The 71448-nt window shown below is 49.4% G+C and overlaps 2 protein-coding genes across 2 annotated transcripts; one reads left to right on the forward strand and one right to left on the reverse strand.

The window, feature by feature from the left end:
* The first annotated feature begins 15876 nt into the window (after positions 1–15876).
* On the forward strand, positions 15877–24658 carry LRRC55 (leucine rich repeat containing 55). The gene is made up of 3 exons (XM_014553466.2): positions 15877–16197; positions 17027–18556; positions 22323–24658. The coding sequence occupies exons 2-3, from the start codon at positions 17857–17859 to the stop codon at positions 22556–22558; spliced, it is 936 nt and encodes a 311-aa protein (XP_014408952.1). The 5' UTR covers positions 15877–16197; positions 17027–17856; the 3' UTR covers positions 22559–24658.
* Positions 24659–64034: 39376 nt separating this feature from the next.
* APLNR (apelin receptor) lies at positions 64035–67732 on the reverse strand. The gene has a single exon (XM_006172928.3). It carries the CDS (start codon positions 67441–67443, stop codon positions 66292–66294), a length of 1152 nt encoding a protein of 383 aa, XP_006172990.1. The 5' UTR covers positions 67444–67732; the 3' UTR covers positions 64035–66291.
* Between the last annotated feature and the right edge of the window lie 3716 nt (positions 67733–71448).

Raw genomic sequence — 71448 nt, forward strand, 5'->3', positions numbered from 1 at the left:
TGAGGAAAGGGGGTAAAAATCTACTTTTTATAAAGTAAGGCCACTTGGGGACAATAATGTTGAAGATAACACCTCAAGGTGAGCAGGAGCTAGGTGTGCAAAGAGTGGGGAGAGACTTTTCCAGAAAGACAGAAGGCTCTCAACAATTTCTTTGCAAAATAATTTGTGTGGGACGTGAAATGGAGGGTCTCCAATTTGCTGGCTACCAAGCAGAAGTTAAAAGCAGACAGACAGGAGCACCGTGATAAAAGATGTGCATCCTCCAGACATCCAAATAATTACCTAAATTGTCCCCTCCCCGGCATCTATCACCAGCCCTTCCCTCCCAGGTATGGAGGAAAATTACGAGAAGAAAGTTATTTTGTAATTACCCAGCATGAATTATGATTCTGAGAAGCTATTTCCAGGGGTGCTTTAGTGTAATTTAGTTCAGCATTTATCAGAGTTCAATTCAGTATGAAATTATCGGTGCAGAGCACCTCCGGAACCAGATTCAAAAGAACAGGAGTTTCAGCCTGACATTCCTGGTAGAGCGACTGTGGATCCCAATCCTGTTAAGATTTGATTGCCTTCTCTGTGATGTGGGAATAATAATTCTTGTTTTACCCACCTCCCAGGAGAGTTGGAAGAATCAAGTGAGACAATGGATGCAGAAATGCTCGGCAAGCTGTAAAGCACTGTTCATGGGAAGGCTCATTCTTCACGCCTTTCATTGAGGTTGAAAGACTCCTTTTGGCTGCATCTGATAAAAGAAAACCTAACTCACTCTGGTTTAAGGGAGGAAAAATGTACAGGCCACATTAACGAAAAAAATCTAGGATTAACTAGCTTTAGGTATAGTTTGATCCAGGGGTTCAAATGATATCATCTATACCTGGATCTCTCTCCGTCGCTCAGCTCACCTCTTCTCCAGGCTGGCTTTCTTCTTGGGCTCTTTATGGTGCCTGACAGTTACTCTCGACTTATACCCTCCCTGTTGAAATCCAACAGGAAAGAGAGAATTTCCCTCTCTTTCTCTCTCTCTCTCTCTCTCTCTCTCTCTCTCTCTCTCTCTCTCTCTCTCTCTCTCTCTCTCTCTCTCTCAACAATTCGAGGTAAGTTATGAACCCCACTGGCCCTATGGGATTATAGGACCATCCTGGCACTGATCCCTGTGCCCAGAGCCTCCATCAGCCATGTCTGAGTCACACGCCTAACTCTCGGGCAAGAGCACATGGACCAAAAGTGGGGGAAAGATGAATTTCTAGAGAAACCAAGGAAAGTATGAAAGGAAGCTGGACAGCAAAACAGCAGATACTCACTCTACCCGCATATCCTAGGTCCCTTCACAGGAGGCTCCCAGGTCAATCTTCAATGCCTCAGGACCAGCTGTTACTAAAGGCTGATGGGATTACGTACTTGAGAATGGATCTAAACCCTGCTTCAGAATCAAGTCCTACAGAAACGCAGAGTCTTGAGCTTTCTCTCAAAGTCCAGCCCAATGTCCAACCTGCTCTTGAGCACCTCAGCTTTCCTTTCAGAGCCAGTGGGCTTCCTTCCACTCCAGGCTCGGTCCTGCCAGGCAGTCGCTGATGCCTGCAAGGACCCACGTTGCGAGTTTCATCCACGTCTCCTACAGGGATGGATTCCATCCATTAATCAACAGTGTTGGATTCCATCCATTAATCAACAGTGTTGACTCTGCATCTTTTTTGACCCTGGCTTCTCTCCTTCTCCTCAGCATTTTGTTTTGTTTTGTTTTTGATTTTGCAGGTATCTGGGCATGTAATAGATATGATGGAACACAAAGGCATGATAACTACTTGGTGGGGGGTGCTGGGTAGTGATTGGAGGGTGTGTGGCAGGCAAGGGAGGGTCATGGGGAGCACTTCACAGGGGAGAACTGAACTAAGCCTCAAGCAATGATGAAGAATTTGCTCAAACAAGAGGAGGGAAGATCATTCCAGGCATGAATCTTCGGATCCAAAGCTATTTCGATCTTTCTTTACAAAAAAAGAAAACTCTTTTCTCAACCCAGGAGTTGCGAACCGGTGGCCCGCCGACAGATCGGGCTGACAGATGTGTTCAAGTTGGCCCATAAGGCATTTGGTAGAATTTAAATTAGTTGCCAGCATTTTAAAACGGTGAGATTTTTACATAAGGATCTGGATTTCCAGCCGCTCTGGAAAACTCAGGCATTCTGGCAGCCCTGGACCTGAGTCCCCACTGGGGCAACGACTGACGGAGTTGGGTGACACCTGCCCTCTCGAGACACAGCGGAGGCCACACAGCCTGCTGACCTCCTTGTTCTTCTATGTCAACCACCTGGCCCTGTTGGCACTTGAGTTTGGGACCCAATCTCAACCCAAACGGTTAGCCATTTACTTTTTAGACCATCTCCCATTATTATTATTATGTTATATTACATCATACTATATGCAGCAATCTTACCTGTACACCTTCCTCCCTGACTTAAAAATCTCCATTGATTCTCCAAATCAACACAACCAAGTCTAAATACCTAGTACAGACTGGGTTGACCACTACCACCCACATTGTCCATCAGTTTCCAAGCCCCAAGCCCTCTACTCTGAAATTTCACCATTTCTTAATCCCATCCTTTCTCATGACTGCATACTCTGCATACGTGCTGTCTCTCTGAGCAGATCTTCTGGGTGAGCTCTCCACCGGTCAAACTTCCCTCCTCCTTCAATGTCCAGCTGAGAGGTCACCTCCTCTCTGTAGCCCTCCCTGCCTTTTCTAGGTGAAACCATCCCTCAGGGATTTCCCTGCAGCACTGTACTCCTACCTCGATTTCAGCACCTGCCGTGTTTCTCTCTAATTATCTGTTTACAAGGCTGCCTCCTCCACACCCACCCAGACTGAGATCCTTGAAAGCAGAAACCATGACTGATTCATCTCTGTAGCTTCGGTGCCTTTCTGTATACCTTGGCAGATATCAGGTACTCAATAAATTCTTGTTAAATGAATGAAGAAAGGAACAAACACACCGGGAACAAATTGGCATGTGTTCATGGAATGTCGCACCTCAGCAATTGTAAAGAGAGAAATCCTTTCCACTGAAGCTTGCCTGTCTACTCCGCCACAAGGAACCCTCTTCTCTGGATCCTTGTAGAAACAGGAGTTTATGATAGATCTTAGGTGAGTTATTAGAAGAAACTAGGAAGAAAGTCATACCCCTTGGGTGTTGACAGACGCAGAATTAGAGAGCCAGGGAAGGCCTTGGTGCTGGTCTCTAACTTTCTAACCCCTAGCAGCTACGCACATCAAAGCTCTTGAAGTTGTGGCTCAGACCCTAACACCAGCTCTCATCCAGGCAGAGTAACTCTACAGCTAAGACAGCCCAGAGGAAAGGGCTAGAATGAGTTACTGCTTTCTCATTCAGCTCCAGCCATCCGTGGCCTCCTTTCTCTTCCTGGCATATACCAAGCATCCTCCTGCCTCAGGGCCTTTGCACTTTCTATTCCTTCTGCCTGGAATTCTCCTCTCCTGTGTACGTATAGGGCCCACTCCCTTACTTTATTCAGATACAAGAGCACATTTAATCTTACTAGAAAAGCCTTCCCTTGATCAGGGAAGTGGAACTATGAAAGTGTCCCCCATGCCTTGCCACCCCTTACCTTTTACTCTGCTTTAAGGGAGAACTGGAGGAGCCAGGGCATGAAGGGCCAGAGACAGCCAGGACTTAATGTCACCTGTCTCCTATCTCCTCTCCATTTCTTATATTTGTTTGTTCTACCCGGCTCCATTCTTTTCTTTCTCTACATGAAGGAGCAGTCATGAGTCACATCCTCCAAGCTCACAGCTGAAAGGAGAAGAGATCTTTCCCACTTGTCCCAGTGAGAAGAATCTCAGAGAAATAATGTGACTATCCCTAAGCCACTGGGAGAAGATGTGTGTTCTTGTTGGTCAGGTCTGGGTCTGGCCCCAGGATTGGCTCTGATGGGGTCTGTTTGGTTCTATTCACCCCCTAACCTGTCACTGTGACCAGAGGAAGAAAAGTTCACCTGCCCAGGCCTGGGTCACATGCAGGAGTGGAGTGAGCTCCATCTGAGCCACGTGGTTAAGGATGGGTGAGTGGAAATCAAAGTGTAATTGCTCCCCAAGACAGAGGAGACAGAAACTAGGCAGACAGGTGGATCAGACATGGGATGACAGCTTCATGGTTCCCAAAACACTGGTTCTCATCCTTTTTTCCCTCCATTGACCCCCACACCAGTTCTGTGCAATTGCCCAGGTATTATTACCCCTGAGGTGATACTCAAGACACTGAACAACCCGCATGATGTAGGCACTGGTCAAGCAGAAGGCTCCTGTCTCAGTCATTCAGAGAGAGGGTCAGGGTCTCCTCACTACCCTGGGGGAGTAGGGCCTTATACCACAGACTAGGTGATGTATAAACAATAGGTATTTATCTGTCTTCTTGGAGGCTGGAAGTCCAAGATCAGGGTGCCAGCATAGGGAGGTTCTGATGAGAGTCCTCTTCTGGGTTGCAGACTGCAGACTTCTCATTGCATCCCCAGGTGGCAGAAGGAGAGCTAGCTAGCTCTCTGGCAACTTCTTATAAGGGCACTAATACCATTCATGAAGGCTCCACCCTCATGACCTAATTACCTCCCAAAGCCTCAACTCCAAATGCCATCACATTGGGGGTTGGGGGGCAGGTTAGTATTTCAATCTATGAATTGTGGAGGGACCTGGACATGCAGTCCCTAATAGGACCCCAGCTCTGAACCACTAGGATGGCCAGCCACCCTGGTGAACAGCAGTGAAACAATAGCCTGATTACCCTTACCTTACCCTCCTTCTGAAAGCAAGAGAGATATTTAGGTTTGTGCCCAGACACATGGTGAATTGGTGGCAAGAACTCAAGACCCCTGGAACCAACTCTAGTGCTGTCTTTCCACTATGCTAAACTACCCCTGTGTCCGCAACCATTGGGAGGTGAAGTGAGGCAGGATGGAGGAAACCAGAGAAGAGTTGCTTTTATGATCCCAGCCGCTTGGAGGAAGAAGCCAGCGTGCTGTAGCACACGAGGAGAGCTGCCTAGTGGGTGCCACAAAAACCTGGAAAGCAGCGCCTGCCAGACAGCAAGATTGGGAGCTGCCGAAGGGATGGGAGTTTGCAGCCAGGATGGCAGATGCCGGGAGGGCTGCAGCTATTCTGGGATGGGAGCCGCAGCTGCTCCCTCACCCAGGCCCTGCTGGTCTCCACTTCCCCAGGGTAGTAGGGAGACCCCCACCCTCTCTCCAGATCCTTACTGAGGTAGGGTCTAAGACCTGAGGCTTGAGAGCCAAGAAGCTGGGCCAAAGGGAATCAACTCCTCACAGAACAAACATGATTCAATATCACCTTGCATCATGGTGAATGCTTAGTCATTGTCCTTATTAGAACTCGAAATTCACCCAGTCGACTCAGAACTCAGCTGGTCCAAATGCTCTGTGTCATTAGATGAAGAAACTGAAGCCCAGGGTGAGGATATGATTAGCCCCACAGTCCCACAGCAAATTTGAAGGAGAGTTGGGTGTTGCCTGATTTCTCAATTTATGACTCCTTCAGCTGAGTTGCCCAAGATTGAGAGGTCACGTGTTTCTTGGGGTCACCCTTCTTCAGCTTCATGGGGCCCACTGAGCATGACTTTAATGCACTCCCCCAAATCCTCCAATAAAGGCCATGCTATAGCTGCAGGCATGGATTCCTGCTCCAGCCTCTCTTCTGGGTTCTCATGCACTGTAATGAGGACCACACAATGCAGGCTTGGGCCCCTCTCTCTCATCCCGACTCAGAGCCTGAGCCAGCTGGAAGCATCCAACCACCACATCACCTTGATATGGTCCCTTTCAGCAATCTGGGCAAAGGCACCTCGCGACCAGAAACACCTTAGCCCCAACTGTCTCTCCTGGAGAGAGAAAAACAAAAAAATGGGTAAGAAAGAAATTCCTTCCTTTCTGCTCCTACACAGATCCCAGCCTTCTTTCCACTGGCCCCACCTTCTCAGCCTGGATGGACAGCCAGGAGTGTTTCACGCAGCTCCATCATGCCCTCTATGTCAAGCTTGGTGGCCGGGGCTTAGGTATACCAGATATACCAGAGTTAGAATCAGCTCTGCTGATATGTGACATGAACCATTGCTTTCACCTGCCTGTTTTCCCATCTGAAAAATGGAGGTATGGTGGTATCAACCGCAAAGGGGCGGGAGGTTTTAATGACATAAAGGATTTAGTTCTGTGCCTGGGATGGAGTCAGCATTCGGTGCTTTTTAGTGACGGGATGACGGCAATGTCTGCACAACCTGGGGTGAAGGGGGACTGTCACTGTGACTACCACTAGCTTCCCTGACCCTCCCAGCCCATCCCAAGCCCTGCTTCCGCCCGGAGGCTTCTCTGATTACTCTCATCTCTCCGTCAATTTCTCTTTTCAGAACTATCTGCTTAGTGATGAATTAAATGTCATGTCTAATGACACTGTGTTGGTGTTAGTCTTGTCTCTTCATCTAAAACCCTAAACCACTATCAGGCGAAACCAATGGTTTTGCTGTTCTTCTCCCTCTGGCAGTGCACAGCCCAGGACCAAGCACGTAGGAGTGCCGGAAAAGTTAGCAATTAAACAGCTGCTTGGCTGCTTGGTTGCTTCCATGGGGATGGAGTAAAGCCGTTTGTATGGACTGCATCTCTTGCTCCTGTGATCAGTAAGGCTTTAGCCACCCAAGGCACATTCATGTGGTTCTGGGGCCAGACCTAGAAATCTGTCAGGTGGGGGACCCAGCATGTCTCATCCATGACCCAGAGAAGGGAAAATTAGCATCACATGTCTAAGGCACTCAGGAACTTATGAAATTCTCTCGGCAACTCCCTGAGCGAGGAAGGGAGTCTCTCCCTTTCTGCAGAGGGTTACAGGGCTCAGACGGGTTGGGAGTCTGCCTCCCTCACACCGCGGATAAGGAGCAGTCCAGGGATTGTAGACCGGTGCTGCTGGCCCTAGATCGTGAACTCTGCCCTCTCCACCAGCTGCCACGTGGGGAAGCCACACCAGCGGCACTCCTACTTGGCCACAGGTGGACTCTAGAATCCCCTTAACCCAGCAGGAGCCTCCAATGGCTGCTTTGTCCAGTGTGTGTTTCTCTAAGGCCAACTCCACTGGGATGTTTAGGACAACCCAACACAGCTGGAAAAGACCACCCCTGTGACAGGCACCTGGAACACTGCTGCCGCCCAGCTTCTCCCAGTCCCCGCACACCTCCTTTCTCCCGGGTCTGCTTCACAGCTCTTCACCAGAATGACGAGCCTCTGCTCCACTTTACAGATTCTACGGGAATGTTCCTTTGTGATCGCCGGGTGGTAACCAAGAGAATTATCATCCACCCTTCACAGAGAGGAAGGTTCAGAAAGACAGCGTGGGCTTCGGCTTCAGAAAAAGAATGACCAGGTTGAAGTTCTTTCTCTGCCAGTTACACGCTGCGGGACTTGGGACTTGATTTCTTTGCTCCTTAATTTCCCTGTATGTGGAAGATGAGGCCATCATATTTATGCTTCAGGTTATTTCAGGGATTCTAAAAGGTAGCGTTTGGGAGGTACTGAACACAAAGTGAGTGTTTAATGAGTGTCGGTTATCAGTTCTTCTACCCCGTGCATTACCTTCGGCAAATTACCTAATTTATCTGGACATAGGTTATTTTTTTAATCTGTAAAATTGTGATATAAAAAAAAAAGGAAACACTTCCCTCATAAGGCTGCCCTAAGACCAAGATCAGCCCGTCCATGTAAATCTCTTACCCTAGTGCCTGACGCAATGCATTGCCCTTCCCAGGGGCAGACAACCAGAGAGGGACAGAGCTACAACTCCGGCCAAGGTCCCTGGCTGTAATCCAGCAGCTCCTGGGTGAGGGTGAAAATGGTGAGGGGAAAAAAAAGGAAATCAGTAACGGTGGCCTCGCTGACACAGGCAGGAATAAGGGATTCCAAATATGGCAGTTTTTCTGTGCCCGAAACCAGAGCGAGATGGTGCGCGTTTATCCAGGCGGACAGGTGAGACAGAGCGAGAGGGCACAGGTCACAAAGGTGGGCATGACCTCACTGCAGTTCCAGGCTATTTCTGGAAGACACTTCCCTTGGCAAGACTTACCAAGAATCATCTTATAAATAGATCTTACTTCCCAGGGCCCTAGAAGAAAGCCCGCAGCTGTTCCCAGTTCCGGCATCTCATCTCTTCTTCCTTCCAGACTGCGGCTCTCCTTTTCCAGAGGATCCCAGGGCAGGATCTGGACATCCTCTGGCCAGAATTCTAAAGGGTGCCTGGGAGAAGACGTCTGCCCTGAATGAACAGGTCAGAGGGATGATTCAGAGTCAGTTGCTGGTTAAGGGAGTGGCTCTGTGGTCTGGCTGAGGAATCCAGGACCCGCAAAACGTGTCTGGACAGCATCAGAATCACAAAGGGAAGAGATCTCGGAAGGGCTCAGCCCCAGCCAACACTCACGAAGGAAGAATACATAGGGAACCAGACAGGCAGGGGTGATGCTCTTCAAAGTCAATGAGTTTATATTATGCACATTTTTTACATTTCTCTACACAGCTAGAGAAGACAGAGGGGTGGGATATCAAGCAGGAGTCAAAGGAAACTTCTAAGGAGAGCATTTTCTACAGGTGAGGACCAGAGTCATGCCATCAAGTGCTGTATCGAATGTTGTAAACAGCGGGACAGTTTGAGCAGTCAGTACTGCAGGGCTGTTTTTATGAGCCCACTACGCACATTGCATTGTATGCCTTCTTGATTCATGTTCAGAGGACGTGGGAGAAATAATGCCTTCCTTAGCGTTGCCTCTCAGTTCATTAAAATCTGTATTTCATAGCATGAAGCTAATTATCTCACCTGAGAGATGCAAGACTATAAAAGCATCTAAGGAGTAAAACAACCCCACAAGGTATCTGTAACTCAAAGAAAAATAACCAAAATCTATGAGCTTATGAGAAACACCATCCCCACAGGGCATAGGAGGGGGCCCTGACCAAACCCGCTAGCTAATGCATGGCGCGCTCAGGAAGGTCTCCCCCACCACCTCATGTTGGCAGAAAGCTCTGCTTTTACCACCCTGGACCATCCTGTACCCTCCCTCTGAAGCACTTTTTATCTTTACAAGTATTTAAGACATTTTTCCCCACATCCTCCTTCCCCAAGCAGGGACCTTGCCTGTTTTCTTGACTGCTGTATTTCCAGGGCTTAGCGTGGAGCCTGATACATAGTAGGGGCTTCTTAATATTTGATGGCCAACTTATTAGACAGTCTCTCTTTCCAAATCTCCTTAGGGAGAACTGGAGGCTCGTGGCCACCTGCTTCCACAATCCCTTCATCAGAGGCTGTGTGGATATGGATGCCAAATGGTCAGCCTTCCAAATCCATCAAGCCCAGGCTCCACCTCTTCTTAGCCATGAGATCTCAGGCAAGTGACTAACCTCTACCGCGGTACCCCAGGACCCTGAATTTGTTTTTCTGCACCGCGCTTATCATCACCTGCTCTATACGTGTGTGTGTGTTTATCATCTGTCTCCTCTGACCGGAAAGTGAGCAGCAAGGGATCGGGGACTTTGTTTTGTTCACTGCTGAATGGGGGCGGTCAACATAGGTACCCGCCAGCCACCACCGAGTCTGACCGGTCAGGAGGGATGCTGGCCCCATATGATGTACAGGTGGATGTCATCCGTGTGTCCACCCTGGCTGGACTCCAGTTCCTAGAACAAGGTTTGGAACACAGTGGGAGCTTAATAAATATGTGGTAAATAAGTGGACAGATTTCAGTCATCCTGTCTGGAAACCTGGGTATTACAGCAACTCAACATACAGGGGCTCCTTTCTGCCCCCAGGCTGGGCCACTCTGGCCAATGAAGGAAGCAGTCGGTCCCTTTCCTCTGGCCCCCAGCCTCTCTCCCAGTAGAGCAAACGTCACCTCTCTCAACAGGACCTCAGAGTGGCAACATCTGCTGTTTCCACCTCCTACTCGGCTGGAAATTGAGCATAAAGTCCGATCTGTTACTTCACCCCTTTACATCCACTTCTCTCTTCTGTCAGCCTCCAGAAGGCTCTCTTGTCATTACTGCCAGTGGTACAGAGTCATATTCCTAGACAGACACTTATGCTACAAGGTTATTATGTCCCCAACACTAGAGGGAAAAATATAAACAAAGCTCTGCCCCTGCCCGCAGGGGCCATGGAGACAGACAGGTAAAGATCCCATTGCATTGAGAAGTCCTAAGAGAAGAGAGTTTAAGAAGGCAGAGAGCCGCAATTCTTAACACACTTTTGTAAAATTAGCTTTTCAGAGAAACACACCTGATAAGCACTCAGCAGCTCAGGTTTTATATCAGCGGGAACAACTGTGAGCTTCGTAGCTGCCTGGGACCGGCAGGACAGCTGCAGGGGCTCCAGGAAAGATATGACCAACAGAATACTAGGTGATAAGCAAAACGACTCTCTACCCACTCCTCAGTCCTTATCTATTATTATTCAGATATTCCTTATATGCTTCCCCTCCCCCTTCCCCCGCCTTCAAGGTTGGGGCAGGGGCAGAGGGGCAGGGCAGGGAGCAGGAACCAATTGATAATCACATTATATAAGAATGTACCTTATCTCGAGGCATGCAATTGTGAGATTTTGCTCTTTATGTCTCCAAAGTATGCACATCCACCCTCTCTGTCCCCTGTGCCCCCCCCACAACACACACATGCACACATACACACACACACCCCTTTGGATTGGCCAGAAACAACGCAGGATGTCAATATCCAACTCCAAAGGATGCTGGCATGGAGGGTCACCAAGGCAGGGGCAGGAAGCAAACATCAAAATATCACTCATATGTAGAATCTTAAAAATAAGAAAGAGAAAGGGGACACTAATGAACTCATCTACAAAACAGAAACAGACTCACAGACATAGTAAACAATCTCATGGTTACCAGGGGAGAGGGGATGGAAGGGATGAATTTGGGAGTTTGAGATTTGCAAATGTTAACCACTATACATAAAAATAGATTAAAAAATAAATTTCTTCTGTATAGCACAGGGGACTCTATTCAATATCTTATAATAACCTTTAATGAAAAAGAATATGAAAAGGAATATAGTTATGCATGTGCATGACTGGGACATTGTGCTGTACACCAGAAATCGACAAACTGTAACTGACTGTACTTTAATTAAAAAAAAAAAAAAAAAAAAAAAAAAGCTCAAGAACTGGACCAGGGATCCAGGAACCAAGAAGCAGAAAGAAACTGTGAGCTGGTCACAAGTAAAAAGGATGCGCTGGGGTTATTGTCTGAGAGCAAATGCTGTGATCTGAGACATGGTTCCATGCTCACCTCCACCAACCCCCTCCCAAAGTAATACTAGTAAAAATAGTTAAGGTTTCTTGAGAGCTGACTGTGTCCCAGGTATTATGTACCATTTTGCCCAGGTCATTTAATTCTTACAATAACCCTGAGTGTGGTTTATTATTATTATTATTACTCCATAGCCCTTGCTGTAACCACTATGCTCCATAGCCTCCCACCACGTAATATTGCCTCCCGGGTTACATCAAGAGATTTTAAAGAGTAGGAACAGAAGACATTCAATCCACTTTTATATGATATGAAGAATAGTGGTAATAACTAATTAACTGAGCTTTTAGAAAGGACCAGGAACTATACCAGGTTCTACAGGCCTTGCCTCTTTCAAATCTTCAGGCAGAAACTAAAATCACACCCATTTTTTAAAGAATTTTTTTAACCTTTTTTTGGTGGGGGGGGTGCGTAATTAGGTTTATTTATTTATTTTTAGAGGAGGTACTGGGGACTGAACCCAGGACCTTGTGCCTGCTAAGCACGCGCTCTACCGCTGAGCTCTACCCTCCCCGCCTCACACCCATTTTAGAGATGAGGAAACGAAGAGCTGTGAGGATATGTAACTAGCGTAAGGACACAACACTAATGAGTGGTGGAGTGACTGTGAGTTCACTGTTGCTCTGTTGTGTTCGGTTAACATGATTCTACATGCTTTCCAGGCAGCAGTGTTACCCATCAGGTTACTACAATTAATAATGTTCTCCATGGAATTTCTTTTATATTAATATGGTGTTTGCTTAGCACCCTCTGTTGCTGAGCATTCATGTTATTTCCATTTTTCATTATCATAAAGACTCCTGCTATGAATACTTTTGTATGAAGTAATTTCTTGCTAATTGCCAGGTCAAAGAGAACAGTAATTTCCTAAGTAGGTCTGAGCCAACGCCCAGCGCCTGCAGGAAGTGTACGCATATCTGGCTCACCCTATACTCAGCTCACAGAATATTGGAGATGTATTTATTGCCACTATTCAAATATATTATCACAAAATGGTTCCTATTTTCATGCATTTAACTGCCAGTGAAACCAGCCTTTTTCCACATGACCTTTGTATTAGTCTTCTACGCTGCATAACAAATTACCACCAATTTAGTGACTTAAAATGATGCTCATGTATTAGCTCATAGCTCTGTGGGTCAGAAGTCCTAACACAGAGTAGCTGGGCTCTCTACTCAGGATATCCTATGAGGCTGAAATCAAGATGGTGAACATCTGTGTTGTCACCTGGAGCTCCAGGTCATCTTCTAAATTCATCAGCAGAATTCAGGTCCTTGCAGTCAGAGGACTGAGATTCCTGTTTTCTTACTGACTGTCGGCCAGGGTACATCTTAGCGACTGGGGGACTCTAAGGTCTTCTCCGTGTGCCTCCTCCCCCATTTTCAGAGCTATCAGTGGAGAATACCCCTCAAATACCTGTTCAGGAAGGGCCTAGGCCCTTTTAAGGGGTCCCCCAATTAGGTAACGCCAACCTGGATAATTTCCCTTTTGATTGACACAGACTCAACTGATTATTGGGATAATCATGGGAGTAATATCTCATCATAGTCACAGATTCTGCTGAAACTCAAGGGGGGCGGATTATATGAGGTGCACACACTGGGGGATTTAGATTCTGCTAAAAGTTTCATTAAATTATTATAATGTAGAAAGCAGAGCCATCTTACTGTTAAGCTTTCTTAGCAACTGAAGAGATTAGCTTCATTCTACTGTTTGATAATTTTCCGTGAACAAATTTCTTATGAGGTAGATTAAATTAGTCCTCATGCATTTGAAGGTTTTCTATCATTATTACAACAAATTTACCATATGTGTCAAAAAATCGTAAACAGTCATGAAAATGGTTGTTCGATTCATTTGTATCCACAACTCTTGGATTAATTTCTGTGTGTTTTCGTGGTAGAGTAAATTCTTGACATTCATGATCGAACAATCATGGTTTCAGTACTTGCAAGAGACCCCAAAAGGCTGCACTTTGCTGGGGTTAAAAACTGAATCACTCTGGCTGCAAGGCTGCTATGTAGGAGACAGGCATTTTGCTAAGGGGAGAAGCCAGCCCCGCAGCGTAAGGGCAATGCCAGATATTATAAATCCTTCACCTTCCCCAGCCCTTCCCCTTGGTGAGTCACCATGAACATTAAAGCCTCTGAGAAATCTTGCATTTTGTTTAACTTAATGTTTCTCAAACTTAACTTGAGAACAAACATTTTTCTTACGGCACATGGTGTACCATCAGACACCTGTCTGAGAACCAACGGTTTAATACTTAACTTAGAGAATACTTATGGGTAAAAAGTCATTTGAAAGCTATCTGCCCTCATTTTTTCTTATCTGCCCTCATTTAACTTCATTCTTACACAAGGCATTATGTGCAGCGATGTTTCTCGGGGCTTGCCAAAGGTTTTGTGAGTTCTCTTTACACAGAATACATTCAAATCATCGGCAAATGCGGTATTTCCATTTCTTCATTTCCCATTTTTTGTGCCATTTGTTTCCCTTGCTGCATAACTATTTCAGCAGTTTTATACTCTGTCATTTATTTTTTTGTACTTATTTTATTCATTCATTAAACAAACATATGTGTAGTGCTTGCTGTAGCCTACTCTGAACTCTCTTAATAACAACTCATATAATGTAAAAATAACCTATGACTTAGCTGTCATTCTTATTATTCCTATTTTCCAGGTCAGAAAACTGTAGTTTCAAATGGTGACAAGGCATTCCTGCCTAGATCCTATTTTTTTTAAGGAAATTGTCACAAATATTTTCCTTTAATTACATTATAATTATAAACGTAAACATATTCTATAAAGGAAGAAAACCTCTACTCTTTTTTATTTTTTTCATGTGCCTTTAGTCAACATTAAATACTGAAATGTGCTGATTACCTTTCTTAGCCTCCAATGAGATAATTATATTTTCTACCGTTTTTCAGTTAATGTTAATAAGGTTTTATGATGCTTTTGCTTTACTTGTTTATAGTGGGTCACTTGTTTCAATGTGTCTCTGTGTTTTATGCATTAAGATTTTATTTCTAAGCTCATACATGAGTTGAACGACCGTTCCCTCCTTTAGGGAGGGAGGGCGACAGAACTCGTATTGACGTCAGCCAACTCAATATGGGAATATCAATGACGTGGCTACCCTACACTAGACACCACAGAACATGAAAGATTCAAAATGAGCTTAATATGCAAGAGGGCAGTGGACAGGGTAGCAGACCTTCTATGGCCCTACAGGAAAAGGAATCGTGTTAGAGAAGACAGTGATTTGGAGAACTTTGTAAATGCCTGGAATCTGTACAACTCAACACTTGCTTTCTATTACTTCGTCTGTTTCCCCCCAAAGATCTAAAATATTACTTAAATGAAAGGCGCTCCTGATCAGCTGAGTGAGCACACCGGGCTGACATCAGCTCTGTCTTTATTTATGAGTTAGCCCTTACAAGGGCGGGGTCTACATCCATCTTACTGGTGGCTGTGTGCCCACCAGGTAACCAGGTGCCTGGGGAACCGTGAGTGCTCAATCACTAATTATTAAAAGAAGAAATGACATAGCTCTTTGACCAAGCCAAGTAGTCAAGCTGGTTTTTAAAATGCAGGGCAGCTAGAGACTAGTTCCATGGGTCACCAAGAAAAGAGGTGTTGCAAAGACTTCACCCTCATCTGAAGTCACTCGGGGGTGGGGGAGATCAGGAAGCTTGGAGAGAGGGAAACAGGACAGCAGAGTTCCCTGGACCTAGAGAAAGAGGACAGAATCACAAGGTTTTCTGGCAACTTTCACTCCCCCAGAGACAGCTCTGAGCCTCCTCCAGCCCCAGGTACCCTGCCTGGAACTGACAATTGGCTCTTGGGATCCAAACGATTCTCAGAGCTCTTGGGGTCAAGACTTAGGGACAATTAAGAAACACAGAAAAGATCTCACCTCCTATAATTGTCCCTGACAAGTCCAGTCACCTGCTACCTAGTGACCAAAATACATTCAGACCCAGGGAAACTGATGCTCTAGGTGGATTTAATAGATACATCCCATCAAGTGACCAAACTTGTCTCATGTACTTCTCTTTTCTCATTCTGTCTTTATTCATATCTCCATTGCTTTCCCCCCATTTTCCCCTCCACTCTCCACTAAGTTCCCTTCTCCATTCCAAGCCCTCTCTACTTTTCCTTCTGGGTCTGATGCCCTTAAACTCCCCTTCCTCCATCTCGGATTCCAGGTGCATGCCTTTGCCCCTACTCCAGTCTCTCCCTGCCTGCTTCTCTGCCCCCGTCCCTGTCTCACCCTGTTTACCCTTCCTCCGCCCCTTCTTCCCCTTTGCCCCATCACTAGGACCCTGCGGGTGGCTGTGGATCCTGTGACTGCTTCGTTGGCTTCATCTTGGTGGGGTCCATAGCCAGCTCTCCTGTTGCTCAGAGATGTGGAGGCAGTTGCTAAGAGACAGTGAAACGTCAGTACCTGGCCCTCGAGGAAAAAAAGGGAGAGAGGAGGGGGAGAGGGGGAGGGAGGGGAGGACCTGGCAGAAGCCACATACTCCAGCAGCCTCAGCACCAGCTGAGTTTCAGGAAGAAGCATTCGGATTCTGTGAACTTTCTTCTAAGCATCCTCTCTCTGATTCCGCTTTTGAGTAAAAGAAGGGGAACAGCAACGGGGACCAGAGGACGGAAAACCACAGAGGATGCTGCCCCGGGATCCAGGAGCCATGGAGGAGGAGAGGCCGGGGGAGGGGACGAGCCTGGGAGGCAATCTGTTCTCCTGAAGCAGCAAGCGGGGATTCCAGGACAAGGAGACCCGTGTCTGCTGCAGATGGATGGCTGTGTCCTTGGAACAGAGTAAGTGGGCTCCTGAGGGCCTCTGGGGGTGCAGGGGGAGACCTTGGGGCTTAGAAAAATGAGTCTGGTGAAGGGGACTCGGGGTGGTCTCCCAGCAAGCGGGATCAAGGCTGGATGCAGTGAAAGAAGCAGTGCTGGCCGGGGGGTGAGGGGAGAACAAGTGAGGACAGCAAGTGGGCACGAGAGAAGCGAGGGGCCAAGGAGGATGCGAGCTGGACAGCGAGCTGAGACGCTGGGTGTGTCATCACACTCAGCCTCTCTGCCTGACCAAGTGTGGGTGTGGGCTCAAGCCGGGGGCAGAGGGGAGAGCGGAGCATTTGTGGGAAAGGATGCTGGGATTAGGGGTGTGCCCTTGGGGGGAGGTGAGGGCATCTGGGAAGGGGGCTCTGCAGGAGTGTGTGTGCAGAAGGGAGTGGGAGAGAAAACTGGGGAGGCGTGAGTGCAGGGCAGGGCAGAATATGGGGGAGTCACAGGAGAAGAACAACACGAACGTGTGTGTGTGTATGTAAGAGAGATGGGAGTGCTAAGAGTGTGGAAAGCGGGTATGCAAACGGCTGGTGTGTATGCATTTTTCTTAGAGAGTTATTCAAAGGTGGGTGTTTGGTGCTGATGGGGGCGGGGCCAGGAGAAGAAAATGCCCCGGGCCCAGGACAGACCCCTAGGAGCAAGGCAGGACGGCTGCAGGGCGAGGTGGAAGCTTTGTGGGAGAAAACAGTGTGAGGACGGGGTCTGTGGAGAACTTTGTGGTTGCGGTAAGGAGCCTAGGAGAGAGGACAGCCGGGAGAAGGGGCACTGGGTTTCTCTGCCTGAGCCCCTTCCTTGTCGACAGAGGGAATTCTGCTTCTGCCTGCTGAGCACAGAGCCCGGCTGCAGGAGAGGTGCTGGCTCGGAGAAGTCGCCTGAGCTCTCCTCGCTGCCCACCGCCCCACCCCACCTGTCCAGCACCTCCGGGATGCATGGCTCTTTCCAGCCTCAGTGGCCGACAGTGGGGCTCCCTTGGGGTCCCTCCCTCCCTGGGAACTTCAGTAGCCATGGAGGCTGAGGACTGAGGCTTTCAGATGCCCATGGAGAACGCCCCCGGCTCCCTTCCCAAACACCCACCCCCAGGACCCTCCTGGGATTGAGCCCTCTGGGCCACCAGAAGAGATGGCCTCTGAGACCTTGAGTGTGGGAGACTCGGATGCAGCCCTGGCCTCCTAACCAGTCCCAGGCTTGGGACAGGGCTTAGGGTTTTTCAGACATGCCAGGACCTTTACAAGACACTTTTCTTGCCTTCCACTGCCCCTCCCACCTCTCAGACACAGTCCAGAGAGGAGCACCCAGCAGTCATGGGTGAGAGGGACACAAAAGGCCTGCAGGGACCCTTCCACAACCTGCTGGCAGTTGGTCCAGCCACATCCTCGTCTCCTTCCTTTCTCAAGTTTTGATTAACTTTTCAGACCCTCGGGGACATCTACTGGGTGTCTCACCCCTGAGGCTCCAAAGAGGACTCCCTGTGGATCTCACCGAGGGAGCCCTCTGGTACTCAGAGGCTCCTGGGAAAGGCTTGAGCCATGAGACCACGTGCTCCAAAGCCCCACCTCCCAGGGTTCTGGCCCCCAATGGAGCTGCCTTTCTGAGCCACTGGCTCTTGATTCCATAGACGCAGCCCCAGCCCCGATGGGCTCCCTTCAGCACCGTCGTTGCCAGCAGCCTAAGATGGGTGATGCCTGGTCCCGGCTGCCCTGGCCTGGGCCCCCCTGCCCAGCCATGCTCCTGGTCTCCCTCCTCTTGGCAGCAGGGGCGATGCACTCAGGGGCCAGCACCAGCTGCCCCGTCCTCTGCACGTGCCATGAGCAGGTGGTGGACTGCAGCAGCCAGCGGCTCTTCTCGGTGCCCCCAGACCTGCCTAGGGACACGCGCAACCTCAGCCTGGCCCACAACCGCATCGCGGCCGTGCCGCCAGGCTACCTCACCTGCTACGCGGAGCTCCGGGTGCTGGATCTGCGCAACAACTCCCTGGTGGAGCTGCCCCGGGGCCTCTTCCTCCACGCCCAGCGCCTGGCGCACCTGGACCTGAGCTACAACAACCTCAGCCACGTGCCAGCCGACATGTTCCAGGCCGCCCACGGCCTCGTGCACATCGACCTGAGCCACAACCCGTGGCTGCGAAGGGTGCACCCGCGGGCCTTCCAGGGCCTGGCACAGCTCCGGGACCTGGACCTCAGCTACGGGGGCCTGGCCTTCCTCAGCCTCGAGGCCCTCGAGGGCCTGCCGGGGCTGGTGACCCTGCAGATCGGAGGCAACCCCTGGGTGTGCGGCTGCACCATGGAGCCCCTGCTGAAGTGGCTTCGGAATCGGATCCAGCGCTGCACGGCGGGTAAGGGAGGGGGGCCCCGCCCCACTGACAGCAAACGCTCCGCAGGAAAGGGAGGGGCTTAGAGACCCTGAGTACCCTGAACCGGGCTCCCTTCTTTGTGCAAGGGTCTCGCACTGTGTAGGGCTTTGCTGAGAACCTGCTGTGCGTGTCAGGTGCCGCCAGGGACCAGGCATTAATGAAACAGGCGCCACCCTTGCCCGTGTGGTCCTTATGACCTCATGAGGCAGACGGAGAGCAAACAGTCAGAACAGCTAATTAACAACAGTGTTCGCTGAGTGCCCACCATGGCTGCGGAGCTTGGCCGGCGCTACCTCGTTAGACCCCACTTTTACCGTCCCCATCTTACAGGTGAAGCACCTGAGATCGAGAAAGATGAAAAGACTTGGCCAGAGTCACTCATTTAGAAAGTGGCAGAGCTGTTTGCCTTCCAAGTCTATTTGACCTCTAAGCTCTGTTCTATTCCAGCAGACTCTTTTTAAGTGCTGAGTGCTGGGAGAAATAAAAAAGACTAACCCTATTTATTATAGTACTTACTGTCTGCCAGGCCTGATCCTAAACATTACATGTTTTAGCTTATCTCATCCTCACAGGAACCCTAATGAGACGCACAAACACGCATACACACAGGGAGGAGGAAACCGGGGCACAGAGAGGGTCAGTAACTTGCCCAGCATCCCACAGCTGTTAAGGCTTGGAGGCAGAATGTGAACCCTGGCTCTGGTGTCCTGAAGGGTCAGTTCCCAGGCGAACAAGAAGTGTCAGGGCTTAGGTTCTGAGTCAGCAAAAGAGCCTCGGAGTTCTGCAAGGTTTGGGTGTGGGGTATAGATCTGAGAAGAGAAACCGGGATGTGGCAATTTAATAACTGGGGACTGAAGGGGCCAGAATCATACAGGTTCGAAAGGCCCTGGCCTCTCCCGGTGGTGTCTGAGCCTGGCCCGCAGGCAGGCAGGCAGCATTCAGCTGTGGCCGCCAGTCAGCAGCCCCACTGTGTGGCCTCACTAAGCCTCGGCAGTCGTAGCTGGGGACACTCCCTAGGGGCTGTCCCAGAGCCCGGGCTCAGAGTGTGATACAGAGAAGTGATGCTGAATGAAGTGGGAGGGAGAGGAGGACTGAGTGGGGAGCCCAGGATCAAAATAGTTTGGGGGGGGGAGGGGGCTGTGGGTCACGATTCCATTGTTCCCACAGAGCTGTGGGAGGAAGTTCTCTGGGACCAAAATAGCTGGGGACTGAGATGGGACGATGGTAGGGGGCATGAAGAGGGGGCTGCCTGGAGCGATCTTCCCACCAGCTTCACCTCTGCCGGCCACACCTCCGCCCCTCTCTCCTGTGCACTGAGGACAGAAGGGGCACGCGGGGGCTCCTCCATCATCTCTGAGGTCCCTGCTGCCCTACACACTCCCAGCAAGCGGGAGTGGGGTCCAAGGTCCCATCAGCACAGCCTCAGGGCACTACAGGTGAGGGACCCGAGCCCCAGCAAGGGAATGGGACTGGCCTCTGGCCACCACTGGCAATGCAGCATCCCTGTTCCTCCGCAGAACGCACTTTGTGCCACGTCACACTCTCTGAGATATTTCCTGTTGGGGGCAAAGAACTTGCCAGTGTAGGTAGGACAAGGGGACCTTCTTCACTTTGTCTTTTCCTGCTTCGTCCTTTTTCTTCATGAGATTCCCATTACTATCCCTAATTTTTAGACAAATCCCAACAAAGAGGGCCATAAGGGCACCTGTGGGATATAAGTCAACTTCAAGACTGGTCCCTTGACTTGACCAGAGGGCTTTGTCAGCCCCAGGCTCCCATCCTGCACTCCTGTGGACTCTGCCAATTGCCCTCGGGGTCCCCACCTCCCCGCCTCGCAGTGCCTCCCCATCACCCCACTCATGTGCACAGTAGACTTTGGGGTTTGGCATCTTCCAGTTCCAAGAGGAGAGCCCCGTGATGGCCGACGCCAAGTGTGACCTTGTCCTGGGCAGGGTCTGGAATTCTGTGCAAATAGCCTACAGAGACCCTTCCACTTGGGATCTGGGGCAGGGTGCACCCTTCCTCTGAGCCTGACTCCCCACTTCTAAGGGGAATAATGCTCACCCATTTCTCACGAGGGTCAATCCAAATCCATTATTTTCTTCTTTGCCCTCAAAAACTCCAGAGTGAATAAACAGCATGTAGGCACCACATAATTTTTAAATCTCCTTCACACTGACTCTCGTAGATAATTGGTTAAATTATCCCCTTCTTACATATCTCCTTTCTTCATAAGAGCCATAAAAGAAAACTAGACTTGCCCAAGGTGAAAGCTTGGTTAACCTTTCTCCCCTGAGTGAAGGGGTGGCTGGCTGCTCGGAAGCCAGTGGCTGGCGCTGCAGGGCAGAATGCTACCGGCCTGCCTCCCCTCCCAGACACAGTAAGACGAAACCGCAGACAGCCAGCATGTATTTGTACAAGTGACCCTGGAAGGATGTGGTGGGACCATCAATGCTGGAAAGAGCAGTAATCCCACTGATGGTGAAGCCTCTTCCTGCAGAAGTCTGTGTGCGGAATATGACCCCACTGCTCCGTCCAGGGAGCCCAACCTAGGATGATAGTAAAAACCCACACACCTACACAGTCCTTACTATAAACCAAGAAAACACCGTTATACACGATGGCTCACTGGACCCTCACTGAAACCCTAAGACAGAGTTAGTTTTATTATCCTCGTTTTACAGATGAAGAAACCAAGGCACAGAGAGGGTAAGTGACTTAGGTGCAATCACACAGCTAGGGAGGGATAGAGGGGGATTTGAACCCAGGCCACCAGCTGCAGAGCCCCATACGCTTAACCCGACCCTCTGTGTATCTGGAAAAGCCACATGGGGTAGGAAAAAGACCCAATCCTTCGGAGTTGGACAGAGTCATTCATTCATATATTCATTTAACCAAGATGCATTGAGCACCTACATGGGCAGGACCCTGTTCTGATGCTGCTTACCAGTACCACTGGAGGGAAGGAGACGGACAATAAACTGTGAGACAGTGGTAAATACAGTGGGGAAAACTTAAGCACAGTAGGTAAGACAGAGAACACCTAGAGGAAGGTGGAATGGGGGTTGCTATTTTATAAAGGATCACAAAGGGAGACCTCCCTGATAAGGTGATATCTGAGCGAAGTCCCAGAAGAAGTAAGGGATCAAGCTGTGCAGAGATCCAGGGGAGAAGTATCCTCACAAGGGGACACATACAAAGGCTCCTCCTCCCCACCCTGAAAGGGCCACACTCAGGGTGATGGGAGAATGGCCAAGAGTAAGTAAGGTGAAGTGCAGATGGGGCAGAGTAAACAAGAGAGCGGACGGGATGAGGAAGGTCCGAGTGGGAAGGAGGAGATGCCAGGGGAGGGTTTCCAGCCGAGAGTGATGCGGTGGGATGTCAGGTTTGAAAGGATCGCTCAGCGAGCTGTGTCCCGGTGGTTTAAAGGCAGAATCCTACAAACCAGCTCGGAGGCTATTGCGCAAGATGAAGATGATGTCCCACAGAAGCCCCGGGTCTACCGTTAGCAGTGACAGTTGGACTTGGGGCAAGTTACTAACCTCTCGTAGCGGCGATCGCCACATCTATGAAAGTAGAAATAAAATACTTGCCTTGAGGGTTGTTGAGGGCACTAAAGAAGCTGGGTAAAACATTTGGTACATGGAGGAAACTCAATAAAAACCCAACTTCTCCTGGGAGGGGTGGGGGCTCTCCCGTCCTGCTCTCCCCTCCAGGCACCTCACCCTCCCCGGGTTGTATGTTGCAGATTCTCAGCTGGCTGAGTGCCGAGGTCCCCCGGAAGTCGAGGGTGCCCCCCTCTTCTCCCTCACTGAGGAGAGCTTCAAGGCCTGCCACCTGACCCTGACCCTGGACGATTACCTCTTCATAGCCTTTGTGGGTTTCGTGGTCTCCATCGCATCCGTGGCCACCAACTTCCTCCTGGGCATCACCGCCAACTGCTGTCACCGTTGGAGCAAGGCCAGCGAAGAGGAAGAGATCTGACATGGGTGCCTGGTGGCCCTCCACGCTGCTGACCGCCACTGCCGCTGACCACCGGGCACCCACCCTGGCTGCCCGCTCTGGCTCCGTGGTGCCAGGGGCCACCTCTGTGCAGAATATGACTCCCACTGACTCAAGCAAGGTCAGGAAACTACTTTCGTGTGAGTGTCTGCTGTGGGCCAGGCACCGTGCTAGGAACTGGGACCATTAGATGAATCAGACCTAGTCCCTGCCCTCCAGCACTCACCTCTAATAGAGGAGAGAGATTCAAAAACTCTTGCCTTTAAGACATTTGTCAGCACTCTGAGCACATAGTGATGGAAGCCCAGAGCACAGGTCATCAACCGTGCCTAGAAAAGCCCAAGAGAATTACAAGAGTGGAAGTGCTTTGTGAACTGGGTCATCTAACAGTGTCTGCTTTGTCAGGTAGATGAAGAATGGCAGACATAAGCAAATGACAGAGGCCAGAGCGAGCCTGGCGTGTTGAGAACAGTGGACACTCCCTGGTGACTTTAGTATACAGAGTGGGAGTGGCAGGAGACCAAAGCTTTCCCTCTGGCCCGCCATCTGCCAGCTCTTGGCATTGCCCACCCCTGCCTCTGGAGGGTGAGATCCCCTCCGAGCCAGCCCCCTGAGCCTCTTCCTACCCACAGCTACTAGGTGAGACCGCCTCCTGCTGGCTGGCCCCATCCTACATGGCCAGTGTTGCCTGCTGGCGAGGCCCCGGGTAGCAAACTGAGGATGGACCCTTTCTCCTGCCCCCGTCTCCTGCCTCTCACTGGAGCGTGGGCTTCAGAGAGGGGACCAGCAGCGCGGCAGCAGGAGCCCTGGCACCCTGGGAGCCCTCATCTTGCGACTGTTCTTGCCACGGTGCTCACACCACGGGGCCCGACCAGGGAAGTGCGCGGTAGGCTGCAGCCCCGGAGCAGGACGGTACCCAGGACCGAGGGAAGAAAGAATCACCACAGTTGTGACCAGAGGAGGATTTGCTCTTCCTTCTAAGCGACTGGACTGTCAAGCACAAGGGTGAGAGAGCTGTTAATTACCAAACACTTGCCAGTGTCAGGCACTGTGATAAGCTCTCTCCACAGATAGTCCCCTTTCATGCACACAGCATCTTCCCAGGCGAGCATGGTGGTCCCCATTTTACAGAACTTAAGGAAGTAAGGCTCAGAGAGGTTAAAGTCACATGCTACTTAACGAACAAAATAAAGTCTGTGCTCCTTCTGCTACCCATCCAGGCTGGGGAGCCTCAGAACTCCCTCTAACGTTTGTCTAAGTTCAAAGTCAATAGTGCTAATGAAGCTCCCCAAAAAGACCAGGCACTCTCCTGGGCACGTTTAACTCTGTGGACTCGTTTATTTCAATTCTCCCAGCAGCACTGCCTAGTGGTTTTTATTAGTCCCATTTTACAGAAGAATTCACTGTAGAGGGCTGAGTGTCTTACCCCAAGTTATCTGGGACAAACTCTAGAGGGAAAGTGATAGGCAGCTCCATTCAGGGAAACTGTGTCTAATCCGTCAGTCAAAACATCAAATAACTTCACGAGCAAAGCACAATTGTCATCATGATGTCATCGTCTTCACCTTGGCCATCAGTTTCATCATCCTCACGATTATCTTCCCTGCGTTTGTTCAGCGCTGGACAGTTTATGAAGTACTTTGACATCGTTCTCCTTGACTTTTCATGCCCCTGTGTGGGAGGCAAACCAAACATCATCACTCCTGTTTTACAGATGGAAAAACAGAGACTCAAGAGCGGGTGGGACTTGACTCCGTGGCAGGGTGGGGGCTCAACTCCAGCGCTCTCTTTCCAGTGCCTCCCCAGGTGCTCGAGGAGGAAGATGCCTGGGAGGGCTGGGTAGGGGGGCCCTGGGATTCAGCAGCCATGAAGGTCCTAATGGATCATCTAAATAAAGGGCAGTAAAGCTGGCTGCCTTACTGACTGAGATACACTCATGTTAAGGCAAATCGCAGCCTCTGAAACAGAAGTAGCACAGAGCGCATCTGAAAAGGAGACACCCACCTTGCAACATGTAAAGAACACACCAGAACAGGTGGCCTTGGGGGCAATCGTGCAAAAAAAGGTGAGATCTCTGGGAAACAGAAGAGGAAGCTGTGTTAACCCATCCGACTTGAGCTCTGCTGTGCTGTGTTGGAAGAGATACAAAGGGAGCAGGAAAGCAGCAGGGTGAGGACCTCAACAGGAGATGGGGGGGCCTCCAGGCACAGCCCAGCACGTTGGCAAGGCTGGTGGGGACTGGAATTAACACAGGGACTTTCTGCTTTGCCCCTGGCTCCAGCAAGCTTGCATCACCCATCCTCCAGGCAGGCTCACAAGGAATGAAGCAGCAGCCTTCCCCTCCTCATGCTTCCCTGAGCTGGTCAACCAAAAGCATGCCCGAAGTTTGCCAGACCTGGGTACTTGAACTCTGTGTCTCCTGCATCTCACTTACAACATCTGGGAGCAGAACTGTGTCCTCTTTTCTGCCGCTGTACCCTGGGACGGCCAACTGGGGCTGCTCTCCACCAACCAAGCTCACAGCCTAAAGTGTTTGGGGAGGAACTTATAGAAATGATGGTTCTGTCATGAATAGTTAAACCTCCTGCAGAGGGGCACCATATACATCTATCATACTCTCTTAGAGACTCTGGTTTGCTGAAATATAGCTAATATATTTTAAGACATGTAATCTTTTTTCATAGAACTAGACCAAACAAGCCAGCCCTCGAGATCAAACGTCCTTTCTAATAATACTATTTAGCTCCCATCAATGGCAAACTTTTCTGAGTAGGATACAGGCTTTTAAAGAACAGATGCTTATCCAGCTACTAGGATGTCCCCAGTTAACTAAATCACACTGGAGAAAGCACTTAACTTCCCTACTGCCAAGGGATTCCCTGCTTCTCCCCTGCCCCGCACCAGCCCGTCTTGTGCAGGCTGGCAGAAGCAAGCTTCTAGAAGTAATCGAACAGTCTTGGTGGGAACTGTTCCCATGACCCTGCTGACCAAGGGCCATGGTGTTGCTCCTACAAGGTTTCATCATGCTTTTTCCCGACTGGTTAACATGTAAGTGTTGGTGTATCTCTGAGTCCCTGTGCGTGTTGATGAGGTTTCATGGATGTTGGGTGTCTACTGGAGAGGGGCCAATGCCTCTGGAGCCCGAGTTCATGTCTCTGACACCGTTTACTCAGCTATCAGTTTCTTGTATCACTTACTACACTAAGATGGAATCCTCTTAGGGTTGGGGTTGGAATAGCTGCTCAGAAAATACAAGATTCATAGACGTGGTTGGGGCAGTCTAATGACAGTCAGGCTGCTTCCCTCAGTTCTCTGCACTTCAGAGGTCTGTCCTCATCACAGAAGCTTTCTTCACTGAAAGGATAGCAAAGACTCGCTAACCAACAGGGTTATGATGGTCAAGATCTGGGCCAAGCAAATTGTTCTTTAGAAAAGACCAGACATCTATACACCACTGCTCTGGACCAATTGCCTCCGGTCCCCCTATGACAAACCCTCATCTGTTACTCTACTCCTGCAAAGGATCCCAGGAAACCCTGCAGACATAGGTCCCCTGAGTTGCTATAGAGTTTGCTGGCTCCTTTCAAGGAGCTTGGTGTATGGTGGAATTTGAACAGACCAAGACAGCTACTTCTCCATCAGGGAAGACCTAGAGCTCTCATTCGCCCCTCTAGACGTCTTTTGTTTATATCACTTTGACATCCTTTCCAGACCTAGAAGAGTAGGAGACACTTCTGTCCATTCCTCAGAAGCACATCTTCCCAAAGCTAGAAAAAGCCATCCACTGTCCCCACTCCAGAAGGAGGCAAAAGGGAAGCGAAGGAGGCAAGTTGCAAGGCCCTTCGTAAATCACCATCCTGTTTGCCACAGCACTGGGTGGCGAGCTCTGGATCCGCAGAGCTCAGTTGTGGCATGCTGATGTCGGGGGTGGGAGGGTTAGGGCGGGGTAGGGAAAGGGAGGATGCTAACCTTTGTATGGAGATGATTTTATAACCATGCACTTTTGTAACTGTGAAAAATTTTTCATAAATGTACATTAATAATAAAGAGTGTATAGTTTAACAAATTTTCTAAAGACTTGTGAAGGGGAGGGATGGAGAGGGAGGCAGGGAAAGAAAGAGAGAAAGGAACTGGGCGTAATCAAGAGAATGTGTGTCAAAATATACACACAAAGGGTCTATGGGGAGGGAGGAGATGGGCATCATTAGGCGATGTGCCAGCCATGGAGGGGCATGTGTGGGAGTGGAGGGAACATCACAGAAGCTTATTTCTACCAGGCAAAAAAAGAATACGCGTGCGTCTGTATGCACACACCCCTATGTGTAAGCATATTTTGGTGCCTGAAGTTACACAAAGAAGAGAGCATATGTCTGGTACATGTTGGTGTTTGCAGCTTGGGTCATCTATAACACATGCCAAGGCAAGTGGGTGTGCCTGCTTAGTTAGCTTCACTGAGGAGTGTGCTGGGGAGACGGCCCAAGCCAGTCCCGTGCGCATAAGGACACTAGCTCAGGCATCCAGGTAAACCAGGCAGCTAAATGCATGGTGTAGGGGATGGACGAGGCCATCACTGGTATAGGTTCAGTCTCTGTTCTCATAGGTTAGTTTAAAAAAAAAGAAAAGGGAGGGATTCTAAACCTCCCAAGTCTTACAGGTGTCGCCAACACACCATTAGAAGTGAGATGGTTGGGCAGTGTACCTTGGGAACAGAGGCAGAAAAAGAAGACAGAAAGTCTACTTCTCTATGCACAATGGCAGCCATTTTTGTCCCATTACTCTAAACAGGAAGTGGCTCTAAGCAGGAAGTGGCTCCTTCCACCCATGCATATTTTAACCTCCCTGCATTCCTCCCACTCCAAATGCCAAAGTGTACAGTCAAACACTGCACTCACTGAGTAAAGCCACTAAAGGGAGCACAGACACTGACTCAGAACACTCAGCTGGAAGGACGAAGAACGTGCACAACCATAACCAGTGTTTTCTGGAGTCGTTTGGAGAGAGGCAAAACATTTCTTTTAAAATTGATACTTAGTAAAGACTATACTGAGCAAGGGCAAAATCAAAACATAAGGGTCATGAAATGAACAAATATCTCACAGAAGTCCCAACCTTGCTTGTCTCATTCAGGGCTATCTATCCCTAGTGCCACACGTATACCTGGCAACCGATGATGATGGCGATGACGATGACGATGATGAACCCCTATTGAGCATGGAGTGTGTGCCACCTGCCATGCTGAGCACTAGGCATGAATTAATTTACTTAATTCTCACAACAACCCAAGACAGATACTCATCAAACCCACTTACAGATGAGGGAATGGAGGCTTGGACAGGTGACACCGCTAGTAAGTGGTAGATCTGAGTTTAGGCACTCAGTAATCCCTAGGACTAACTGACCTCAGAGGGCAGGAACAATATGAGACAGCAAAGAAAATTCCAGTCTCAATCAGAAGTAAGCTTTTAGCCACAGAGACCTTCTACAATTACCTGGTGAAAGAAACTTAACGATGACAGGTAAAACCAACACATATCCTGTGAGTTTCACTCTGTATAGCTTTGATCACTGCATTGGTCAAGGTAGGCTGGTCATGATAGCAGGTGATCCCAAAACCTCAACAGAATAAAAGTTTGTCTACTGGGTTATTTAACATAATAAACCCTTGTTTCTTGCTAATGTCACATACTAATGCATGTCAAAGACTCTGCTCCACACCGGCTATTCAGAGATCCTTGATGCTTCCATCTAGTGGCCTTGCCATCCCTGAGGCCACAGAGCCCTCCACTGAATTGTCTGCAGGGTGGAGGATCTCAAGGGAGATTTAGAAGGTCAAAGCTAGAAGTATTGTCCATCAGTTCCAGCCATATTTCACTGGCCAGAATTCAGTGCCATGGCTCCACTTAACTTCAAGAGAACAGACTGCCATGTACCTAAGAAAGCAAAGGAAACAGGATTTGGTGAACTCTGCCAGTCTCTAACACCATCTGCTCCACTGGTCACCAAATACTTGTTTCAGTCTTCCTCCCACACTTATCTTACCCTGTCACCACATCCAGCTCACAGCTCACGATGGACAGTGATGCAGTATTCTCTGTTAGGCCTCCTTATGGTCCAGTGACCTATGAACTAAAAAAAGAAATTTACCACCCACCCACTCTACACATAGCCAGTAGACAATGGAGGCACAGGGAGAAAGCAACAGCAAATTAAACCCCGTTTTTGGAAAGAAAGGGGGACAACAAAAACACACAGCTGTCATGGTCCATAGCAGTTCTGAAATTCTGATGGGAGACCATTATGAAGGCCTCAGGTCAAATTCCTTGATTAGACCCTGATTCTGCCTTTCTGGTAAGAACTCCTCTGTCAGTCGTTCTCTGTAGCCTCTGACTCATCCCTCTTCAAGGATCTCCTTTTTCCATTATCCGTCCTGGCCATATCTAAAGTGGGTATCAGGGCATAGGTGTCAGGGTGTAGGCACTCTTTGGAGGTTGCCCATCTTCTGCAACCAGCCTCCTGTTGGTGCAATGTGCTGGCCTAAAATTTGTTCTAGGCATCAATAGTCTAAAGCTTTTGGAATCCAGGTTCATGTCTTCTTAGCAATTCACCTCCCTTAAAAATTTGACAGACTTGTGTTCTGTTCTCTTCCACTAAGTTCCAAGCTTCAGTACACACACAAAGGTCTTTCTTAAAAAGTGTTTTCAAGCCCACTTCGATTCCTTGCTTTCTCTTCCCAGGTGTCTTCCCTCTTAATTGCAACCTTGCAATTATCTGAAACAATGGATGAGAAGTCACGTTCTTATTCTTGTTTCCACTTGGCTAAGTTACTCTAACTGCAAAATTACAGTGGGCCTCCTTGCTCAAAGCCTTTTGCAGTTTTATCTCTCATGATGTAGGCCTGGAAACAGTTCCAATCCTCCAATTCTTCAATGCTCCAAATTTTTTTACTTTCTCTCTTCCTTCTTGTTTCTACTTTTGAACTCTTCTAAAACAATGGACAGTGGATTTGGATCAATCTGGGCTGCGAACCAAAATGTTTGAAGCACACAAGGCATAATGCAACATGACCTTTGTGAAAGAAATGAACTTCCTCTTGGAGAAAGATCATTGTGATGAAAGATAAAGAAACTGGGGGGAAAAATACACTACTGAGCTAAAGAGACAGCCCATGGCATGCAGATTTCAGAATGTCTACCAGAAATCACCACTGCAGGAAAGGTTTGTGGTTGGAAGGATGAGAAGGGTTGGATGCAAAGGAATTACTGCTCCTTAAGAGGCAGAAAAATTTCTCCTTTGAGGAGAAAATATTGGGTCTCTTGTGTCACTCGTTAACCCCAACCTAGTCACCAGGGAAGGCAGAGATGACAGAGAGAGAAAAACACCATTATGAAAGAATTATGAGAAAAAGGATAATATTGTGTTCCCCCCAGCTTGACACGTGGCTCATGGAATCGTTTAGGAGTACATCACATGAAGTTCTAGAAAAGATATAATAATAGGGCTGATTTTTACAAAACTGAGGATTCTACTCCTATCGCTGAGCCAGTGTTCAATAGAGATCTCTGTGCATGTAAATTAAAAGCCAAAGCTATGGAAAGGGTTGCTGTAGGAAGTTGGAGTCCCATATAAAGGAGCAGCTTATGCCTTCATTCATTCAAAAACCCACGTGACAGGTGCGTGTTTCAAGTGCTGGGCATCTGACAGTGAGCAAGATGAATTCTCTGCCCCTTGGTGTCTATTTTCTATATGGGGCAGGAATGGGGTAGATCAGACAGTAAACAAGAATGATAAATACTTCCAGATAGTGGTAAGTGCTGTGAAGAAAACACAGCAGGAAGAGGGTTGGGGGATGAAGTTGAAAAAGTACAGCCAGATCAAGTAGGTCCTTGACTCTGGTAGGATCTCACATCAGGTAAGTCAGTGCCATGGGAAACCACCACGGGAGGGTTTTAAGGAAGGGGGTGACATGGTCTGATTACGTTTTCAAAGATTGTTTCAAACGCAGTATGGAAAGTGTTCCAATGGCTGGGACACCAGGGAAGGGGCTTCTGCATAGTTGGGTTAGAAGGTGTCTGGAAGGGGTACCGGCATTGGCAGTGGGTAAGGAGACAAATTGAGGACGTCTATTTCAGAGACAGAGCCAATGGGACTTGCTGATGCATTAGATATGGGGAGAAAGAACAAAAGAGGAATCAAGAATAGCTCTTTTTTTTTTTTCTTTTTACTGACGTGTAGTCAGTTTATAATGTTGTGTCAATTGCTGGTGTACAGTATAGTGTTTCCATCATACATAAACATACATACATTCATTCCTTCTCATATTCTTTTTCATTATAGGTTATTAGAAGATATTGAATTTTTTTTAACTTCAGCTATAGCTATGCTCAGCCAGACCCAAGTAACAGAAAAACTGTCTTAATCCTATGAAGAAAAACAAAAACAAAAAAACAGACAGCCAACAATGAGGAAGGTAGTAGGGGGAGGGAGGAGGCAGATAGACAAACAGATTCCTAGCATCAGGAAACAGTCAAACCTGAAAACCAAGAGACAAGGGTAGAAAAACCTGAACCTACAATGTTGGTTTAAATACTCTGTATCACTCTGAGGGTCCCAGGGGCTCTTACACAGGATGATGGAGCTTCAGGTACCAAAGCCTAAATAATCAGCAGCATTTTCAGAGTACAGATAGATTTTTACCCACAGTGACATGCTAGATGCAGAGTATCGATCCAAAGTGATTTCCTAGAGGAAAAACTAAGACTTCCCCAGCCGCAGACAAAGAAGCAAATCCAGGAAACAAATTATATTTGAGATGAACCAAGATATGTTCGAAATGGGAATATTCCATGGAATCATCTCTTTTAAAAAAAAAAAAAAATGAGAGCGAACAGTCTGTACTCATTTTAGCCAAGGAGTGAAAGACAGCAGTGACAATTGGGTTTCCTGGGATGATGCTATACTGTGAATTTTCATAACCACTGCCGACTTTGCACATTTACCTCGTCCTCCACCCCACACTGAGCACATTACCTGCAATAGCTCATTGGCATCCCACTGGGAGAGGGTTACTCTTGAGAAATGCAGGGCGTAATTAAGAGCATGGACTAGGAGGTGAGGGAGGGTACAGCTCAGAGGCAGAGCGCAGGCTTAGCATGCACGAGGTCCAGGGTTTAATTCCCAGGACCTCCATTCATTCATTAAATAAATAAGTAAATAAGTAAATAAGTAAATGAATGAATGAATGAATGAATAAATAAATAAATAAATAAATAAATAAATAAATAAATAAATAAATAAATAAATAAATAAATAAATAAATAAATAAATAAATAAATAAAGCTAATTACCTCCTACTCAAAAAAACACACACAAAGGGCATGGACTAGGGAGCCACGCTGCCAGGGTTCAAATCCCACTGCTGTTGCTTAACAGCCATGTGAATTTGGGCAAATGGCGTCATCTCTTCACGTCTGAATTTCCCTGACTGTTGATTTGAAAGGGCCGTCCGTGGTAGCCACTTCGAAGGGCCTCTGAGAGGAGTAAACGAGATCATGCCTGGAAGGTGCTTAGGATGGCGCCTGGCACACGGGGATATTCCATAGTGATGATGACCACTAACCACCAGCTTCCTGCTCTTACAGGGAAAGAGTTAGATGCTGAGAGATGTTTGAGTAACTTATCTAGCACCACACAGCTGGAAAGCCAGAGTTTTAATCCACAACTGCCCTCCAGACCCAGTGTGCTAGGCCAGATAGGTCATGTTGGCCAGCGGTGACAGCCGGTCTCCAAACGTGGGACCGGGTGAGCCATGCCTTGGAGTGGTCCAGCCGCACACTGAGTCTGTGCTGGCCCTGCAACTCAGTGTAACCGAAGGGATGCCATGCCGGAATCAGACCTGATCCTTAAGAGGGCCTGGCAGCTCCTGCTTTTGTGCTCTTGGGAGCCCCGAACTCCCATGGGTTGTCCGATCCGTAGAGATGAATGAGGAGTTCACATGGAGAGACCATGTGGAGAGAAGGAGGCTCAGCCACTGCAGTGAGCCAGCTGAGCTCAGCTTTCCAGCCATACCCTCGGGGCACCAGACCTGTCAGTGGATCCGTCCTGAACATTCCAGCCTCGGCCACCCTCTGACCACAGCCCCATGGGAGAGCCCAAGCAGGACCAGTAAAGAACTGTCCAGTTAAGCTACAATGGTGATGACTATCAAATTAATTAGACAAGGAGGCCATTAGACTGAGCTGGCTTCAATGCCTAGGTCGCCTACATCAGCAAACCAAAGCCTAAGTAAGCCTGAGATGCCTCAAGGTTAAGAAATCAAAACTTAAGGACAGCCAATCACAGTCAGCTAGGCTTTTCCAATTAAGGCAACTGCTTCAGCGATAGCCAATCAAATAATTTTCTTGCTTTGTTTCTACAGCTTCTCTATAAAAGTCTTGCCCCAGCCTCAGTTGGTGGAGTACCCCAACCACTCCCGTTATTCAGATGGGTTTTTGCTCAAATCAACTTGAAAATTTGAATATGTTTATCTTTTAACACAGGCAACTTATTGTCTTAAGCTTCTATGTTTGAGGCTACTTGTTATGTAATAAAACACAACTGAAACACTAGTCTGTGAGGAAAAGGCTTATTGTGGATAGAGACGTGTGACAAGGTAAGGCTGAAACCCAGAATCACCGTCCCATCCCAGGAGGAAGCTGCAGAGAGGGTAGCAGCCTATGCTAACAGCCAACGAAGTTCAAGTCCTGCTGTTGTCACTCACCAGATGAGCTAGAAGTTCCCTGACTCATCCCCTTCCCTGTATAATGGGGACATTCCCCACCTCATAGCATTGTAGAAGTCATTCAACGACATGATCCCAATTCATGAGAGTCGAATAGTGTCTGACATATAGTAAGAAATCAACAAAAATTTCAAAACTGCCATTTTTATTATTAAAAATAATATAATTATTCTAGATGTGATGAAATCAGCCCATGCCAAGAACAGGGGTATCCCTCAGTTCTTCTTTTGAACTTTTCCAAGCATAGAACCACTGGAAACTTGTATCACTTGGTTTAGGAAATGCCAGTGGACAGTATTTTACAAGTTTAACAAGGACAACAGAAATGAATAAAGAGGAGGCGATTACAACCCATCTCACACCGGTCTTGAAGTGTACTGACAACTCAAGCTGCGACTGCAAAATAAGATTGTTCCAGAGAAGAGTGTTAATGGCAGCATGTTTTTCCCCCAACTGGAAAGTCATTTTCAACTTGGACACAAAGTGGTATGTGACTCCTTCCACGCAAAGAAGTTGAAGACCCCATCCCCTTGGAGAGTGGAATATTGAGCTTTTAGAAATAAGACAGCAACCAAGGGAAGCAGAGGTGCAGTTACTGAGCCTATGACTTGCCAAGGGGAGGGCAGCTGCCCCACACCGCCACTGTTCTGAATGGACAGAGAAGGGAGAAGCCAAGTTGTCCTCAGGAACAAAGGTGGCTTCAAATGATTAAGCACATGTTCAATCAGTAATAAAGCCCCTAATGGAAGAACTAGACATTCCAGTAGAGGTCAGACTTGAGGGGAAAGGGGCAACATGGAACACCCAGGAGACATCCAGGCTGGACAGAGCAGAGTCGCCAGCCACAGAGCTGAGAGCTGTCACCAGATCTCTGGTGAGGAGGAGCCAGGCACTGATACTGGAACCCGCTCTATATCCTATGCTTCATCAAAGACGTCTAGTCGATTGGAAATCGTTCCTTGTTTGGGGGCAGACCCTCCCCCTCCACCATTCGTGACAGGTGGATTACCGGATTGCACGAACCTTTTCTCATCACTTCAGTCTGGGATTCTGCTGCCCAGAGGTCGTAAAACCAAGGATGCAGCCCGCTCTCTGAATTCCTCCTTAAAGGACTTACTTATTCCTGTCTGAAAGCACTACGCGTTACTCATGGAGGCTGGTGATTACAGAAGGCAGCTGGCGTGAAGTGGAAGAAATGCTGGGCTGGAATTCAAGAGTCTGATTCATTCAACAAACACTTGCTGAAGCCCTGGGGTGGGCAAGGCAGTGTTAAGTGTGTGAAAGAATTACTGAGAACCAAGGAGACCAAGATCCCCACTGCAAATTTCACCCACGGTGCCTAGCGCAGGACTGAGGTGCAGCAGCTTTTCAACAAATGTGTGTGAAACCAAATCAGTCTTGCCACTAACTCATCAGTCAGTTCTCCTCTTCAGGGTTCAGGTACCATCTCTCTCTCTCTTTTTTTAATAGTTATTTATTTATTTATTTATTTTAATAAGACTTTTTTTTTTTTAATGGAGGTATTGGGGATTGAACCCAGGACCTTGTGCACGCTACACATGCACTCTACCACTGAGCTATGCCTCCCTTCTGTCTCTTATTTAAAAATAAATATATAAAAGTGAGTTAGAGTCCCACTTCTCAAACTTTAATATGCAGAGCAATTCCCCGGGGACCTTGCTAAGGTACAGATCCTGTATCCTTAGGCTTGGAAGGACCTAGGAGTTGCATTTCTAACAAGCCTCCTGCATCGCTGGTCCATGGACCACACTTAGAGTAGCAAGGAGTGAGATGATCTCTCAGGGAGAGACTCTGCACACAGCCGAGGGGTCCGCCAGCTCTACATTTTTCAAGTGTGGAAAACACTAGAGATTCCAACTGTGGAAGGAAGAGGAAGAAGGGTGAAGAGGGCTGGGCACGGTGCCCGGAGTGGACCCAGGTTAGAAGAGGCTTCTTCCCAAAGCCAGCAGGAAAGGCCCACTCTCTCGTCACAACGCACAAACAAAGCTTTTGGTATCTGCAAAAAGAATCAGCCTTAATTTTGCTGGCTCGGAAGGCTCAGTCCCTTAATGATCCTTCCTGTTTTTCTCAGCCTGATCCAAGAGAATGAGAAAACAGCCCTGGAGAAGGTCAGCCGAGGTCAGGGAGGTCCCTGGAGAGGGCTGCTTTCAGCCCACGCTTGTGGAGAGGAGGCAGATGGAGGCCCCCCACCGAGCCCTGTGTAGTTCCAGCCCTGCTCCCTGACCAATCCAGCCCAATGCCAGAGTGTCGGGGTGACAGGGGACCCGGGATGGGGAGCTCTGCACCAAGTCAACTCCATTCAGTTCCACATTCATCACAACTGCTCTGCGTGCCAACATGCCAGGTGCCCCAGAGGATGCAAGACGAACAGGGTCAGGGCCTGCTAGGAGCTCATGGTCCCTAAAGGGAGGAAGGCATCCCAGGAAGACAGATTGCAATGCCGATGCGATCAAGGACGTACCAAAGAGACCCGCAGGGAGTGCAGAAATATAGAGAAGGAGAGACCAAGTTCCCTTAAAGGCATCAAGGTAAACATCATGGAGAAGGGGACACCTGGAGCCTGTAGGTGGGCCTAGGATCCTCAGGAGAAGAGAGAAATGAGAGTATTCCAGGGCAGGGGAAAGTAGGAGAGAAGGGCCAGAGGGGAAGGGAAGTGCATGTTCAGCCTGGAATCCAGGGGGACTAGAATTTGTGGAAAATAGCGTGGTGAGGAGAGGCTGGGAGGCCAAGGGGGGATTCTCATCTTTAGGGCCTTAAGTGTCTCCCATCATAGGGTCTGATTCAAGCCCCACACACCCATGCACTTACCTGGCCATAGGATCATACCTGCCAAAACGGTACCCTGATGATCCCTGGCCATTCATGGGTCCAGCAATTTTTAACTGAACCCGTCATATATATGAAGCACCGTTCCAGGCACTGGAAATACAATCAAGGGATAAACCGGACAAGTTCCCAAGAGCTAGACAGACAATAAGTAACATGAGAGCGTAGAAAGGACATAGGACCTGAATTCAGAGACGTCTGGGATGCAGATCCTAGCTGTGCATTGTAAATGAAAGATTTCACACCTCTGGACCTTGGTCTCCACCTCCCTGATGGAGATAATTACACCTACTGCCCAGGATTGTTGTCGGAAAGAAACTATGGAGAGAGAACTTCCTACAGTGTTGGGTAAACTGTAGGTGTTCATCACTGGTTTGCTCTGTATTCGGCCATAAAGAAAGGAGTCTGGAACAGCTCATCTCCAGGTCCCTTTCAGCTCTCATATTCTGCCTTGGCAGTTCCAAGACTCCATGGCACCTGTAACTGTGCTCATGACCAGGGTTCTGGCATGTCCCAACGAGTGAGGCTCTCCCCATCCCTGGGCAAAAAGGGTCGCCCGGGGCAACCTGAGATGAGGCCCGTGAACAAGGCAGCTGTTAATCAGCCTGGACCAGGCGCCGGCAGGCCAGGCAGCGTTCCAGCTGCTTAGCTGCCCCGACCAGCTTCCTCGCCACTCTACCGACCCGTTGCCATGGCAGTGAACCCCAAGAGACAGCTCAGAGTGGCCAGAGCCAGAGAGGAAGGTTCTGTACTTCTGATTCAATCTGCCTCAGTCTTGGTTGATTTCAGGGGGGTTCCCAGAGTGAGAAATAACAAGAATTTAAATTTACAGAGTGTTTTTTCAACACTAGACCACGTTTTGAGTGCTTTTTGTCAGTTATCTCGTTTCACACTCACAATGACACTGTGAAATGGGATTTTTCATCACCACTTAGCCAAACAGGAAACTGGAGTTCAGAGACATGAGTGCCAATGTCACCTAGATAGTTAGCGAAGCCAGGACAGTGTGCCCCCCACTCCTGCCCCCAGGGTTGTCTGATTCCAGAAGACTCTGCCTTTCCACATGCCACAGGCTCCCCAGCCACCTGAGCCTCCTCGAAACCTGGCACCATTGTCCCCACTGCCTGAACCTTCCTGGAACTCAAGGGAGTAGCTGCAGAGAATGGAGACTCTGAGTCCTTCTGGGGCCCCCAGGATTCCTCAGGGACAAAGCCAGACAGCTGCCCAAAAATATGTTTGGGAATTTCCTAATGCAGTCCCAATTTCAAATATTCAACCTGCTTTTCACAAAAAAAAAAAAAAAAGAAAAAGAAAAAAGGAAAAGAAAATTCCAACATTTTGGCATCTACATTAACATAGCTCCCAAATGAGCTCTTACATCTGGAAGTCGCCAAGCATTTAACATCTGTCAGACCCAGTCAGAACATTCAATTCTAAAAACCAGGGTCCCCGTGTTTAGGCACAAGGGGGAGACTGGTACGTTCTGTGGCTTTAGCTGCAGGGCTCTGCCTGCCTGGAGGGGCACATCCCAGGCACCTGGGGAAATCAGCCTTCTCCCTCAGCTCAGATACTGGGAAACTCACTAAAAGACCAGCGTGGATGTCCTTCCCTGCCACCCGCCCCTCCAGCATGGCTGCTGACCTACTGCGTCCAAACACTGGGAACCCATGACGTGGGAAAATCCGGCTGGCCGCGGTGGCCCCAGACATCTGGATTCCCTAACCCCAGACAGACAGCTGAGATGGGAGCCAGAGGCGCAAGCGGGCTTGGGAAAGCAGCTGGAGGGACTGGGGCCAAGCTATCTCCCTCCTGAACAAACACATGTCCCACTATCTCGGGGTCAGCAGAGCTGTGTTTACGAAGGCCTGGACCCTTCTATTGATTAATTAATTAACTCCCTGGGTGGCCTTTGGCCCCTAAAGCCTTCGCGCCTTGTGGCCTCAGTTTCCTTAGCTCTAAAACCTAAGGATCTGCTCAGCTGATTTCTGAGGCTTCTTCCAGCCCTGGCTCTGGCTCTGATGCTGATTCTACTGGGAAGAAGCAGGAGGGACAGTGCAGGTTCTGGGCTGGCTCCCTTCTGCCGGCCTGGGCAAGCCCCTCCCGGCCCCCGAGCCTCAGTTTCTTTGTGTCAGCGGAGGGGTGGGCGAGATGGCCTGGCGGTCCTCCTCAGCACTGACCTTCCAGAAGGCGGAAGACAAGCTTGATGCCCTGTCCCTTACCGCCCGTGTGCACTCTAGCTCACTTCCAGAACTGACACCAGCTCAGCACCTCCACCGCCACCGCTGGTCCAGGCCTGGTCTCCGGCAACCGCTTCTGAACGGGTCCAGCAACAGCCACCGCCTCCTCCTCCACCCACCCTCCTCCAGGCATCCAAGGTGATGTTTCTTTTCAAAACACAAATCCGATCCTGTTAGCATCCTGCTGCTATGGGTCCCCATGGCTTTTAGGGTAAAGAACAAAAGCCTCAGTGCAGCCAGCAGGACCTGCAGGGCTAAGCCCAGCCAACCCTCCAGCATCACATCACCACCCACCTTTCCCTCGGCACACCAGCCACCCAGTCTTCACCCTCCTTAATGCACAAGGCTCTGTAACCCCAGAGGCTTTGTTTGTGCTATTCCTTCGTCTAGAACCTGATGTATTTACTCCCTGTCTCACCCCATTCTTCAACTAGAGAATTTCTTCCCTTCCTTTAGATCTCACCTCCAGCATCCGCACTCAGGTGTCCTCCCAAAACCTTGCCAGCCTAGCTCAGAGTCCTGCTTAGACTCTCCCGTAAGACCACACACTTCCCTGCACAGCATTCCTATCGGTTTCCAAGTGTGTGTTCATTGACGAGATTATTTGTTTTCTCTCACTCCTACTCGCCCCATAGTCAACACTCAATAAATATTCCCAAGATGGGCAGCTGGAGCTGGGAATTCTGCCCTTAGGAAGCCCTCCTGGGGGGAGGGGAGCATCTCTTCCAGCAAACCCTGGCAGACAAAGGCTAAGTCGGCTCTGATCTCAGTCTTTGAGGCTCCCAGGGAGACATCCTGCCGACAGCTGGAGCACTCTGCCCAAGGCAAGCCTATGACTTTAAAGTCGACCGTGGGCTGTGCTCAGAGTTCATTCCAGCAGAGGGTGCTCAGAAATCCACCCTAGAGACCTCTGGTGCTGGCTGCCCTCCCAGCAGCAGGCAGACAGAAGAACTTCTCCAGGGCTTCAGTGGGACTCTGGGGAGGGGGAGGGAGCTGGAGATTATGCTGAGAAAAGCAAGATGACTGGAGAGATGCCTTGTTCTTTGGAAATGTCTAAAGTGCTTTTTTTCCCCTACCACCAACTGACTCACACTGATCATTCAAATGTGAATAGCGCTGCCTCCTCCAGGAAGCCCTCCTGCACCTCCCTGGCTAGACTAAGAACCCTATGTCTGTGCCTGTATATCTTCCACCTCACACCCCACTGTGACAATGTACTCAGTACACTACACTGCAAGTATGTGTCTCCCTACCAGGCTGAAGGCTGCCTGAGGGAAGCAACCTAATCTTTTCCATCTTACATCACCAGCATGCAGGGCCCAGGACCCAGCTAACACCTGGAAAAACTGTCATTGTATAGATGAGGAAACTAAAAGTCCCTGTGAGGAAGAGTGGCATGTCCCCAAGGGACATGACACGTCACTGACTGGCAGAGCCAGACATATAACCCAGGTCTCCTAGTTCGGTTTACCATCATGTTTCCCCATTGCCTCCTGGCCTCCACAGGAAGGAGCCATCTTCATGATTCAAAGATTCAGAATGGGAGTGTCCTGAGGGCAGGATTCCTGGACTGCCCCCTGGGAAGAGCACCTGTAGGCTGTCATATCCTCTGCCCACCGGCTAGAAAGGCTGACCCCACTCAAGACTAAAATTCGTGGAGAACCCAACTTCAGTTCCAGCAAGCCGTGAGCTCATGGGGGCAATCCCTCCCTCCTCTGCGTGCATGAAATCCATTGTCCAGGGCACAGAGGCTGTGGTCCTCCCTCCATCCCCTGTCCCTGAGACATGCTCTCCGAAAATCAGCTGGCATTTACCAAGCATGCTGTCTCACTCCGTCATGCACCTCCAGACCATGAGCTTCTTGAGGGCAGGGAAACTCATCTTACATTTGGATCGCAGAATATATTATCCAAAAGGGCCTTTCAGAGTCATCTGGTTCCATCAGATATAGATACATATGAACCTGAGCAATGGGGTCCAGAGAGGGGAAAGTGGCTGTCCCAGGTCACTGTGTGCACTGTGTGAATGCCCGGCAGGCCGGGGATCTGAGCCCTGCTCCCCAACCCACACAGATCTCTCTCCGCCACTTCACTGGACTCCGGCCCTGACAAGCAGCTTCCTTGGATCTTCTTCCAGCCTGAGAGCAGAGCCGGTCTCTGGGAAGGTTTGTTCATTGATAGGAGGGGACAGGTCAAGATTCAAACCACAAATCTGATCGGGTCATTCCCCTGCTTAAAAGGCTTTTGTGGTTTCCCATTATCCTTCAGATGAAGTTCATCCTTCTTGATGTGACCCGTCCTCAAAGCCCCAGGCCCTGGCTTTCTCTCCAGCCACAGACCCTTGGTACCCTGAGCTGCTGTCCGGGCTGAGCCCACCTCAGCTCCTCTCACACACTCAGGGCTATTCCCACCTCTTTGCCTGGATGACTCCCACAGGTCCTTCAGCTGTGTGCCCATCTTCCTCCATCACGAAGCCTTCCCAGTGCTCCCCCAGCTCCCCATCCAACCCCTAGGCACCCTGGACCTTGGGAATTCCATTTGGCTCACTGTATTTGCTCACCACATTTGCATATCCCACCCCCGCCCCACATGGTAAACTCTCCAGGGACTGGGACGGTCTCTGTCTCCATCCTCATTGTATTTCCACATACAAGCTCTGTCCTCAACACACAGAAGACCTTCAACAATATTCGGGTCTTGATTGGCAACTGGGGACCACTCCCCTTCACTGGACCTGCTCCTGGGCTCAGTGGAACCATGGGAGGCTCATGAGCCTGGACCCTTAGAGCAGTGGCAGCCAAGTCAGGGACAGCGGTGGGGCAGAAGCAGATCACATAGAAAGTGCTAACAATCTACCCAGCGGGAGGGCCGTCCGAGACAGCTGCTATTCCAGTCTCCATATCAGTCCAGGATGCATGTGGCAGGGGAAGTCTTCATCTGCCTCTGATCCCCGGCTGCTACTTCCTGAGCTTCCTTAGGGCTTGGGGACCGACGGGCGGACGGGTGGGCAGTGGGGCTGCCACGCGCTCCCACCCCCAGCACGTATCCTGTCACTGCCTCTTCTGGCAGGATGTTATTGCAGAATCCTGGGCTGTTTTTGTCAGGAGATGGGCTTTCCTGAGCTCATTAAAGGGCTTCAGTCCCTTCTCCAGGACCAACCCCCCCCTTTTCCTGTGTCCCCAAGTCAGCACTGAGAGAAAGGGTCTTGGAGCGACTCCACATGGAGTATGACAGCGCCCCCTCCCCCGGCTCTGCTTCTCTGCTTGGCTGGCTGAATACTGTGATCAGAGATGGTGGTGGCTCCCATCAGAAAGCTTTTGTGCACCGGGCAGTGCTTAGCACTGACGGCCATGGTCTAATTCAACCCTCACAATAATCATGTAAGACAAATGTTAAAATTACCCTCGGTTTTATAGTACAGTAGAGCTGGGGCTCAGAGAGGTTAAATGACATGCCCAAGGTCACACAGCAAGAAGGAAACAGTCCAGGAATTCAAATCCAGGGCGACCAGACTCCAGCACGCATCCACTTGAACCGTCCCCTTGCCACCACCCAGGCCACAAGCTCATTTCCATTCTACGTGAAGAACTGCAGAGAATGAAGGGGGACAGGTCTTCCCAGGAGTCAAGCATCTCCCTCGAGGGAACCTAGAGGTCACAGGATCTTCCCTCATCCCTGGGAAAGAACAAGAACTAATGTGGGATAATGAGATACCTCCCTTCTTGTTAACCAAATCTCAGTGTTTCCACATGCCCTTGGAGGAAAAATGCTCCTCATCATTCATGAACGAGGCAGGAGGGTGAGGAAGATGAAGAACGGGAAATAGTAACAAGTGTAACTCGTCTTCGGTGATGTTGTGTTGGGAAGAGGAGAGATGTGGCAGCCAAGAGACCACGGCATCATCTGTGTCTCACCAGCTCTACTCCTAACTCGGTGCTGGGGTACCACACCTCCCAGGGGCCTCATTCTCCTGATCCGGGAATTGGGATCACTACCCCCACCACACAGAGTGTATCGTAAGAATCCTGTGATTTTGTGTGCATGGAAGTAGCCTATAAGTGAAACTATAAAGTGAAACACAAAACTCTGTTTCCATTACTTGGATGTTTTTCTCTTTCTTCTTTCCATCTGGTGACAACCCAGAGTAAGAGCTTTGGGGCCTGAGACTGGGTTCAAATCTCAGTTCTGCTAGTTACTAGTTGTGTGACCACAGAGGGATGTTTTAACGACCCTAAGCCCCTGTTTCTTGGTATGAAAAAAAGAGAACAGTAATGTCTGCCTCAGCATTTGGGGGAAAGGATGAGACACGCTGACATCTAAGGACTGAGCACGGTGCCTGGAGTTCCTGCTCTCAGTAAACGGCAGCTGCTACCTTATTACCAATGATTGTTCTGGTTTCGATTACTGTCTTGATCATTCTGCTGAAGCTGCGTTGGCCGTCCTGCAGCACAGCAGACTGACGGCGAGGGGGCAGCCTGGGTCCATCTGGCCAAAGCATGGGGCCCTCCTGAGTCCCCACACCCAATGGCTAGAGCCATACAGCATGAAGGAACAGATCCATCACCTCCCTGCCATAGAACAAACAGACAGACAGGCAGAGGCAGACAGACAGACAGGGAGATAGTGAGAGAAGCACAAAGGATCCTCTTGGAGGGGGAAGGATAGAGCTCAGTGGTAGAACATGTGCTTAGCATGTACGCGGTCCTGGGTTCAATCCCCAGGGCCTCCATCTAAAAAATTAAAATAAAACTTTTAAATAAATAAACCTAATTACTTCCTCCCCCTCCCCATCAAAAAAAAAGAAGCAGAAGCAGAAGAAGAAGCAGAAGCAGAAGAAGAAGAAGAAGAAGAAGAAGAGGAAGAGGAAGAGGAAGAGGAAGAGGAAGAGGAAGAGGAAAGAAAGAAAAAGATCCTCTTGGAATAAAGATGTAATGAAAAGAATAGACCATGTGGAGTGCCATCTCTTTGCCACCAGAGCTTCATCTATGGGACACTAGTCTGATGGCTGCAGTCCCACCCGGAGTCCTTTACCCACATGATCTCATCTCGTCACCAGCTCGTGCCCAGCAGGCAGTACCGCTATGATTCTCAGTTCACAAAGAAAGAAATTGACTTTGTGAGGTTTAGGGATTTGTCCAAGGTCACTCAGCAGCAATCATTTAAACCCCAAAATGATTCCAGAGCCCACTTGCTGTAAGACTCAGACAGGGTCTGAAAGCCAGTGCCACCGTTTACTGGCTGGGTGGCTCTTCCTGACATTCCATTTTCCTCACCTGTGACATGGGCAGAGAGGAAGCCCACCTTGCTGGGCTGCTGTGGCCTCAGGGCACTGTGGCCGAGGCCCCAACACGACGCCTGACCTAGCAGGTGCCTGCCGAGTGATCTTCTTCCTATTGCTAGTCTACATCAATTTTTTCCAAACCTGTTTGACCGCAGGATGACTTGACACACTGCCCAGCCCTGCTGAATCAGAATCCAGAAGGAAGCTTCCTAGGGCTCTGTATTTTTTTTCCTAAACCTCCACATGATTCTTATCACTAGGTGTGTTTGGGAGTCGGTGGACCAGCACTGACTGCACATTAGAATCACTTGGAGAACTTTTGAAAAATTCCTTGGATCTCCTCCCAGCCTGAGAGCAGAGCCCGTCTCTGGGAAGGTTTGTTCATTGATGGGAGGGGACAGGTCAAGATTCAAACCGCAATTCTGATCAGGTCATTCCTATCAGACAGTATCCCCAGACCCTGACAATATCCAAGTCCCAGAGGGCCGCGCACTGTGGGATTTCCCACCAGGACTCAGCCAACCCTCCCAGCGCTATTTTCTGTTCAGATTTTTAGCTCAGCTTGACAAACATTTGCTGTGTTTCCCCAGGACGTGGAGTACTGCAGCTCAGATTTTGAAAAAATCTCGATGCCAAACCCCATTCTAGACTGATAGACTTTGAGTCTTGGGGGTAAGCCCCAGCCAGGCATCAGGACTTTTCAAAAGCTCCCAGGTAATTGCAAGGAGCAGCCAGAGTGGAGAATCCTGGCTCGAAGCCAGTGTTGCCCAAAAGAACATTCGGCAATGTCAGAAATGTCTTCTTTCTGCACTGTCCAATCTGACAGGTCCTAGCCACGCATGCCCAGTAAGAACCTGAAATATGGCTAGTGTGGCTGAAGAACAGAAATATTAATTGTGTTTAATTTTAAATCATATCAGTTTAAATTCGAATAGCCACGTGTGCCTCGTGGCTGCCTTCTTGCACGTGCAGCCCCAGACCTGGGAGTGCACGCTGCCCCGCTGGCGGACAGGCAGGGGCTGAGGAATGAGAACAAGAATGGTCCTCCCCACTCCCTAAAAGGAGCGGGGGTCCTCTCTGAGACATTTCCTTGGAAATCAAAATGTTTTCATGGGATCCAAGACAATCACTGGTCCCAGGGGTCTGTTCCACTTGGTCGATTTCCCACCTGGCCCCTTTCTTGGCTCCACTGGAGAAGGAAAACAGCCATCTCCAGGCTTCCAAGGAGAGCCTTGAAGTTGCAGGAAAAGCCGGGGGTGGTGGGGGGGCGGGCTGAGGAGGCTAGCTTCTATTTTAGAGATGTTTTCCTCTTTGCTATAAGCTTCATCCTCCAACGGTGTGGACAGGGCAAAGGCTGTGGCTGACATTGTGTGGCTGGACATTAAACAGCCTCTGAGGTCACCCGGCAGCTGGTGGGCACGTCCTGACAGCCGGTTCTTAATCAGACTCGCCCCTGCCCCTGGGAGGCTTGAGGCCCGGCGGGGAGGGGGCCAAGGGAGGCCAGCTGTTGGTGTTCACCAGGTGATTTTCCCATCCCCCCTCCACACTCCCTGCCCCTCGGGGTCACCCCATCCCATGCCCTGCGGTGACGGATGTTTGCGAGGTAAGTGGACACACAGACAGGCAGGCAACGCAGACCACAGGGCAACCACACAGGAAGCTCTGCTGGGTTTCTTCTGCCCTGGTGTGAGCTCATTCTTGGATGACAAGCTGTGATTTCCAACCAAATGTTTTCTTACAGTCACCACACCTATTGGTTTTCTCTCCCCAGGGAACATTCAGCGAGTCTGGCAAGGGGTCATCTTACTCAGGCTCCATTAGGGCAGTGGGACCTCAAGACCTCAGTCCAGGGTCAGGGAGGGAATATGGAGCTGTGGAGGAAGTGCAGGGTCCGGGCGAGTCCGGTCACCCTTAAAATGGGGATATTAACATCCACTTCCCTGAGATGATTGAAGAAACAAAGCCAGGCGATGACTCGTAAACAAAAGTGACCAGCAGACAGCAGGTACCCAAGTACCCTTAGTAGAGCTTCCTGAACCCCTATTCCTTAGGATTTCTTAATCTTCCCTTCCCTTCCCTAAATTTCCTTTTAATAATTGCAGTGCCCTAGGCTCCGACCTTGACCCCTGCAGATTTGTTACCCTAAGAAAATTCCCCGAATACCCTGACAATATCCAAGTCCCAGAGGGCCGCGCACTGTGGGATTTCCCACCAGGACTCAGCCAACCCTCCCAGTGCTATTTTCTCTTCAGATTTTTAGCTCAGCTTGACAAACATTTGCTGTGTTTCCCCAGGACGTACTGCAGAGACAGCCACATTATCAGTAAGACGTGCTCCCTGCAGTCAGAGGACTCTGATCAGTGACCGTAGCACATCTTCCAAGCACTGTCTTGACTACTAGTTCTTAAGGTCTTCAAAACAACTCTATGAGGAGGAAAGGAGGGGAGAGGGGAAGAACACGGGAATGGTTATTATAATGCCCATTTTTCAGATGAGGAAACTGAGGTTCAGAGAGTTGAAAAGTCTTGCTCAGGTTCGCAAATGCCAAGCCAAACCTCAAACTCAGATTGGTTTTTTACTTCAAATGATACTTTGCACACAAGGCACTCATGACAAGAACTGAAATATTGATTTGTATTATTCTTATCCAAATTCCATGCCTTTCCAGCAGGAGGGAAAGAGCTGTGTTTTTAAAACAAACAGGCTGTGATTAAACACAGACACGGGCGTCCAGAGAAACCATCTATTAATATGCATTTGCAAGCCAAGGAGCTGTACACGTGTTTGAAGACCTTGGTAATGAACGTGGGCTGTGGACACTTCATAGAGAAGGCAGGACTTGAGCTGAGCATGGAAGGCTCATATGGAGAAAGGGAAAAATGAAGGCTTTCCAGGCAAAGAGTGCTGTCAGAGCCAAGGCTCCAGGCAGCGAGCAAAAGCACGAACACTTTATCACACATTTTATCAATTCGCTCAGCTCAGCTCCGGGGCCAAGTACTGGAGATGCAGAAGTAAATAGGACAAGGTTGCTGCCCTGGAGGAATTTACAGCAGCAAGGCCAACACTTGCTCTGTGGGACTGTTGGAGAGGAAGTCAAGGTAAATAAACTGCTCTGGTGGAGTTAGATAGTAGAAGAGCTTTGAATGGCAGTCCAGGGAATTCAGGGTTTATCTCACAGGCAAAGGGGTGGGAGAGGGCACCTAGTCCAGTCCCTGTCCCAGTCTCTGAATCTGCTCAGGCCCCAGGACACAGCCACAGGCCCTTTCAGCTTCCTCCCCCAGGCCCTGAGGCTCTGTTATCCCGTTATCAATATGGAAAGCCTTAAGTTAAAGACAATAAATGGTCCAGAGTGGCACCCCCGTGTTCCCTCCCCCGGTCTTCATCCCTCCCCTTTGTCCAGAGAGGAAGCCTCCCACCCCAAGAGCGGCCAGGCTCTCCCCTCCCCCACCTCTCCTCCCTCCAACCCCCCTCGTCAAATGGGCTTTATGGTTTCCATGGAAACCAGAGAGCCCAAGCAGCCAGGGGTCCCTCAGAAAAATACTGTTTTGTGCCACCATTTGGGATGGAGGAGACAGTGTGAAAGTGAGAAAACAGCTCACAAACGCCTTCCCCGCCTGCGGCCATGCAGTCGCTCTGGTTTGAGAGGAAGGAGGAAGTGCACTTTCTGATTTCAACTTCAAAGGGGCTTTGCTGGGTTCAGTCCAACCCCAGCCTGGCAGCCCTAAAGGAACACACACACATATACACACACACACGCACACACGCACACGCACACGCACACGCACACAGACACGCACACAAAACACTTAACTACTTACACAGGCACGCACTCACCAGCCCCACCTTCCAGAAGAGGTGGGCTCCGTCCACTAAGAAAACAAACCTCCCTGTAAGCTGACCCTGCACTTAGAATTGTCCCTTCTCAGCATGTAGAAACCCTCTGGTGACCTCCCAGAGCTGCCACGCCCTCTGGATGCCCCAGCCCCCAGCACCTTGTCCCGCAAGCCCCCTGGACTCAGGATTCATAGATTAGAAACTTGCAGCCTTTTTAAAGGCCTGGTGACAGGAGAGTTACAGATGCTGCAGGCTGGAAGGCCAACATCCCAGCAGGCTTTCCCACGGGACCCCCGCAGAAGCCATCAATCCTGCTCAAAAAGACAAAGGACCGTGGGCAGGTGATAAGAGAGAACAGGAGAGAAACGCTTCATTTCCCACTTTGCTGGGTCCCCACTTGGACATCCAGACCCCTGGGAGGGCACTCAGGTTGGGGAGGGGTCCCCAGGTAGTAGCAGCATGTCCGAAAGCAGCCAGGTAAATGAGAGCCCGCCAGCCCCACCTACAGAACACATTGCAACGTCCCAGATTGTTCTCAGCAGCCACTACAAGGCAGTCCCGAATTCAGTAGGTAGTTTGCTGGTTTCAGATTGAGTTTTTGGTAAATGAGGCAATCTAAGGGTTAGCTCTCACTCAACACATTCTGCCTGGGAGTCCAAACAGTTCTGAGCACAGCGGGGTTGGTGGTGGGTCAACGCTTTACACTGGGGCCGCCCACCGTCCTCAGCGAGCTCACTCCTCACCTCTAGCTGATGTTAGTTCTCTGCCCTTCGGAGGAAAAACACACGAGACAGCCCACCTTTCCCTCTGCCTAGGTCGCAGTCCAGCCTGAGGAGTGGAATACAGATCTAGTCGTCTCTCCATCTAAATTATGTGTCCAACACCTCGAGGGAAACTTCAGCAATATCGCGCCTAGAGGAGGGTTCTAAGTCTTCCAGGTGCCTAACCTGACTCTTCCATTTACACTGTTGTTCTGGGAAAGTCAGCTTAACTCTAAGCTTAATCTGTAAAATGGTCATAATAATACAGCACCCTCCCCCAAGATAGTTACAATGATGGTAAGAAAACTGGTAATAAAAAGCCTGGCCCAAGTGTGTTCAGTGCACATTACTTTTCTTCAGCGTGCTGGATAAATGTGACATGACATTAACTATGATCTCTCTTGCCATCTTTTGTATCTCAAGGAGGCAGCAGATCTTACATACGCACATTAAAGCTTCGTCTCTCTCCACCGGCCCCTCATTACTGACGACGCTTAATTTTGAACTCATCCATTTTAAGTGTCTAATATATAGTCTCTGCATCAAGACTCCAGCAGAGATATAAAATGAGGGGGGAAAAATCATCATCACTGACATGAAAATCATTTACTGAGCAATTGGACCTCTAGGTACCAAGCCTTGCACAAGACAAGAGGATGAGGAAAACGCAGTGCCTGCCAAGGGTTTCCACGGCAGCAGTAGCGCCTTGCAGTGGAGAAAGCCTCCTCCCCGGGTCCCTTCCACTCAGGGTTACATCCCGACTCTGCCTTGCTGACTGTTGTCTCATGCTTGGCAGTTTATGTCGTCCTTCTGAGCTCAGTCTTCTCATCTGGAGGATGGGGCTGATCACAACAGCACCGGCACCTCCCAGGGTTCAGCGAAGTAAAGCCCATGAACTGCTCTGGCCCAGGAAGCGTCTAGCTTAGGAAGTGCTCAGCGAACTTCAGCTGCTGCGGCTGCTGCTGCTGTTATTATCATGATCATGATCATGATCATTATCAATGCATCCAATTATAGGATAATTAGATCACAAATAGCACAGGAGATGGGGTGACGGGTGGCGCAAAGAGTCCAGTTGGCCCTGGGACCCTGTTTCCCCTTTAAAGTAGGCCTTTGTTACGTAAAGCAACGTGGAGAGATGTGACCCTAGGATCCTTTCTCGATCAATGACTTCAAGAGGTACTCAAGAACTGAAGTTCACGGGGGGAGGGTGTAGCTCTGTGGCAGAGCGCTTGCTTAGCATTCACGAGGTCCTGGGTTCAATTCCCCAGCACTGCCATTAAAACAAATAAATAAACAAACAAAGAAACCTAATTACCTTCCCCTAAAAATAAACCAAAAAATAAAGAAGAAGAACTAAAGGTCACAAACAAGCAATAAAGCAACAGCACAAAGCACAAAGCAGCCTCTTCTTAAGGCTACCAGCGCCATTGGGGTCCTCCCACTCACCTTGATTCTCTGACAGCCAATTTTTTTTCCCCCCGGAAAGCTCTATTTTTCCCATTGCTCCTCCCTTTGCCCCCCCTCCACCTCCCAGCCTCCTTCCTCCTCCCGGGGAAGCAGAAGTTCCTGAGGACCAGAGAGAGGGTCAGAGGTCTCCACCAGCCTGGCCAGGAGCTGCAGGGCTGCTTCCTGCCAGGAGACTTCTGTGAGCTGCTATCCACCCCAGGGAAACCCAAATAAAGTCACCTCCCCAACATGAGAGCATTTTGCCCTTTAAGGAAAGGCTGTGTTTGGAGCCCTGAACGTATTTACCGCTTTCTGAAGATTTTCTCCAACCTTTTACGGATACAGTTAAGCATCAAAGGGGCCCACCCAGGCCGTCTGCTACTGCTTTCACGGGCAGGACTGGCCTGCATCCTGAGTATGTTACCGAGTCACTGAACATCCCTTCTGATCATCTCCCTCTTCTTTCTTCCCTCCTTCCACCTCCCGAACCCAGCCAAGTCTTCTCTGCCGTGGCCAAGTAGCCTTACAGTCTAACCCCATCCATCTTTTCAAAGGTGAGACTGAGGGTAATTATTCAAAATGACCATTGAATGTGGCTTAATACATTTCCACCCCAGGAAAGTAAAGCTTAAAAAAGAGACACCTGTGTGCCCAGAATTTTACAGACGTCTTGTTTTATTCTCACAGCAGCCTGTAAGTAGGTACAATAACCAGCCCTACTTGATGGACAACTGGCCAACCGGCCAGCTGAAGCTCAGGGGCAATCTATAGCTCGCTCAAGGCCCCAGTCGCCGGTGAGGACAGAGCTGGTACTCAGACTCAGTTCTGGATGAACTGTATGCGGGGCACCACACCACAGCAGACTGAGAGGCAAAGGGTTTCTGGCATCGCCGAGAGACTGAAGGAATCCACAGGGAGACACCGACGTCTGAGGAATCGATCACACACGGCAGGTTGCTCTCGAAACTCCCTTCCCTTGGGACCAGTTCTGGGTCTGTCCATGACTGAGGTGGCAGGCAGGACACCTCACTCCAGGACATCTTTGACGACCACAGCTAACCACATTTCTGCTTCCCCAGCCAGAAAGGGCAATGCACCAGAATTCCCAGAGATTTGGGGAACAGAAGGCAAGAGACGTTGAGATACCGGTAAATGTCTTCCACTCCATTAGATAAATAAGTAGGTAGAGATGGTAGAGTGTGGTTACAAATACAGAGAGAGAGAAATATATACAGACAGCATTGCATGTCACAAGTTTTCATGTCAATTAGAAACCACGCAATGGGGCTCAGGCGCCGGGCAGGGCGAAACCAGCAGAGATTTTACAGTGAGGCGAACCCGGCTTTGACTCCTGCAGGGCCGGCTGCTGGTCACATGACCTTGAGCAAATTGCCTCACATTTCTCAGCCTCAGTTTTCTCTTCTGCAAAATAGAGATGATAGTATCTGGCTTTACAGGGTCACTAAAGGGATCTGGGATTATTTAGGTCAAATACCTAACACTGTACTGAGGGTGGTAGATGTTCAACAAATGGTGTTATTCCACATATTCTTGTATGAAATAGTAATGGCGTTAAGAAGCTCCCCAAGACCACCAGCCATACAGATCCCCAGGCTGAACACAGGCCAGGAAACAGCGCCCCTCTTCCATCCTTATCTCTCAGAGCAGAGACGTGGAGAACTCCAAAGCCCAGGGCAATTCTAAATAAAAGAGAAATGTTTTCACCAGCCAAAGAGCAGCTGCTCTGGTCTTTGGGGAACAATCCTCTGCCTTAAAGCCCTTCATTGACCACCCACACTTCCAGGAGAATGTTCAGACCGCTGCATGACCACAGAGCCCTTCACTCCCCCTCCAGCCTCACCTCCAGCCAGGCCCCTCTCCCCACTCCCACATCTCCAACCAGACGTTCAGTCCACCAGTCCCCAAAGGCAGTATTCCAGGCCTCTGAGCATCTGTTTCCTGAAGCCTTTTCCTTGCCCTCCATCTTCAGGACCCCCTGTCATCATTAGGAGCTCAGCCTGAATCCACTGGGCAGAATTAACCAACACCTTCTCTGGGGTCCTTCTCTGAAAGGAGAGAAAGAGGGTGTGGGGGTGTTGGAAGAAACTACGCTGGCTGTGCCCACTGTGGGCCAGGCTGAGCTACTCCCCCTGCATTTTCCTGGTCACACTTCCAAACAACCGTATGAGCTAAGTCGTCTTATCTCCACTTTGCAGATGAAAAAAAAAAATTTCCCAAAACCCAGGACATGAGCCCAGGACAGGACCCCAAGGTCCTTTTCCTCTACTCCCAGTACCCCACTGACACACAGTTAAGTGTAGGCTGTCTGTCTCCCACACGAGCATGCATTTCCCGTAAACAATCCATGTCTTACTTGTCTCCCAGGGCCCTCAGCCCAGGCGTAAGCCCCAGTACCCGGCACCTAGTAAGCCCTCAATCAATGCCCGTCCTACAGACTGCGAGTTTGAGATTTGTGGATACTGACTGGTATATATAGAATAGATAAGCAAGTTAATACTGTAAAGCACAGGGAAATATATACAAGATCTTGTAGTAGCTCGTGGTGAAAAAGAATATGCAAATGAACATATGCATATTCACGTATGACTGAAAAATTGTGCTGTGCACTTGATATTGACACAAGATTGTAAACAGACTATAACATAACAATAAAATTTTAAAAAATAAATAAAATAAATGCCTGTCCTAGGAATACTTCTCCACACGCACAGGGAGCTGCTGCGTTATCTTTCTGTTTATTACAGACACGAGGGCGAAGGGACCCCCGATCACTGAGGAGAAGCAGTTCCAGATGGGATGGCCTAGCTTTCTCCACTGGCACAGGTTTGCTGGCAGGAGGATTTGACCTTAACAACTACTCACGTGCAGGGGCTGGAAAAAACAACTTCCCGTTCCTCCATTAACTACATTCGCTTTAAAGGGAACTCGAAATTTTGAGTACGAAAAGTGCAGGTGTGCGGCGATCTCCAAGCTGGTGATCACACTCTGTGAAGACAGGCCATCGGATCGGGAAGGACAGTGGTCCTGTCACCACGGTACACCTCAGGGCGGCTTTCCCAAATTCTAGGCAGAAGGGTCCCAAGAAGCCTGTAGCCTAGGAGGCAACCGTGGCCCCATCCACGGCGTTCACCAGTTTATAGGAAAAAGTCCTTATGTTTGGTGACCTTCCCACCATCTGAACAGCACCTCCCAAGTCAGAAGCTGGAATCCCCTTTCCCTGGGCCCCCTCTGCAGCCAGTGTCAGCACAGGACCCGGGCTCCGCCAGTCGTGCACTTGGGAGAATTAGCTCAGGAAGACGACAGGCTGAGGACCCAGGAGCTGGGTAGAATCTGATTTCCAGCTGAAGTGGGGGAGTGACAGAAAATCATCCCGAATCAGAATGAGCCATGGTGGGAGTGCCAGGACCAGGCAGAACCTCACGGTACAAGCAGTGGGGTCCCTCCTAGAACCGGGTAGTCCGAGGATGGCTCCTTCCTGAAGCCTGGTTCCCAGAGATCCTCTGAGCTACCTAACATTCTTTATTAAATTCATTTTCTACAAAAATAGGTGAGGGGAGTTCTGTTGTTTGCATCTAAGATGCCAGAAGGATGCAAACCTCACACACACCAGCCCTAACAAACAAAACCTGTTCAGACTGAACTTCAGCTGAGTCCCTCACCTCAATGGGGAGCTCGTGGGCCCGGAACATGCTGAGTGCAAAAGAAATACATGTTGAGATAAAATGCAGAAAGACCTAACGGCAGAGAAGGAAAAGGACGGGCCCCACCCCATGTATTAAATAAGATTCTGCAGTGCAGTGGGCTGACTTGCTGACTCAGAAGCTGGCTCTGAAGAGCCTTTCTCCGAAGGAGTTTCCAGAAATGGCTGGAGCAATGGCAGCACACTAGAGAGAAGGCTGCCGCCTCCCACGGAAGCAACTTTGAGGGACAACATGTTTTTGAATTTGCAATTCTGGAGCATTTGCTCAAACATCACTCGCATTATTGAGATATTTCCCTTACACGGGCCTCAGTTTCCCTGTCAGTAAAATCAGAGGGTTGATCCTTGCCCCACACTGCCCCTTTCAGAACATGTCTCCTGCAAAAAGCTGGTTCTTTGGCTGCCTAGGCCATTGAACCAGGGCTACGGGGCAGGGCTGTACAGGTCCTGCAAGAAACGTGTGTCCTGCCAAGGATGCCCACCTGAGGGGTGAGGAAAGCCCAGACTGCACACCCTAAGCTGTGCCCCCTGGGGCGGGGCTGCTTCCCCCAGAGGAGGGACATTTTTCCCTGCTTTGCACTAAAGCATCTCCTGGGCTGCCATGGCCCTACTTCCAGTTACTTCCTACCAGTGCCCTCCGCACTGGGGTCATTCTACCCTCTTCTTAGTCATCACCCCTCCTTCACTGCAGACTTTAGCTCCTGGTTACAGTAAGAGTCACAGCCCTCTTCCTACAATAATCCTCAAAACCTCAATATCAACATGTGTAACTCATCCGGCGGCTTAGCCTCGCCATTCCTTGATGTCCTGTACCCCAACCGTCTTTGCCTGCTCTCCCCTCAGCCACCCACTCAGCAGTCACACCACAGGCCATGTCATTACCAGAAACCCCTGTTTTGAAATCCTGCTCTTTGACCTGCACTTCCCATCCTTCCCAGCTCACTTGCTCCCATACCCCCAACTCCCACGTTCCTCATCTCTTATCCTGACCACTAATCCGTTGATCCCCCCACACGTCCACCAGCCAGAGCCACCTCCAGCCTTGGTTTCCATCCTTCCATAAATTAAACTCCCCAGTTCTTCTTTATAAGACTCTCCTGCAAACAACCCTGATACCCTGGCATCTCTCTCCTCCATCAAGGTCACCTTGCCAAACTCCAGCTGAGCCCCTTCTCTGTACCTATGATCGCAGCAGCTCAGCACTGACGGAGAACATCACACAGCCTGCTAAGTGATTTCACTATCAATTCACGGACACAAATCTCAAAGTGGAGAATCAGCACTGAATGCTTCCCTGGAATTTTTGTTTTTTCATTGTTCAGGATAATACTTGATGCCTTCAAAACTTGATATACGCCTCCCTCTGCCCAGCTGCTGCCCTCGTCTCATAATTCACTTAGAAATTAGAAGCCACAAAACCAAGACTCCCCTCCTCATCCCACCACTGAAGTTGAGCAGCTTGCCTGCGTCTTAGCTCATCCCCCCTACTTCCTCCCTAAGATGCCAAAAGAACATTCTCCCTTCTTATCAGGCCGATCCTTCCACGTGTGTTCCGGCTGGAATCCTCTCTGACCTTCTCGAAGGCGCTTCTCCTCCAATCACCCCCTCTCTGGGGAAGCATCACCCTCTGTAAGGCTCACTCTTACTCTCAGCCTCACAGGCAGTCTTCACCTTCCTCCCGTCATTGCTAGCACACAGATGGGCTCCTGAATCTCTGATTCTTGAAAGGCTTTCTTTCCATCCTGCATCCTTCTCTAGCTCTTGCCCATTTCTCTGCTCGCTTTCCCAACAAAACTTTTGGAAAGTGTTGTTTCTATAAGCATTCTCCAGTGTACCACCTTCCATCCACCCTGCGACTCTCTGTCTTCTACCAGCACAATCCATTGTGATGGGTCCATGTCATCAATGGCCTCCATGTCACCAAAACCAGTGGACGATTTTCTGGTCTCTTACTTGATCTCTCAGTAGCATTCTTCACAGTTCCATACTTAGCAGGCTCAGATTTTTGTTGCCAGTCCGGACTGCTCTTCAGAACCCAGATTTGCATATCAAACTGCCTTCTTGACATCTTCACTTGGATGTCTTATTAACATCTCAGGACTATTTACAATAGCCAAGACATGGAAGCAACCTAATGCCCATCAACAGATGACTAGATAAAGAAGATGTGGTGTATATATATATACACACACAATGGAATCCTGCCCAGACATAAAAAAAGAATGAAATGATACCATTTGCAGCAACATGAGTGGGCCTAGAGATTATCATACTAAGTGAAGTAAGTCAGACAAAGAAAGACAAATATCACATGATACCACTTACTTGTGGAATCAAAAAAAAAAAAAAGGCACAGATAAACTTAGTTACAAAACAGAAACAGATTCACAGAAATAGAAAACAAACCAATGGTTACTAGGGGGAGGGAGGACAGGATACATTAGGAGTTCAGGATTTGCAAATACTATTATATATAAAATAGATAAACAACAAGGCCCTACTGTATAGTACAGGGAACTGTATTCAATACCTTGTAATAGGTTATAATGAAAAGGAATATATACATATGTATAATTAAACCATTATGCTGTACATCAGAAACTAACACAATATTGTAAATTGACTATACTTCAATAAAAATGAATTAATTAAATTAAATAAAGAGACATCTGAGAAATTCAAAAAATAAAATAAGTCAGTCATGGGGATGTGATGTGCAGTCAAGGGCATACAGTCAATTATGCAGTAATAACTTTGCATGGTGACACTTGGTAACTACATATATTATGGTGATCATTTATACCTGTTCTTCAAACTTGTCATGTTTTTCCCTGACCTCTTGCCTTTGCTCACACTGTCCCCTCCATCTGGATAACTTCCTACCATCCCCATTCCACATTCAAGTTGCCAAAATCCTAGTCCCACCTTCAAGTCCCATCTTCAACCCTAATGCCTGGGATTCCACCATTAGCAGTTCTTAGAATCCTAGAACGTCTGTTCCTAGAGATGGTAGCTCAGAATTGCATTTACTGATACAACTGCCCAGAGTGCTGCACTGAGGGCGACTCTGGGATCTAGGGCCATACGCAAGCACAAAAATGTCATCCATGACGGTGGGAAGGGTTGGCTGCCCTGATGTTACAGCTGGGGAAATTGATCTTCAGGCTGGTGGGGTGACTTTCCAGGGGACACACTTAGTTGGAGGCAGTGCTGGAAACAGAATCTGTGTCTCTGGACCATCAGTGTGGAATTATAGCAGGCTGCCTATTCTCCCAGACAGAGAAGCTGAGACTCACACCAACTTGAAAGATTATTGATATTATGAATTTTACATTTAAAAAATATATATATGCAGTATTTTTTTAATCTTTCTTTCCCAGCCAACCTCTGACCAGATTAATTTTATATGTCAAAATTGTCCAGTTTTATTTTGTTGTAACCACCAAGATAAGAATATTTTAAACACAAGGAGAAGAATTACCAACAGCCACAGTCCTGGAGTTAAGCACTCCTTTCTTCCTTATGTTCTCTTTCTAAGTGCAAAGATCTTCCAAGCCCTCTGCAGTGGAAAGTTCATCAAGTCTCTCTTTTTGTAACAGAAGAGGTGAAAATGCAGAATGGGAGAAAATTAAAACCCATTTGCCATGGACTGCATGTGTACCCCCCAGCAAATTCATATGTTGGAATCTAATCCCCAATGTGATGGTGTTTGGAGATGGGGACTTTGGAGAGATCAGAGCATGAGGGTGGGACCCTCATGGAGACCCCAGAGAGCTTACTTGCCCTTCTATCATATAAGGTTACAGTGAGAAGACAGGTATCAATGAGGAAGTGGTGGGTCCTTAACAGACACTGAGTCTACCATGGCCATGATTTTGGACTTACCAGCCTCCAGAACTGTGAGAAATAAATGTTTGTTGTTTATAAGCCACCTGGTTTATGCTATTTTTGTTATGCCAGCCCTAATGGATGAAAACACGACTGATTACTTCTCACACGCTAGATGCTGTGCAACACCGTTGCACACATTACTTCATGGAAACTTCAAAACAGTCCAATGGGTAGCTACTGTATTATTCCATTTTACAGATGAGAAAACAGCCCGCTGGTGAGTGCTGTGCCCCAGATCTTTGCTCTTCTGTGTGTGCTCCTTGGACCCACCTCATCCACCATTGCCAGACGTCTTTTAGAACAAGATACTCAAAACACACTGTACGCCTCCTGGATCAGAATCTGGATTTTAACAACGCCCACACTGCCTGTGATTTTTCGATACACTGAATCTGAAGATGCACTGGTCTTGATGATGCAAACAAACAAGAGGAGAATTAGCAGGATTCAGACAAGAGCTGTCTAACTCTTAACAGAATGAACAACAGAAACACAAATGTCACGGTTTTGAAGAAAACAGAAGTCCTCACTGACACAGGTGGACAGGTCGACACTATATTTGGATGCCTGTCTCTGACGATCATCCCTTCCCAAACCACTTGCAATATAGAAAGGAGACAACTTGGTGACAAGCAGGGCTGCAAGTCAAGGGAGTTACACCAACCAACTCAGCCATGACTGAGGAATGACGTTAAGAAAGTCGCTCACCCTCCCAAAGCCTCACTCTCTTCACTAGTGAAGTGGGAACGTAGGAACACTGCTTTCCAGGTCGGTGGAGCTGTGTTTTTCACACCAGCATGTTGGGCTGCCTGGGGTCCCGACGCAGAATGGAAACCACTTCCTTCTCCAGCCTGAAACATCTATCTTTAGTCAAATCTTTGCTAATTGCTGTGTTGCTTTCTTTTCCCAAACATACAACTAGCCCCTGATTAGCACAGTGAATTGCCACCACTTTCCAGGGGCCCTGACAACCTGACAGCACCCCAAGGCAGGACTTGCAGCCAACTGGATCCCAAGGATCCTCCAGGCTCTCAGGTCTCATCCTAGAAACCCACTAACCACCACCATTGGTGCGTCCTTTTCCCTAAGGCCGAGGGTGGCCTTGATGCTCTTCAATCCTGGCTCCTTGGGATAACACTTGTCCCTGCTGCCAAAGTCCTTTCTCTGCCAAAGAGACCCAGCGAGAGTGAAGCCTGGGCCTCTCTCTTGTCATCAGAGGCCACTTCACCCACATCATACAGACAGACCCCTTGGACTCATGGACATATTCCAGACCCAGAAAAATATTGCCAAGTCTTCTTGGATGCCCTTAAACCCAGCCCAGATTTTCTCTGGGACTGGAAGAGAAGTTTCCCTGAGTATTTTTATAGAAGAGGAAGTCCAAGGTTTTATTTTCTATTCAATCGGTACATCCCCACCATCAGGACAGTCCTTCCCTCACAAACGGTGGATGTCCAGACATAGATTCCCAGAAACTGTTTGACTCAGTGCCGGCTCCCGTTGGCTCACAGATAATTTCCCCCGGAAGCCAACCAGCCCTGTACACCATCATCTGGCCAAAAAGACTTGAAGACATAATCTCCAACATAAACCCTGAAATGGGTCACTGCAAAGCTTTAAGTAGAGGAATTTCTACTCACAAGGATATTAGAACTGCCCCCCTCCCTGGAATATGGTCCAACCAGTCCTGGGTTCTGGCTCCGTGGTTCCCAAGGGGCAGCTCTAAGAGGACCGGGCTAGTTGGTTTAATTGAGTCAGTGATTAGTAATCTTAGTACTGCTCAATCCCAGTGTGTCTCCTCTGTTTACTGCATCTTTCTGGGCTCTTAAGAAAAGCAATTGATTTGTTTGCTTTAAATAAAAATCTGTTTTTCTCACTTCCCTCCTGCACTTTCTTTATCGAGTTGTTTAATCATTTAAGCAAACACCCTTTGAGCATCTGCCACATTGCAGGCACTGGGAATACAGAGACGTGTAAACACAGCCCCCACAGTAGGGGAGCTGCCCAGAACGCAGAGGAGACAGGGAAGTACACAGAGCTGTCACAGTGCAGCCAGATCGGGGCTCTTCTAGAAACATGTCCCCAAGGCTCAGGGGACATCAAATGGGGAAGTAGGGTGCTGGCCAAGTAAGGTAGTGCAAGGAGATTTGGGGAATCCATTTCTGATTCTCCTCTGTCCACGCAGGAAGCAGCCTCAAGTAGGCAAGAGATGTGTTACACAACTAAATAGTAAAGAACAAAGTAACGTGGGGTAAGATACCTATTGAACACAAATATGCTTTTGTCTCATGTCCCCAGGTTTCCAGTTGAATAAGAAAAGGAGCCCTGGGATGACCTTGCAGATGGGATAAAATGCCAGACATTGAAACCCTGGGGGCACTGAAGGTGGACCTGGGCTTTTAGCCAGTGCATTAAGGAGCCCTGTCTGTGACCACTTGGAGGTTCACACCAGAAGATGGATGTTTCTGCCTGCACAGCATCCTGTACCTCTCTTACAATGATTTACAGATGACTGGATAAAGAAGATGTGGTGTGTATATATATGTGTGTATATATATATATATATACACATACACACAATGGAATACTACTTAGCCATAAAAATGAATAGAATAATGCCATTTGCAGCAACATGGATGGACCTGGAGATTGTCACACCATAATTCATTATTCATTTTTAAACTCCAAAGGATCAGGAATCACTTGTATATTATTTATTGCCCTATCCTTATCATCTAGCATGTGCCCGGTATATGGAAATAGAAATAGATTTGTTTAAAAAGCACGTGGAACAGAATACCGAAGCAGTATTCCTCAAAACAGTCAGGGTCATCACAAACAAAGCCTGAGAAACTGTCGCAGCCAAGAGGAGCTTAAAGAGACACAGTGATTAAATGTCATGAGGTATCCTGGATGGCGTCCTAGAACAAAAAGGACATTAGGTAAAAAGTAAGGAAGTCTGAATCAAATGGGGACTTAGTTAAGAGGAGTGTATCAATTAATTGTGTATAATTATCACGTTAATGCAAGATGGTAATTAATAAAGGAAACTGGATGTGGAATTTTTAGGAATTCTCTGTGCTAGCTCAGCAACTTTTCTGTGAATCTAAAACTCTTCTCAAATAAGAAGTTAACAAATGATTGGATAACCGTCTTCAGTCCCATTTGCACCAGCCCACTGTCCAGCTAGCGGTCCACGTCTGATCCTCTCTGCTTGTTCCCCTATTCTCCATAGAAGACCTTCTCTCTTTTCTAAGCCTGGAACCATGGAACGAGCTCTTGTCTGGCAGTGAGAAGCCTGAGTTCCTCAGCCATCATCACACTGTATGAACTTGTATAAATCATTTGCCCTCCATGAGCCTTGGTTTACCCATCTATTCAATGGGAAGATAAGACTAGCACACTCTTCAATGTACTCCATGAAGACAAGGATGTTGTCTGGTTCACCTCATAATCTGCAGGGGGGGGTTTTCTTAATTGAAGCATAGTTGACTTACAATGTTGTGTTAGTTTCTGGTGTACAGCATAGTGACTCAGTTATACATATATATATATTCCTTTTTCAGATTCTTTTTCATTACAGGTTATTACAAACCATTGAATGTAGTTTTATGTGCTATACAGTAGGACCTTGTTGTTTATCTTTTTCTATGTATAGTAGTTTGTATCTGCTAATTCCAAACTGCTAATTTATCCCTCCCCCCTCTTTCCCCTGGTAACCCTAAGTTTGTTTCCTATGTCTGTATGCTTCTGTTTTGTAAATAACTCCATTTGTGTCATTTTTTTAGATTCCACATATAAATGATATTATATGGTATTTTTCTTTCTCTTTCTGGCTTGCTTGGTATGACAATCTCCAGGTCCATCCATGTTGCTGCAAATGGAACTATTCTATTCTTTTTTATGGCTGAGTAATATATATATATATTATACCACATATATATATGTATATATATATATACCACATTCTCTTTATCCAGTCATCTGTCAATGAACATTTAGGTTGCTTCCGTGTCTTGGCTATTGAAACTAGTGCTGCTATGAGCATTAAGATGCAGGTATCTTTTCAAATTAGAGTTTTATGCCCAGGACTGCGAGAATCCCCAGCTTCTAGGGCAGCTCCAGGCACACAACAAGCATTGAATAAAATTTTGTTAAATGAATAAATCAATGAACATTGCTTGATACAACTCTAACTCTGAACTGAAACTTCTAGAGTCAAAGGGTCTCCAAATCCCCTTTCTTGTGAGCTTGATTTTAAGCTTCTTTTGCGTCTTTCCACGCATTGCTCGCAGCAGCTTTATAAGCCACTTTACAAGTGACTTGAGCAGTCACTGAGAAGAGTAACTGAGAAGGTCAGGCCTCGCAGGCTTTGGGCTCCCTGGAGTTTGGACGCAGTGGAACCGGCATGAGACGGCGGGGATGTCCCATCTGGATCCTGTCTCTCTGAGTGTCACCCGGGCTTCCGGGGCTGGTCTTCCCAAGGGATCCATCAGCACCTTCTCAGCGTCTTTCTCCAACAAGGCCCAGAACTCCCAGTGCCTGTTTAGGAGACCCTGGCAGATATCTTACAAGAAGACAGCTCAAGCCCAGGGAGGAGAGAAACTGGAAATCATAAAAAACAAAAAACAAACAAAAACAAAACTCTGGCTCCCCAAACTGTCTAGAGACCTGGATTTAGTCCCAGCCCCCAGTCTGCTCCTCATTCACACTCTGCGACCTGGGCACGTTTTCCTCTGTGCCTCTGCCTGGCTCCCTTCCCAGGGCTGCGGTGGGGATGGGCGCAAACAAGGATGAGCGCTCTTTCCAGGCCCTCCGAGGGGCTGGGCTCTCTCCCACCTCTTATCTCAGTGTTTCCCTCTGCACTGAGAATTCTCCCCACTCACTGCTCACCCTCCACCCCTCGGAGCGGGCTCCTGGCAGCTACCCTGTCTCTAGTCTCCCCTGACGCCCTGCCTGGACTCACTCATTGTCTCCACCAGGCCCTCAGAACATTTCGTACACTCCCTGCCTTAGACCTGACACCACGCCGATTGTCCCTGCTCATCCAACTGTCTCCATCAGCAGACTGGAAACCCCCTGGGTCCTCTTCCCCATTTGATCCTGTGCCCAGCAAGCTCGGAACATCGGTAATAAATGAAGACTAGTTGAATAAGCAGATGAGTGAGTGAACAAATGAAGAAACGTGTGAACAAACAAAATCATGAAGAACTCTATAAATTAGAATTGGGGATAACTTAGCTTAAATTTCCCTGGAGAGTTGGTGAGATTCTGTGACAGCATATGTTTTAAAAAAAAAAAAAAGAAAGAAAGAAAGAAAAGAAAAGCAAAGCTCAAGGCTTGTTGTTACAGTTGTAAATCCCTGCAGGTTTTCCCTGGTGTGTCTCAGAAGAGGGAAGACAAGCACAGACACCCAGGCCTCCAGCTCCCTCCCTGCCTCCCGGTTTCCCCCTCCCACTCCCCTCCTCACCCTCTCTGCCCTTCTTTCTCTCCTCCCTCCTTCTCCGTCTCTGTTTCTCTTTTGCTGTCTCTGTCTCTATTGCTCTCAATTCTCACTGTCTCTCTCTCTCTCCTTTTTTGCTGTCTCTTCTTCCACTTACCAGTTGTGTAAACTTGGTCAAGGGACCTGATGAACCTCTCTGAGCCTCAGCTTCCTTATCAGAAAATGAGGTGAAAATGCCCCTCTCAGAGAGCTGCAAGGATTCACGGGAGAATGCGTGGAACATGCTTACTGCAGGGGTAAGACGCTACTATCTACTCTACTGAGACGATTGCTTTTGCGTCATCTGCAAACTTTATTAGTCTTAATGGAAGACCATGACCACCCCTGGACTGAACATTTCCCCCCAAGGATCATGAGTCCCTTCCTCCTCCAAATCAGGGACCACCCAGAGCCTGGTTTCCTCCGGCTCTGACGCTCTAGTCTTGTGCCCACTTTAATGCGGGTCGAATCTGTGTGGATGGACACAGCCACAAACCTGGCCTCCCCCAGAAGTCATCTGATGGGGTTTTAGTGATTATGGACATCTGGGGTGATTCCAGGAAATTCTGACTCCACAGGTCTGGGGTGACACCTGGTGATGGATATTTTCAAAACCATACAGATTGACTCTGAGTGGAAGCTAGGCATTTGAACTTCTGGTCTAAACTGAATGGATGTTCACTTGATGTTGAAGGAAGGAAGGAAGGAAGGAAGGAAGGAAGGAAGGAAGGAAGGAAGGAAGGAAGGAAGGAAGGAAGGGAGGAATGAGTCAGTGCAGATGGTAGATGAATAAAGGGATGAATGAATGAATGATAGCTCTACCTCCATGGGAAGAAATGTTGGTGTTCCCCCCAGATCTGTGCCCACTGGTTCCACAGCCCTTCAGAGCACAAAAGCTTAGCTGTTCCCTGTCCCTTTATTTCCTTTGTCTTCCCTCATCTCACCTCCCCATCCTTCCCCTTCTCTGGTGTGTATTTTCCCCATCTTCTCGTTGGCTCCCTCGATTCCATTCCAGTTTCCCACTTGCCTCCTTTTACTTCCCCCTTCTCCCCACTGCTCCCCCTCAGCCCCCTCGCCCCACCTCCCATTGTAACATTTGCAAACTGGGGTTCCTTTCCTCATCTCAAGACGCTGGTGTGAGAAGAGGCTTCAGACACAATCGTTACACACACACACACACACACACACACACACAAGATTTATTTGATGAACCACAGGGACTAACAGGGTCAGAAAATAGCACAAATATTCCAAAGAAGGGGGTGAGGGGGGCAGCAGGCGGCGTCCTCCACCATCTGTCCAGGACTATCGATGGGGCCTCAGAGGGGCACCCTCTTCCCTTCTGGAAGCCTCCTCCAGCTTTGACTGGATGCTTTGGGGACAGCGCTGGGCAGATAAAGTGAGTCTGTGGAAGTCTGGGAGGAGCTGGGAAAGGTAAGCGGAGAGAAGGCCGGGGCCTTCTCTCGCTCCCCTGCTCCCCGAGCTGGCCCCATTCCAGCCATGGTCAAGCATCCACTGACATCACGCTGGGCTCTTCCTGCCTCCACAGATCGTGTCTTGTCCTTCACGTCCAGAGCCCTCCAAGAACAAAACCCGGAATATACACACCCCGCCCTCCGTGCACAAAGGCCCAGCCATCAATTCCATCCTCAAGGCCTTTCTGGCGGGCAGAGTGGCCGTCATGCTGTCAGCCCTGCTGTGGCTGCTTCAGTCACCGTTCCCAGCCCCCCAACCTAGCAGGAGAAGCCAAGGGATCCAATCCTGATGAGAGATGAGAATAAAACCCACCCAGTGCTTTTTACCCCATGGCAAGCAGGTGCGCCCCACCCCCTGCCTTAAGAAGACAACCAGTGACCCTGGAAAAAGGAAGGGTGATGAGGGAAACGCTCATAAATTCAAAGCAAGTTTGGCAGGCGTGGGAAAGGGATTGAGGAAATAGGGACGGCAGAGGGACTTCCTGAGTCCCTGGTGGAATGCCTCAGGCTTTGGGTGCCAGCTGCTCTGGGGAGATATTTCCCTGTAGGGAACCCCGGGTGCAAACACAGACTTCTCTCTTCAAGCACGGACCAGCCGTCAGAGCCCACAAATCCACTGGGGGTCGGGGGTGGGCTCATTTTGATTCTGTATTGTCTCAGACTGTCCCTTCTTCCCTTGAGGACGTTGGGTGAAGAGCAGAGATACGGTGGAGAGCAGGCAGTGTTCATCCAAGTGACAAGTGACACAGGCACCCTGCTCTTACGTTACCCTCATCCATGCTGACAGATATGTACACACACACAAAGTAAGCGTCCCCACCCCCACCAAAGTACCAGCTGGCACCAGTGCCAGAGAAAAACATCCTGGAGACGCTGGGATGGGGCAGAGAGACAGGGAAGGACCTGCAGCTCAGGGCTCTGGAGGAGGCTGGAGGGGTGAGGATTTGGGGAGGGAACTCGAGCAGCATTTAGACTAAATGCTGATGCTCCTCTTTGTCCATTTCCCTCCCCAACTCCCCATTCATATCATGAAACCAAGGAGCCTGCTGCCCCATCAACCCCATTGCCCCCCAGTCCCCACCATGAAAACAGACAATGGATGAAAGGGTCCAAGGAAATCTGTAGAAAGTGTATCTCGTGGTCATTGTGCAGGGGCTGCAGGAAGGGAGGTCCTCTCCTGGGGTTCGCTCTTCCCCCAGTGCCTGAAGTTGCAGCAAACTTATCCGATCTGGAGGGAAGTTCTGATGCGCCCAGCTGCAGAGACTGGAGCAGTAACTCCTTCTGAGACTCAGCCCACCTCCTGCCCCGGCCCGTTCCCAGCTCCCTCCCGGGACTCCCAGGGAAAGGGGTAAAGAGATTTGAAGGCAACGAGTTTTGCTTGCGAGCTTCAGGATTCTTAACCCCTAGGAGCCCTTCTGAACAAGGTGGTTAAAGGGGTTACAGAGGGATTGAGGGAGGGGGCGAGCTGTGGGAGAGAGGGTGGGAGACAGAAAGTGAAGATTCAGAGTAAAAATTGCAGAGAGAGAGGGAAACGGAGGGAGGAAGAGGGGCGGGAAAACTAAAAGAAACGGGGAGAAAAAGAGCTGGAGATCCCAAATGGGATGGGGGAAACGAACTTCTATTGAGCCAGGATGCACACATCACTTTAGTTTCTCCGTCTTCTATAAATGGAGAAACTGAGGCTCGGGGCGGTTAAGAGACTTGTGCAAAGGACAGTCTCCCAGAAACTGAGTGGCCGGCCGAGCATGGGACCTCAGGGCTCATTCTCTTTCCACTAAGCCACAAACCTCTGCACAATAACAGAGGGAAAAGGAGGACAAGACACAGGTGGGGGCTGGAGGCAGGGAGCGGGGAAGGGAGTCAAGTGCAAGAGAGAAGGTGTCCTTGCCGACCTGACCTTCAGAGACCTGGGGCAAAGGCTGGGGCGGGGCGGAGGGCACCAGGCTCCTGGGGCCCCGGCCCTAGTCGACCACGAGGGTCTCTTGGCTGTAGGGGATGGATTTCTCCTGAGTCTGCTCCCCGCCCTTCCCCGTGCTGGGACCGGGCCCCTGGCTGTGCCCGGACGAGTAGCTGGCCGACTTCTCCCCGCTGCTGCCGGGGGAGGCGCCCCCGCACCGGCTCTGGCGCCAGCAGAGCACCGAGGCGCAGGCCTGGCGGAAGCGGGGGTCGAAGAAGGCGTAGAGGAAGGGGTTGAGGCAGCTGTTGAGGTAGCTGATGCAGGTGCAGTAGGGGAAGACGTTCATGAGGAAGATGTCGAGGTCGCAGGGCCAGTGCAGCAGGCTGCCCAGCATGTAGAGCGTCTTCACCAGGTGGTAGGGCATCCAGCACAGCGCGAACGTCACCACCAGCACCACGATGATGCCCAGCAGCCGGCGCCGCTTGCGCAGGCCCTCGATGCGCTCCTTGCGGAAGTGGCCGGCGATGGTCTGGGCGATGAAGAAATAGCAGGTCAGCATGATGATGAAGGGCACCACGAAGCCCACGGCGGTGGACGAGACCCCCAGGCCCACCTCCCAGGCCCACTCGGAGCTCGAGGTGGCCACCACAGAGTAGTCCATGTAGCACTGCACCTTGGTGCTGTTCTCCGCCTGGGGCACGGCGCCGGTGGAGCGGAACACCATGACCGGCATGGCCAGGAGCGTGGCCAGCACCCACAGGACCGCTGTGGCCACGGCACCGCTGACCCGCAGCCGCAGCCGCGCGTTGGCCACCGGCCGCACGATGGCCAGGTAGCGGTCAAAGCTGAGGCCGGTGAGGCAGAAGACGCTGGCGTACATGTTGACAAAGATGAGATAGCTGCTAAGCTTGCAGGCGAAGGTGCCGAAGGGCCAGTCGTACTCCCGGTACGTGTAGGTGGCCCACAGCGGCAGGGTCACCACGAACGTCAGGTCGGCCACCGCCAGGCTGGCGATGAAGATGTCAGCCGAGCGCCTCTTCTCACGGCTGCTCCGAAACACGGTCCAGAGCACCAGGCCGTTGCCCGTGGTGCCCAGCAGGAAGACCAGCATGTAGATGGCAGGGATGAGGTCCCCCGAGGACTTCCAGTCCATGTAGTCACACTCAGACTGGTTGTCTACCCCGTAGTAGTTGTCAAAATCGCCACCTTCCTCCATGCTGGGGTGCGGAGAGAGGATGGGCAGGGGGTCCCGGGGGTACCAGCTCCGTGGCTGTCACCAACTCAGCAAGTGCCCTGAGCTTCTGGCTGGAGCCCCCGAGGGCAGGCGACAAGGGCTGAAGATGTCCAGGGCCCTTCCCAGCAGCAGGAGGAGCTGCCTCTGGATCCTCAGGACCCTGGAGGATGCCCGCACTCCGCAGACTTCCTCCACTGTCTCCTGCCCTGCCCCAGCCTCAGCTAAGACACTTCCTTGCCCCCTCCTGAGCCTCTGTCTCCTCCCTTGCCTGTCACTCCCTCCTCCCACCTCCAGACCAACCCCTTACTTGTGAGTCTTAAGATCTTTAAGTTACAGCCCACTTTTTTTTCCTTCTTGTCACTGGGCAAGTGGACCAAATTGACCCCTGCCGTGCTGGGCAGAATGTTATCTATGGTTTGCAGCCTGCTCTCCTCCTGGCCCAGCCTCCTTCCCTCTGATTTCCTCTTCTCTTTGGAAAACCTCTCCTCAGTCCTCTGCTCTCTCCTGTTCTCACCCCCTCCCATCCTCTCTAAATGGGGTGAATTATGCAGATTGAAATCCAGCCTGCGCTGGAGCCAGGGAGGGTGGGGGCAAGGAGGGTGTGAGATTTCGCAGGATGGTCTGAGCATCTGGCGTGCCCTCCTGGCAAGCAGGTCTGGCCCCTCGGGTCTGCCCTCCAGCCTCCACCTCCTGCCCTCCCAGCCGCCACCCAGACCCTGCCCTTCTCTGTGCTTCCGCTCACATTGGCCTCCTTTACACCTCGGCTTTGACCCTCTCTGGGAACTTTCGTGGTTTACAGACCCAGTTATAGAAGTATTTCTCTAGAACTCAGAAGCTGTTAGCAGATTGCCGCTTGCAGATGGCGTAGGGAGTTTTAGAGGGTGGAGGACAGAGTCACAGGAGGAAGAAAGCCCAGACTGAAGGATCTCTAATCAAGTCATTAAGTCTGTGGGAAAACTGAGTCTGAACAAGCTAAGTGTCTTGCCCAGGTTCACAGGATAAAACTTGTTTTGCTGTTCTTTGCTTTTCTTCTTCTCCCAGCACCTAAGACAGCACTTAGCACGGAGCAGGTGATCCCCAAATGGTTGCTGAGTGAGGAAGTGGATGGGTGACGCGGGGAGTGAGTGAAGAGGAGTCCATCTGCAGAAGATGGACTGTGAGTTACCGTGGGTTGTGAATTACTGTGCAATGAGAACATGGATGCACTTCAGTCCTCGAGTTCTTACTGCCCTGCGTGGACCAGGCATTTTCCATAAGACCATGGTGGGGCGGGAGGTGGGGAGGGTCAGGAATTCATAGCTGGAAGAGGAGGCAGAAAAGGGGGGCAGCCCCTGAGGAGGTGCCCGGGACACAATCCCATAGAAACTCAGTCTGCCCTGGCTGTTCACCTCTCTAGGACCTCCAGGCAGGAAGGAGAGAACGATGCACAAGGTAAGATTAAAAATATGCACCCCTAAGAGTCGGGGAGGCCATCGAACGCTGGGCAAGCGTGAGAGATGCAAAATCAGGAGACGGGTCTTGGCCACATCCAAAACAAAAGGCTTACAAAATTAGAATCCATTGTTTCAGGGAAGTTGAGGGGTGGTCAGAAAAATCTTTTCTGGGTGTCTTCGAGCAGGGACCCCAAACTCAAATACTCACAAGGACCAGGCTAAGAATAAATATGGATAAAACAACCAGTTCAAGACAACAGGGAGTGGTGGAGACTGGCAAACTGAAGCAAGCACACCCCCTCAGGAGGAGGCCTCCTGAGAGCCAGTCTCTGAGTACCACACAGAAATATGGGACCCAGCACGGCCTGCCTTCTGGTTTTTCAGATCATTTCAAATTCTGGATTTTATGAGAAATGTCCAGATTTGTGAATTTAGGGAATTGATTCCATTTTCAAAAAGGACAGGGCAGGACAAGTGGAACTTGTCCTTGGGCCCCCAGTGGGTGCTCTTTGAAGAGGAGCTTGCCAAGAACAGAAGGGGACAGAAAAACGTGCAAGAAGAAACATAAAATGCAAAGATAAAGAAATGAAAATAAGGGTAAGCACGGCCGCAGCCTCAGGGCGCAATGCGGGGACAAGAAAGGCGTCTGGAGAGGAAGATAAGAAAGATTCTGGGGATCTTGGATGACTTTTCCCTAAAAGTGATGTGCAGATGAGAACACGTTGGTGTTTCACATGAGGATTACATACTGGGCACTTAACTACGTGCTGGGCACTCTTCTAAACAGTCTAAATTTTACACATCTTTATCATCTCTTTCAATTAGCAGGGCAACTTTAGAAAGTAGGTACCCTCATTCATCTCAGTGTACAGATGAGAAAACTGAAGTACAGGGAGATGGAGTGACTTGGCCGAGGTCAAATCAGAATTTGGACCAAGGCCGTCTTGAGTCATAGACATAGAAAACAAGCTTATGGTTACTGTGGGGGAGAGGGGGAGTGGAGGGATAAATGGTGAATTCGGGATTTGTAGGTACTAGCTACTGTAGATAAAATAGATAAACAAGAAGGTCCTACTGTATAGTGATGTTCAATACCTAATAATAGTCTATAATGAAAAAGAATACGAAAAGGAATATATATATATATAAATAAAAATAAAACTGAATCACTCTGCTGTACACCAGAAACTAACACAACATTGTAAACTGACTATACTTTAACTATTAAAAAAAAAACTGTTCACGATGTGCCTGGATAAAAGCCAAATTTGAGACCCCCAGTGAATCAAGAGCTTCTCTGGTTCTTCCAGAAAGACACTGGCACCTGTGCCTTTGCAGATAGGAGCACAGAAGGAGGGGAACAGGCGAGCTCGGAGTGTCCCCCAAATCAGGTCCTTCCCCAAGCTGTTCCCGGTTGTTGCCACTTGGTTTCCCAGCCGGACAGGAGCCTGGAGACCTGCTGGGAAAGGATATGGACCCATCTCTCTAATCCGCTGGCCTCCAGGCTTTCTGACTCAGAGAGGGTAAGAAGCAGTTAATCTCGCCAGAGGAACCAGAGTCACTGATGGGAGGAGATGGGGAGCCGAGGCTGGGGGCAGTAGGAGCCACTGACTGGGGCCAGAGGGGGTGTTGTGCTGATAAAGTCTGGCCCCCCTGCCAAGAGCCAGCTGGGACCAGATGGCCTAAGTGCCCCCTGCGATGGCAGTCTGACTGAGCAGAATGGCGAGCCCCACTCCTCCCCTGCTCCTGACATCCAAGATGCCTGGTCACCCAACACGGAAGATAAAAGTTTAGTAAATGGGACCAGCAGCTGAAGACCGACCTCGCGTGCCCCCACGGCTCCGAAGTGAGCCCTCCCCAGACAGAGAGTACCTGGGGACAGCCTGCTTTGCGTTTTGGCACCCCCCTCAACTTGGTGCTGGTGTACGTATGCTGAATTAAAACCCAAAAAATGCGCTTGGGGAAACGATAGAAAGAGACCCAGGGCTGCTCTTCTGCCTTCACAAGGGCACCTTTTTGCTAAATTGGTCCAGAATAATGTACCCTGAGCCATCTGGCGAACCAGGAGCGAGGGCCAAACTCTTGGCCAGCATCCCTGGGGCTGCTGGCCTGCCCTGGTGAGGCCGAGCAGGTTTCCCGGGGAACTTCTCTCTCTCCCTGGTGATTTCTTCAGGGTATTGTGATGAGCCTGGCAGACGGGACCGGCGCCCCAGACCTGCTGCGGGCCCTTTGAGCAGAGCCCAGACTGCTGGTGGCCTGTGGAGTGAGGGTACCTACTTTCATTCCACAGCCCTCTCTCACCCCACCCCTCGGTTTGTTCCCGGCCTGGAAAGCAGAGACTGGCTTGGCCCCGTACCCGTGCTGCGAGTGGCTGTGTGCACTTGGATGCAGGGCTCACGGGGCCATGGGGCTGCTTGTGAGCAGGTGGGACACGTGTGTGCTGGGTGCGGCTTTCAGGCAAGCAGTGGATGGTCAGGGACCTGCATCAACAGCCTCCTTGGAGGACAGGACAGGCAGTTACCTGGATCTCTCCAATGGCTTGGGATGAGGGGCA

Source organism: Camelus ferus, chromosome 10 (genome assembly GCF_009834535.1).
Source record: "Camelus ferus isolate YT-003-E chromosome 10, BCGSAC_Cfer_1.0, whole genome shotgun sequence".
Taxonomy (NCBI): domain Eukaryota; kingdom Metazoa; phylum Chordata; class Mammalia; order Artiodactyla; family Camelidae; genus Camelus; species Camelus ferus.

Bases quoted from the DNA above. Each gene is read 5' to 3' on its own strand.
- LRRC55 (XM_014553466.2), top strand. From the start codon at position 17,857: ATGGGCTCCCTTCAGCACCGTCGTTGCCAGCAGCCTAAGATGGGTGAT. The intron at 18,557-22,322 runs GTAAGGGAGGGG...TGTATGTTGCAG, and splicing joins GATCCAGCGCTGCACGGCGG to ATTCTCAGCTGGCTGAGTGC.
- APLNR (XM_006172928.3), bottom strand. From the start codon at position 67,443: ATGGAGGAAGGTGGCGATTTTGACAACTACTACGGGGTAGACAACCAG.